Source organism: Juglans regia, chromosome 1, assembly GCF_001411555.2.
Source record: "Juglans regia cultivar Chandler chromosome 1, Walnut 2.0, whole genome shotgun sequence".
In the NCBI taxonomy this organism is placed as follows: domain Eukaryota; kingdom Viridiplantae; phylum Streptophyta; class Magnoliopsida; order Fagales; family Juglandaceae; genus Juglans; species Juglans regia.
In genome coordinates this window covers 42,244,112-42,306,769 of record NC_049901.1, presented here as the reverse complement: position 1 = coordinate 42,306,769, position 62,658 = coordinate 42,244,112, and the positions used below count along the sequence as shown (strand labels likewise).

At 34.6% G+C, this 62,658-nt stretch overlaps 6 protein-coding genes and 1 long non-coding RNA gene across 10 annotated transcripts; 3 read left to right on the top strand and 4 right to left on the bottom strand.

Moving 5' to 3' along the window:
* Positions 1-2,391: 2,391 nt before the first annotated feature.
* LOC108996049 (magnesium transporter MRS2-I-like) lies at positions 2,392-7,036 on the bottom strand. 2 transcript variants are annotated; one of them, XM_018971793.2, is made up of 11 exons: positions 6,498-7,036; positions 6,343-6,372; positions 5,974-6,115; positions 5,700-5,821; positions 5,221-5,295; positions 3,964-4,188; positions 3,843-3,887; positions 3,717-3,761; positions 3,342-3,371; positions 3,022-3,141; positions 2,392-2,890 (listed from the first exon to the last, which is right to left on the bottom strand). In XM_018971793.2, the coding sequence occupies exons 1-11, from the start codon at positions 6,738-6,740 to the stop codon at positions 2,804-2,806; spliced, it is 1,164 nt and encodes a 387-aa protein (XP_018827338.1). In that variant the 5' UTR covers positions 6,741-7,036; the 3' UTR covers positions 2,392-2,803. The 2 variants fall into 2 exon arrangements, 1 of the variants encoding a protein (XP_018827338.1); XR_004797916.1 differs by having other exon boundaries at positions 2,725-2,890; positions 3,304-3,371; positions 6,498-6,982.
* Positions 7,037-14,227: 7,191 nt separating this feature from the next.
* LOC108995912 (probable galacturonosyltransferase 6) lies at positions 14,228-22,039 on the top strand. 2 transcript variants are annotated; one of them, XM_018971584.2, is made up of 9 exons: positions 14,228-14,652; positions 14,883-14,917; positions 15,284-15,328; positions 15,428-15,575; positions 15,674-15,741; positions 18,759-19,084; positions 19,303-19,660; positions 20,562-21,083; positions 21,412-22,039. In XM_018971584.2, exons 1-9 carry the CDS (start codon positions 14,541-14,543, stop codon positions 21,685-21,687), a joined length of 1,890 nt encoding a protein of 629 aa, XP_018827129.2. In that variant the 5' UTR covers positions 14,228-14,540; the 3' UTR covers positions 21,688-22,039. The 2 variants fall into 2 exon arrangements, with proteins under 2 accessions (XP_018827129.2, XP_018827127.2); XM_018971582.2 differs by having other exon boundaries at positions 14,324-14,652; positions 15,668-15,741; positions 21,412-22,007.
* A 640-nt stretch (positions 22,040-22,679) lies between these two features.
* Positions 22,680-23,715, top strand: LOC108996038 (photosystem II reaction center W protein, chloroplastic-like). Its single transcript, XM_018971780.2, has 2 exons — positions 22,680-22,910; positions 23,209-23,715. Exons 1-2 carry the CDS (start codon positions 22,829-22,831, stop codon positions 23,520-23,522), a joined length of 396 nt encoding a protein of 131 aa, XP_018827325.1. The 5' UTR covers positions 22,680-22,828; the 3' UTR covers positions 23,523-23,715.
* A 2,666-nt stretch (positions 23,716-26,381) lies between these two features.
* LOC108996011 (glutathione reductase, chloroplastic-like) lies at positions 26,382-31,769 on the top strand. The gene is made up of 11 exons (XM_018971724.2): positions 26,382-26,862; positions 27,877-28,102; positions 28,250-28,528; positions 28,628-28,804; positions 29,070-29,123; positions 29,252-29,400; positions 30,004-30,067; positions 30,140-30,310; positions 30,414-30,545; positions 30,843-30,930; positions 31,371-31,769. Exons 1-10 carry the CDS (start codon positions 26,429-26,431, stop codon positions 30,882-30,884), a joined length of 1,728 nt encoding a protein of 575 aa, XP_018827269.1. The 5' UTR covers positions 26,382-26,428; the 3' UTR covers positions 30,885-30,930; positions 31,371-31,769.
* Positions 31,770-32,273: 504 nt separating this feature from the next.
* LOC108996020 (U3 small nucleolar RNA-associated protein 18 homolog) lies at positions 32,274-41,242 on the bottom strand. 2 transcript variants are annotated; one of them, XM_018971741.2, is made up of 3 exons: positions 41,130-41,242; positions 40,932-40,999; positions 32,274-34,307 (listed from the first exon to the last, which is right to left on the bottom strand). In XM_018971741.2, exon 3 carries the CDS (start codon positions 34,282-34,284, stop codon positions 32,587-32,589), a length of 1,698 nt encoding a protein of 565 aa, XP_018827286.1. In that variant the 5' UTR covers positions 34,285-34,307; positions 40,932-40,999; positions 41,130-41,242; the 3' UTR covers positions 32,274-32,586. The 2 variants fall into 2 exon arrangements, with proteins under 2 accessions (XP_018827286.1, XP_018827287.1); XM_018971742.2 differs by having other exon boundaries at positions 40,932-40,983; positions 41,130-41,220.
* Positions 41,243-42,387: 1,145 nt separating this feature from the next.
* On the bottom strand, positions 42,388-45,760 carry LOC108996021. The gene is made up of 3 exons (XR_001996945.2): positions 45,635-45,760; positions 45,305-45,552; positions 42,388-42,766 (listed from the first exon to the last, which is right to left on the bottom strand). It is a non-coding gene; the product is annotated as an uncharacterized LOC108996021 (long non-coding RNA).
* Positions 45,761-47,256: 1,496 nt separating this feature from the next.
* On the bottom strand, positions 47,257-51,911 carry LOC108995944 (phospholipase A1-Igamma1, chloroplastic-like). Its single transcript, XM_018971620.2, has 2 exons — positions 50,480-51,911; positions 47,257-47,613 (listed from the first exon to the last, which is right to left on the bottom strand). The coding sequence occupies exons 1-2, from the start codon at positions 51,805-51,807 to the stop codon at positions 47,364-47,366; spliced, it is 1,578 nt and encodes a 525-aa protein (XP_018827165.1). The 5' UTR covers positions 51,808-51,911; the 3' UTR covers positions 47,257-47,363.
* Positions 51,912-62,658: the final 10,747 nt, after the last annotated feature.

The window sequence follows — 62,658 nt, the reverse complement described above, 5'->3', positions numbered from 1 at the left end:
GTAAGAGTCGAGGGACTTTGGGGGGGGTCCGGGGGATAACGTGCTCCGCGGGTGTGCTACAGATACCATATGCTCACAGGGTTTCGTATACGTGACGGCCAGTGTAAGCGGGAGTGAAGGTTAACGTGTGCACCCGTGCATGTTAGCAACTACTGCTGACGTGGATGCGATGTACAGTACCATGTGGTTGCTGAAGTTAACAGTTGTTCAGTTCAGTTTTTTTTTAAGGGATTTTGACGTTGAAAAAATTCAACGTTCACAAATAATTATATAAAAATAAATTTATAAAATAGTGTAACTTCGTATAATTTGTCGATATTTATTTTATAATAATAATAATTTTATAATTTAATATATTATATTAAGTTAAATTAATTTATAAATTAATTTTTATCTATTTTCTTTTATGACTAAAACATAATTTTGCTTTAAAAAATTAGTAATACTAGGTATAAGTCTAAATAAAAAAGTTTCATACAAGCTTTTTGTAAAAAAGTGATTTCTATTAATAAAAAATAGTTTTTTTTTTTGTACTTTTTAAGATATAATCCACTTTTTTATAAAAAATTGTATGAGACTTGTCTATTAGAAATTTATACAGATCATTTCTATGAGAATATTTCATACACATGGCATGACTTTATTTGTTTGTTTGATTATTTAAATAAAGCATACATTCTATCATCTTATTTTAGATGTGAAATAAAAGTAATGTTAGATATAATTTTAGGATGTGTAAGTTCGTGCACTCTTTTTAAAAAAAATAATGTTCAAAATTAAGAAAATAATTTTTTCATGTGCATCCCAGATTATTCACTTTTTATAAAGAGAGTGCAGGGACTCGCACTCCCTAATGCTATAAATATCATTTTTCATAAACAAAACCTAGTTACACAAATAAACTATACAGAAGTTTTGACTTGCAATATGATATGAAACCAAGTTAATTTGTAAACTAATTTTTGGATAATCTATTATGGACACACATGGCATGACTTTTAAAAAAAAAAACAAAAAAAAAAATGGAACATACTTTCTATCATTCTGGTGAGGATGTGAACTAAAACCAAACCCAAACCCAAACCCAAAATTGATACTTTCTTCCAACAAATGATTGTGTTTCAAATGGATAAGAAAAAATGGTAGAATGTTGCTTAATGGGAGACGCGTTTCTACATGCAGCAATTAGATCGATGAGCGTGGAATTGGTAGATCAATGATCAGCCAAACTGGCCCCAACCAGGGGCTATGGTAGTGGTGGGTGGGTTAGAAACCAACCAAAAAGTGTTGGAAGCGAGAAAGACTTCTTTTTTCACAAGTTTTCGATCTGTTCTAAACAAAATCATATATACGTTAGATTCAGAATCATGTGTTCTATGCGGTCAAACTCCGTACGTCCAACTCTCATTTCCCTTCCGACCACATCAAGTCAGGACTGTTGAGCGTGAAGATTCTGTATAATGGGAAGCTGCAGATAAAATCTGATCAGGAAAGCCAGTACTACTTTGGATTGTTCTCTTGATCCTCCAAGTTGCAGTAAAGAAGAAGAAAATCAGTTGGTGGTAAGAGATTAGAGAGAATTCCTCTAATGTGTTTTTGGCATGTTTTTTTAATGTTAGGTAGCTCATTTCTTTTGGTACTGACTTTTAACTCATGACTCTGTAGATCCATTCAAATAATAAAGCATCTGTCATTGTATAATATCAAAGAAACAATGCATCTATTTGTAACATAAACAACCAAATTGGTGGCATTTTCACTGTCCAAAATCCTCTGAAGGAACTGTGATGATCTAGATAACACACGTTTTACGAAGTTATTGACATTTTTATTATTAGTGTTGCAGAATGTTTCCAGGCCCTTGAGATTTTTGGATTTTTATCTCGTTTGATTATACAGATAAGATGAGAGGAGATAAAAGTTAAAAATTAAATAAAATATTATTTTTTAATATTATTTTTATTTTAAAATTTGAAAATATTAAATTGTTTATTGTATTTTTATTTGAAAGTTTGAAAAAATTGAAAGGTTTCTTGTATATCACGTTTATCTGTATTAGGGTGTAAGCAGTTTGTCTATCCTCAAAAGATAGAAAGAAAAAAAGCTGCAAGCTGCCTCAACCTTATCCAAAAGTTTCAACAAACCAATGGTGCAATCATTTATTGTAAAAATGACCTTCCATGATTCCATCAAGAGGGCCCGGAACATCAAAGCTGTTGACAATAATGCTAAAAAGAGTGTAGTTGATGTTTCCTGTTATCTAGAATTTATTACGAGTCTAATAGTTTTATATGGATAGAATTTACTCTTGTTCTTGGTGAGATGTCAAATTCTCTATAAAAATGTGATCAAAGTCATCTGGATTTTGATGAGATGCTAGAATCACCAATGGAGAAGAAAAGTGATTTTCTTTCAAAGGTCCAGATGTTTGCACATGGTATAATGCTAGGCCCCAATATATAAACAAGGTTAGGTTAAGATTCAGTTTAGGTCCGAAAACTTAAGAACAAGGGTAATTTCTATCCAAATGAATGCTGCAAAGCAAATGCAGTAATTTTCAGACATCCCAAGCAGTAGAGAGTCCACAGCAACTCTCCTGCAATTATTTATGCTTTAAGGACCAATGGAACTTGTCATCTCTGACAGTGATGCCAACAAAATGGTTATTTACTTACTGTAAACAACTTTTAGTCATTTTAATGACTAATGACCAGTGCACCCATCTGTAAACCATGGTCCTCCAATTCACCAATGCCTAATAGCGACCGTTATTGTGCATGTCCTTAAAACTTGTTTATGAATTTCAAGAACCAACAAGACCTTTGTGCCGAGCATATGAAATTATTGATAAGAAGAGGGATGCACAAACTACTCCGGCGAGGATGACCACCTAAAGGTAATAGATCAAGAGGAGAAAGGTTAAAAAGTAAATCATAAGTCTATTGGCGTCACATGGACGGAATGACAATTCTAAGATGATATAATTTTCTATTCACAAAAGAGATTATGTACCACTCATACCCATTTAAATACGTATCCATGGTCATCCTTCCACATGGTTGGGATGTTCATTCCAAACATTGCAGCCACCAAAGAATACACAGACAAAGAAACAGTTCCAGAACTTAGCAACAATTCCAGCTGCCATAGAGAACAGAATTAGGTGTGATAAAGAAATGCATAAACATGATGTAGTTAGGATTGGTGCACGTAGAATTGTGTGAAAAAAAATGTGGCCAGCTCGATTCCAAAGAACAGTAAAAGAAGCATGTTGATGATTAAAAGACATAGAGGTGAACATACTTGGACACAGAAATTTATTTGTTCCTCAAAGACAGTACCTGAATCAGCTGATTTCGATGATTATCAAGCTGCAACAAGGGATGCATAACGGATTATAATGTGATAGTAGTCCAAATGGTTTTTAGGGTATTATAGTGCCTAAGAGGTTTTTGGTCATTTATGTGAGAAGCTTCAAAGAAGTAACTTAAAAATACACTGCATTTTGAACAATCTTCCTCAACAAGTGTTGGACTAACTTTAATTTTAGTTTCATTTTCTAGTTGTCCATCATTGATTGGCCTTATAGCCTAGTGGTACTCATCCCTTTTCAATTCATCATAGCTGTGAAATTTATGAGATTAATGATTATTCCATCATTTGGAAAAACTAAGTATTAAAAAATTAAACAACATGAGTTGTCCAACTTGGGTTACCTGGATATTTATGTAATCCTCTGTGTCATCAATGTATTCACGCATCTGCTTATAGAAGATTATATAAATTAGTATCAGTACAGTCCAACATGAAACATAAACAAGTTACGACAAGTTGATGTATACCGTTGTCAATTTGTGCATCGTGCCATCAATTTGCATAAAGTATGCCTGCAAAATATTTCAGTATTAATCTAGACGTCACTTTTAGTTTTAGAAAAACCTATAACAAGATTGCTTTAACAACCTCAAGCAACATTTCAAGCTCATCAATATCATCCTCCTCTTGAGTTGTTGCAGCACTTGCCCTACTTGTTTTGGATATCTTTGAGCCCGTAGTCGGAGAGTTAATAAACCAATTAGGAGCATCAAAGCCATTGGCAGGTGAAGATGTCCCGGACAACTTTCTTGACAAGTAAAGATCTGCCATATCCTCATCATCATCAAGAAGTTGTTCGAGTTCATCCCTAACCTGGGAAACCAGAATGCTAATGAAATAAATCATACACCTTCATCAATAAATGGAATCAGCTTTTAGTTGCTAAAGACTAGTGTTAAAAATTGTATATGTATCCTTCATATAAAAGGAGCCACTGCCATTTTTCTTCTATTTTTATCTCTCTTTTTTCGTTTTGGGGAGGGGGGGTGGGCGCTGGGGCTGATGAAAGGTTGTTAGTATTTTCACAGTGAAAACACCTTCGAATTGCGGAGAGGCTTCTCATCTTCAGTTAAAATCCTTTGGCTTGTGATCTTACTGCCATCCTGATCTTATTCAATATTTTGTGCTAACTGCCAAATGGTAACATGTTTTAGTGCTCTCTCTGGAGTGTGTTTGTTTATTTAAACTACAGGCATTAGATCTCGTCACAACATTCTCTCTATTGCTATTTGTAAGGACCATGTTATTGTTCTTAGGATTTCTTATTTGTTAGTTATCCTGCTCTTATGTAAAATGGAGTGGAGAGATTGGTGATCTCAACTGTAAGTGATCAATGATATTCACTTATGACAGAAGGAGAAAACTAAGGAAGCAATCCCTTGCACCACTCCACATTGACTACATGTTTCCTTCAACTGATAACAAGTTTGGGGCTTGCCAACAGTAACAACAATATAAAAGACTAGGTCTTTTTGGGGAATGAATAAGAGATCTTTAGAAGTAAACTGTTCGTACTGCCATTAACAGCTTCTCGAGAACTCAAGATAAAAGCCGAAAACGTGAGATTACACTAGGATCCAGTCCCACAAAATTAATGAAAAGTATTCTATTTAGGCTTAGGTTTCTTCCAACGTTCTTGTGGGACAATTTTATTGAAGTTTAAATTAAGATGCCCTGCAGATTTTAAAAGCACCCGCTACAGCCAATATGAATTCCGATGCTTTGAAAGTAACCTCCTAAGGCAAATTACATTTTTCAGCCACACAAAAAGAAAGGAACTCTTCCATCCAAGCAGAAAGGAATTTTACCTCAATTCAAGGTTCAGATGTCATATAAAAAACATACCTTTTGAACTCGATTTGTCAACCTTGTCATTGCACTCTTCAGTTTGCGCACCCGATCCAAATTCCGACTGCTAATCTACGTATTACAAGAAAACAAGAAGGCTCTTATTAAAAATATTATAAATCAAAAAGTGCAGAAAGATATTTGAGCTGGACTCAATTATTAATATATGTTTCAAAATCAAAAGGTGCATAAAGACTAGCAAACAACTGATCTTACAATGAAGTTGCTGAAGACAGGAGTTTTGAAATACTTGTCACCAAAAACATGGAAACAAAAGTTCATAAAGTGCAGAAAAAGAGTATAAGTGGACCTAAATAAGATTTTTCTACCACACCCAGCTACTTAGAACATGCACTGCGAATTTCATTAGATGTACGGACACTAATGTAACCGTTTAAAGTGGGGACAGCATACAAGCATCAAATCAGATATCTCTGCAGAAGCAAAAAAAATAGCTCATTAAAGAAGCGTTTTACCTTGGACGTCAGCTCATCTAAAGCTGGATATACATCAGTCTCTAGTTCTCTTGTGCGTGCATCAAGAAAACTACAAATGGCTTCGAGAACAACTTCTAAAGCTCGGAATTCAAATGGAAATTCTGCAATGCATACGAAACAAATCGTCCCAACCTCAAAGAATTCAATAATTTAACCATAAGCAAGAGCAGTAGTAGTAGTGCGGTACCAAAATTTAGAATAATTGGAGTGACAAGGAAAAACCCAGGAAAAAAAATCATTTATTCAGCTTTACCATTTTCTTCACCACTTTCAGTGCTTGGGTGCTCTTCTTCTTCTCCTTGGCCATGGCAAATGGAATTTGCTAAAGGCAATCGCCTTTGAAGTTCCTCGACTATCGGGATTACATTATCATCAAAAGGATCTCGAACCAATACCTAAACCCAAAAATAAAAATACTCCAAATGACTCGAAAGTCGAAACCCACTGAGTTTCCTCATATCTACCAAATACTCAAAACAGAACAGAGGAAAAGGTCGCACTGTTTAAAATAAAGGTAAAAGGTCTTCAGAAATCACTATTCCCCAAAAAACACATATCATATGTTACTATAGTACAAGAGGAGAAACCCACCGAGAGAGAGAGAGAGAGAGAGAGACTTTACCTCTTCTGCGGTTACTATTGCTTTAATGTGCTGGAAAACAAAACCCAACTAAGAGATTAGCGAAATAACTAAACATATCAACCACCCATAAAGTAAAATCAAAGGAAACAAAACTATAACACAATTGAATGTGACGGGAGCAATGTTCTCTTCACCTCCAAATTGAGCACAATAACTTTTTCTCTACCAAGAATGGTGGAAGGATAAGAAAGCAGGGGATCGAGGATTCGAAGATCTCTGGCGTGAATCTGAACCCGTCGCATAATAGCATACTTGTCAACATCCAGAATGGTACTTTCCCCACTGTTGTCCAGAAAAACCCAGCTCGTTGAAACGGCTGTCTTCTTCTTCAAAGAAGCTTGAGTCTCAACCGGCACCAGGAACCCTTCTCGAGCCATTTAATAATTCCAGAAAGCAATCACTACCCACATATCCGATAGGCAAAACCAGTCCCTTTGGAATTTGCAGTGCGCAAAGCAAAGTAGGCAAGGGCCTGAATTATGGCCGATGCTTGAGAAATTGCAAACGTAGTGACGTTTGTATTTGTGACAAAAGAGGATCGGTGGGGATTAGAACTGGATTGTGTGGGGTTGGGGTTTGGAAGAAGATGGGTTATGGAGGGGAAGAGAATGGCGGCATTGGTGGAGTCATTGGAGCTCCGTGAAGATATTTGCATGGGGGAATTTGGTGGCGGGTAGTGGAGCTTTCGAGTGTAAAAGGTTAAAAATTGGAGGGGAAAAGGTTCGAAACGTCTGTTAAAATAGTTATTCTATTCGCATGTTGCAGGCGCGTGCCGTCAATTAGAACGAGCTTTTATGGCCTTGTACTTTCTTGTTTGAATAATGCACCGTACCATTTTATCTCTTCATTTTCACTGCGTATTTAATTTCTTTTACATTTTTTTATTTATTAATTAAGAAATTGATTATTATTATATTAATATTTTTTATATTTTTTAAAAGTATTTAAAAATATTAAAAAAATATGAATAAAAAAATTAAAAAATAAAATTTTGCCTAACACACCCAACGATTAGTGCCAAGCGGTAACCTAGCAGCACTCTTCTTATTTATATAACCGCAATAATGATATTTATACAATTTGCCTAAAGTTTTCACTATAATTATCTTTTAACTATTATTAAAAATTAAAAATGTTACTGTATCTTTTAATTTATACTATTTAATTTTTTTATTGATGCGGAATCATAATGTCACATGACTTATTAAAAAAATTTTAAAAATATATTTAAAACAAAATGAAGTCTGAAAGCACCACAAAAAAAAATATTAAAACTCTAGATTCATTCTATAATTTTATATTTATATTTTTAATTTTTTAATAAATCACGTCAAGCAAAAAGATTGAATGGTATAAACTAAAAGGTATAGTAGCATTGTCATATTGAAATTGCCCATGATATTCTTATTTAACTTCTAGAATCTATTTCTTAATTCAAGATCCCTCTTATATTTAAAATTAAATTATAAAATAGTTGTATATGTATAATAATTCTTCTTTAATATTAATCTGTTCATTACACTTTTACAACTAATGCAATAGCATGCATATATTATCTCGCATAAAAATAATTCAAATAATAATAATAATAATAAATTTATCTCGTATCAATTTTTTTTTAGTATTTTTTAAAATTTTAATTTATATTTTGTCACTTTTCTATTGAGTAGTGACTCTTGTACTATAACACTAACTCAACTCAACTATGACATTATTTCCATCTTAATTGAAAAGGGTTGAGGATATATTATCCTCTCTATCCACTAAGGAAGGCGACACCAATAGCATGCATATATGAATTTTTTATATTCCATTAATAACCTTTCTCTAGTTTTTGGAGGGAATAGATCGGATTTTCCCTCCCCTTTTCTTTGTAACCTATGATTTTGTGCCAAGTACCATAATACCTAAGTGACCCATTAATATATTACAGTAAAAAACTTAAATTAATTTCTGAATTTTGTTACTCATCATCTCTACACATCACACTTATTTTTATTTTTATTTTAAAAAAAAAATTAGTTTCATTTTTCTTAAACTAATTAAGTTATTTTACTCATCATCCATATACCATATATTTGATAAGAAAAAAAAAATTATATATAATATGTGGTGCGTGAAAATGATAAATAAAAAACTTAAATTAATTTCTGAAAATAAAGGAGCCCACTTATGGTCCCTTCAATTATTGGTACTATGATTAAGCTATTTGGGAAAATAATTTCTCCTTTTTGCAAACTCTATCTAATTAATGAAGTGGGGGTGGTTATTGCTAATACAAGATTTGTCATAAAAATAATTAATTTCATCAGTCACTATTCACTACACACATTCTACATTATATAAAATAAAAATTTTAAGTATGAAATGTGAAAGTGAATAGTAAGTAATACATAACAAAACCTTTGTCCCAATTATCACTAAATTTATGTCCTTTTCTTTGATTCTACATCTCTCTAACCAATGTCTCTCTTTTTTTTCTTCTTTTTTTTCCTTTTTAATTTACTAGCTAAAAGACATTAATGGCCCCATTACCTATATAGAAAGGGCTAAAAAATGTAGAAAACATATCAATAATCATCTTAATAATACTTTTTTCCTAGTGGTTAATGTTACATATCAATTGGAGAGGGGATCACATAATTCAAACATGATTGAAAATACTCTCACTCCATGAACGCAATCTCCAACTACCGAATAAAATTGTGTGTAAAACATGTTATTTATATCATTTAAATGGTAAAATTTGATTTGTGATATTTAAAATTTAAAATTTATCTTTAAAATTAAATTATATAATATAAATATTTTATTAAATATGTTCTATATACCGACTCGATAATATAATTTTTACGAGAAAAAACGCGTGGAAGCATCATCCCACCCACGCGACATTCGCCTCTTCAAGGTCATTCACGAAATAATTGTGTAACACAATGCATGAAAGTGTTGCCTAACTAAAACCATTTATGTGCAACTGGACCCCGATGCAAAGATATGGTGAGAGGTGTCGTACATTTATTTATTTTCAGACTTATGGTTGCGTTTAGATGTTGAAGTGAGTTGAATTGAGATAATAAAATATTATTAGAATATTATTTATTATTATTTTTATTATTTTGAGATTTGAAAAAATTGAATTGTTTATTATATTTTGTGTTGGAATTTGAAAAAGTTGTTGAGATGAATTGAGATGAGTTGAGATGAATTGTGGTTCCAAACGAAGCCATGCTAAGATCTGGTCTGATATAGAGATTAAATTATCACATCTCATCTCATCTTATATAATTATTATAAATTTTTTAAATTTTTATAAAAAAATATAAAAAATAATTTAAATTTTTTAAATTTTAAAATAAAAATAATATTTTATTCTAATTTTAACTTTTATTTCAAATCAACTGTATAATCCAGAGTCCACAAAGTAATGTTGGCCATGTAAGATATGCTTTTGGATTCCTTTTGCTATTGTCCGCTCAATGATTTTATCTGGGCTAGTTGCTCTTTCGTCTTATTCGCTAGCCCCAGGTTCTTCCGATTTAATGTTTGGTTTGGTTCTTAAATCTATCTTAATTTATTTTAATTTATTATTATAATTTTTTTAAAATTTTAAAATAATAATAATATTAAAAAATAATATTTTATTATTATTTTATTATTTCAATTTAACTAAATCAATTCAATATTCAAAAACAGCCTGCATAGGACGCAAAAATACCTGAAAATGTTTGAAATTTTTGAAAAAATTTGAAACTTTTTAATAATTTCTTTGACTCATTCTATTTATAAGTTTGTGTCAAGGACATGTACTTCGGACTATTTTATATAGTAAATTTTGATTTGTAAGATTTAAATTTAAATTTTTTTTTTATAGATCAAATCTTTTATCCCAACAATGTGGAGGGTATGCCCCTTCCATAGACTCGAAAATAGAATTTTTTTGTTTTTAAGATATATTGTTTTATTAGATTTTAGAGTAGGTAAAACAATTTGAATATTTTTTTTGAGATATATTTCACATTGGAGTTTGTGACAATGAATTGATAAAAATAATAAGATAATTTAATTTAAAATTTATACTGCGAATCAAATTGGGCTAATTCATCATAGTAGATAGTGTGGTCTCCACGCTGACTTACAAATATAATTTTTTCATTTTTTCCTAGAAAGAAAATTACATTCTATGTGGACATAATCACTTGTATTTCTACGCATGGTTTACTTTTTAAAGACAGCCATTACCTCAAGTTTCAAAGCCCAAGATACAAATTCAGCAAACATTTGTGAAAAAAAAAAAAGATGAACATTTATTTAAGCTTTGAAGTTAAGTAGATCCAAAGGTGCCAAGTTGTTATACTACAACAAAAAAGTAACCCAAAAAAAAAAAAACTAATAACATTGATAATCTAATATAAGACGAGAAATGCTATATACATAAAGAGAGTATATAAAAATAAACCTATAAAATGATATGACTTCATGTGATTCTTTAGATATATTTTATAATAAAAATAATTTTACAATTTAAAATACTGCATCAAACCATATCAGTTTATAAATTTATTTTTGTGTAATCATTTTATGGTAGAGTTGTACAAAAACGGACCTATACCGACTCAGACCAGCAGTCAAAGCTCAGAACCGATTGAAACCGATGGAGAACCGATCGGCGTGCAGTAGCAAATAGAGAAAACTGGTATCGGTCAGTTCGACGTCGGTTCGAACTTGGTTTGAATCGCTGAACCGACTGATTAAAGAAATTATATTTTGTTATTCTGTACTCAAAACGACGCCGTTTTATTTAAGTTTAAGCAGAACGACGTCGTTTTAAGTCTGTTCAATTTTAAAAAAATTCATAACGACGTCGTTTTAAAATAGGATTGTCTTCTTCCTCATTTATTCTTCCTCGATTTGCTTCTCTCTCTCATTTGTAACACACTCTCTCTCTACTCTCTTAGACGATGTTTGCCGATAAACCGATCATGAACCACAAGAAAATCGTTAGCATCAAGACGAGTGGTATTTCTCCTCCCATCGACAGTTTTCAACCGATTTTCTTTTCCAAAAATAAAGCATCGATCGTCCTCAATTTTATCCAAAAACCGCACCGGCAAAACCGACGCCAAAGGGGTCGATTTTCATCTCTACTTTATAGTTAAATATTTCTCATATAAGATTAGTATCATCGATCTTGGGTTACCGACACCACCGCCAATACATGACTTCCCAAACAGCCCAAAGCATTTATGGCAATGAAAAGACCATAACAAAAAAATTTAAGTATTTTTTTTTTTGAAACGAAAAAATATTTAAGTTGAACATTAATGCTAGATGTTATTCAAATTTCGCATATTTTCTTTAAAAGAGATGCGGAGTTTATTGTCAAAAGATAATTTTTTTTTTTATTTTTAGATTTAAAATTTATTTACTTTGTTTGAAAGGAATGCGTTAGAGTTGCATTCCAAAATGCAACTATCATCTTACATAGAGTAATGTTACGTGTACGAAACCGGTCTCGATAAGGCTAAATAAGTTTATTTTTTAATATTTATACTATTATTAAAAAATATTTTTTAAATTATTAAATGAAAAAAAATTACTTATCGAGATCCAATTGAAAACCAACTGCAGGTGAGAGTAGATTTTTGTTTTAGAAAGTCTAATCAAACATGTGATCTCGGATCGCCAATTTTCAAGATATAGTTCGTCTTGGATCACTAAAACGGATACACGTGGCACATAAATCTATCTATTTAGGTTAACGTCCATTGTAAGTTTGAAGCAGTTGAGTCGTTGACCTCCGTCATAATTTTAGGCAACACTTTCGGCTTAACATTTTATTTAAATATTTAATGATTTTTCTTTTCTTTTTTCAGGTGATTCATCAATCACTTTCCTGTTTTCAGAAAATACAAAAAAGGAAAATAAGATTCTAAGAATTTTTTTTTTTTTAAACAAAGAAAAGTGTTTATTTTCGTTTATCTAATTATCTATTTTTCTATTAATAATAGAATAGCATGTGTTTATATTCGAATATTATTCTAAATCATTATTTATTTTAATCCCATGTATGTATATGATGCTTAGTTATTAAATAATTAATAAAACACATGCTCGTTCCTCGTGCCCCAAGGATATGATATGCGTGACTCTTCTACCTGGATTGATTCCCATACCCTTCATGCATGTCTACAAAATTTTTAGAAATAATCAAACTTCTAAAAATAGTTTTTGTAATAAATTAAAATCACCAATATTGATTATAGAAATTTTATTACGATAGAATATATATATATATAATAAATTGAGAAATGTTTTAACTATAAAAAGATTTTATAAAAGTAAACTAATAAATTAACGTGACTTTATATAGTATATCAAATTGTAAAACTAATTTTATAGTAATGTAGATTTAACGTATCATATAAAATTAAATCAATTTATTAGTTTATTTTTATAAAATCTATTTGTAACTATAACACTATTTTATAAGATCCATAATTCTAATCATATATTTAAAATAAAGAGAAAAACAAATTACATGATCCTACAATATTAAATAGAAAAATTGTATAAATAACATTAAATAAATAAATTATATTACCAAACAATATTAGTATGGTTTGGTTTGGTAAATGAGATCATCTCATATAATCATTACAATTTTTTAAACTTTCATACAAAATATAATAAATAATTTATTTTTTTCAAATCTTAAATTAAAAATTTAAATTATAATAATATTTTATTTAACTTTCAGAAATGCTAGATGTCCCGAGGATGTGTCCCGAAACCCTTTTTTTTTTTTTTTACTTAGTGATTAAGGAAATGTTTTTTAATGATGTTGTAAATTTTTTATTTTTTTTATAAATGTTTATGATGATTAAAAAATACATCAAATAAAAGAAATAAAAAATAAAAAAACATTTTTTGCCTGTTCGGTCGACTTTCAAGCTACATCTCTCGAAAGATGTAACACTGTTATTTAACTTTTAACTTTTATCAAATTTTATCTCATCTATATAACTAAACTGGACTTAAGTGTATAAATTTTCAAAAAATTCTATATAATATATTAATATAGAACCATTGAAAACTGAACATGCATAGGCCAAACAATATTACATGATCTTACAATATTAAATAGAGAAATTATGTAAATAGCATTAAATAAATAAATTATATGACCAAACATTAACCTGGTTTCCCTTAAAAAACAATTAGCCTGATTTGGTTTGGTATATGAGATCATCTCATATAATCATCACAATTTTTTTAAGTAAATTTTTTCTTGTAAGTCACTATTCAGTATTCACTATCCCGTACCTTATGACAAAAAAAAAAAACAAACAAACTATAGGTGTGGGATATGTGAGTGAATAATGATTGATGAGTAAAATTTATTTTTTCTTAAACTCTAACACAAAATATAATAAACAATTTAATATTTTCAAATCTTAAAATAAAAATAATATTAAAAATTATATTCGAACAATATTTTATTTTAACTTTGAACTTTTATCACATCACATCTCATATGTGTAACTAAACCAGACTTGAGCCCCATTTAGATACAAGAATTATTTCATCTCATCTTATATTATCATTGTAATATTTTTAAATTTTTATATAAAATATAATAAACAGTTCAATTTTTTTAAATTTTAAAATAATAATAATACTAAAAAATAATAATAATATTATATTCAATTTTTAATTTTTATTTTTCAAACCTACCTTGTGTATAAATTTTCTAAAAATTCTATATAACATGCATAGGCCATCAATTCCTGGCTTCCCAAATCCCGGTGCAAAGTGCAAACCCCGAAAGTATATATATGCCGCAGCGTATTCCAATCAACGTTCGCAAAATATTTTTTATCGATTTAATAAAATAATACAAAATAATAAATAATAAAAAAACAACTACCTTCCCATCGCCATGGCCGGAGCTCACAGCATCTCCATCTCTCTCTCTCTCTCTAAAACTCGAAGTGAGAAAAGGAGTATTTGAAACCCAAGATTCTTTATTTTTTTTTCTTTTTCTTTTTTCCTTTGGCCTCCCTCTGTCTGTTCCTCGTGGTTGAAGCGAGGAATCCTGTGTCGTATTGAATCCGTGAAATGTGCGTATGGCGAAGTAGACTGGGAGACAGTTTCGTCGTCTGCTTGTCTCATTGATGAAGCTGATTCGTCGATGCCAGAGGATTCTCATCCTCTCTCTACTCTCTGTCTCTGTTTTCGCTCCCATTGTTTTCTTCTCCCAAAAGCTTAAAAATCTTTCTCATATAGGTATTCTATGTTTTTATCTACAATGTGTATATATATACGCATCCTATATAGAAACGTGTGTGTGTGTGTACGTGATTTGATGGTGCAGACTTAAAATGAATAGAGAGATTGGTCCCGTATACTTGGGCTCTTGCCTGTTCTTGTGATCAATACAATCTTGTTTACCGATAAAAAAAAATGAATATAGTGATCGACTGTGCATTTGTGATATTTCTTTTCTTTTTCCGCAGGACGGGAAGAATTTGTTCAGGACTTGTCAAATATTGTATGTATATTGCCTTTCGTGATCATTTTTTTTTTCTTTTCAAGTTTCTTGCTTGTCACGCTCTGTTTGGTTGTTGAGAAAACGAGGAAAAGGTAAAAAAATGATACCTTGAATTGTTGTGATTTGATAAAATTATTGGTTTTGTTCAAGAGAGATGAAAGCCTGCTTAGGATCAGTATAGTAGAGGTTTTACTTTCTTCCGAGTAAAAAATGATGAACATTTATCATATATCTAAGGTTTATAATTTTTTTCTTTTACTTGTAAAAAACAATAATGTTGCTAGACTTTCTTAACCAACTGAATGGAGTATGCATTCTGTGTCTTCACTATGGAGAGTGAAGATAGAATTTGTTTGTTTGGTGCAGAAATATAAGACAGATGCTGCTTCGAGGCTTAATGCCGTTGAGCAGGTGATTTAAACAACAATTTTGTGTTAATGTTCAAGTTTTAGAAATTTGTTTTATTAGTATTTATGTATGTGGATTTGGGTCTGCATTTTTTTAATCTAGGAATCAGGTGAAGACTTGACAGAGCCAAAACAAGTTGTTTATGAAGATAGGAACTTGGGTTCTGGAGTGAGTTATAGTTCTATTGAAAAGCACGATAGTCAGGAACCTGAAAATGCTGGAGACCCGATTAAGTTTTCGGAGAGAAATGGTTGGTGTCATTAGGTTTATGATTTCTGTTTCTTTTGTTCTTTCTGTCTGGGATTGACAGTTGATTTGACTATAATTTGCAATTGTACCAAGTTTCAGAAACTAATCTCGAAAGAAAAGGTCAGAAATCTCAGCTGAGCGAGTTGTCATCCACGAATGGGGAAGAGGTATGTTTGTACTTCCCTTATTTTAGAGGAGGCTGTAATTATGATCATAGTAAATACTTATAAAAATAAATAAATTATGATCATAGTAAACAAAATTGCATTGGCAACTATTCTTGTACACGGAAGGTCCCTCATGATAAACTATTTTTTTTTTTGTAAGTAATAATTTTATTCAAAAAAATAGGCATAAACCCAAGTACACAGGACGTATACAAAGGAAATACCTACAACTTCCAGAAACAAAAGCTTTAGCCCAAGAACTCAAAGTACTCAAGAAAAAAGCTCTAAGATCTCCCAAAGAACGTTCTCTATCTTCGAAGCATCTCCCATTTCTTTCGAGCCAAATGCACCACAAAAGACAATGAGGAATCATTTTCCAAACACTCACCGCCTTCTTACAGCCCTTCACACCCTTCCACGGTTCCACCCTACCAATAAATCCACCACTTCCCCTGGCATTACCCAATGTAATCCTGTCCAACTCAAAACCTCGTTCCACAAGAATCTTGTCACTTTGCAGTGAAGGAAAATGTGATTTGCAGATTCACCATCCCTTTTGCACAAAACACACCAATCAGCAATAAACAAACCTCTCATTCTAAGATTATCAGTAGTCAATACTTTGCCCAAAGTAGCCACCCAATGGAAAAAAGCAACCTTAGAAGGAACTTTCACTTTCCAAATACTTTTCCAAGGGAATACGCAACTACTATGGCTTGACTAAATTCTGTAATAAGATGAAACTGAAAACTTATCATTTCCAGCAGGAATCCACACCATGCAATCCTCTCTATCTTGCACCAGTTTTGAGCTGTAAAGTTTAACCAGCAGAGTCTTAACTTCATCCACTTCCCAGTCATTAACATTCCTTTTAAAAATAACATTCCATTCAACCTTATTGTTACTACTGCAATACAAATCACAAACAGCTGCATTTTGATCTCTTGCAATTCTGAAAAGGGCAGGAAATTCCAGCTTAAGAGCAGTATCCCCACACCACAGATCATGCCAAAAGAGAATCCTCTTTTCCATCTCCCATCTTCAATCTGAAATTATAAGAGTGAGTTTCCCCCCTTAGACTAGAAAATCCTCTTCCATCCAGCTAACCTCCTTTCAATTTTTTCAATTACCCCATCCCATATGTTTACAGTTTTAAAAGAAGCCCCAAAGTCCAAGATACCTTAAAGGCAATGAAGAGATTCTGCACCCCAGTAAGTTTGCCAAATCTGATAAATTCTGAACATCACCCACAGGAACAATTTCAGACTTCGATAAATTAACTCTTAACCCCGAAGCAGCTTCAAAACACAGCGAAAGTGCTCTTAAAGCATGTATATTATCCGAATCAGGCTCACTAGAAAGCAAGGTATCATCAGCATATAACAAATGAGAAATCTTTAAACTATTCCTTATCTCATTACCCACCACAAAACTGGACAGAAAATTACCCTCCACAGCCTTTTCAATCATTCTACTCATGGCATCCATGATCATAACAATGATGCTCGTATAGATTACCCTCATGATAAACTACTATTTTGTGGAAATTTCATCCCATGGAACAATGATGCTCGTATAGATCTTATAGTTGTACACTATATATTAAGATGTAGAATACGTGTATACAAACTTAACATTACGTGGGCTTGGGTATTTACTTGCATCGATCATCATGGTAGAAAGAATTTTTATCTGTTAACTACGGGCAACCTATTCTTCTCTATATGATACTAATTTTATCATGCCCCGGATCCTGGATTAGCATCAGTATTTGAACTGATTACTTACAAAAACAAAACAAAAAGAAGAAGAAGAAAGCAATCTAGGTTTTCCTGACTCAATTTTGAAGTATAAAATCTAAATGGTAAGGCTTCATGGTGGGAGGTGATATCATTTATGTGGAGAGTGCTACTGCTGCATGGACAAGGATAGGGTAATATAAAGAGGAAATATGAGCTGGCCTATGAAGTAGTATACAATGTGGCTTGCAATAATCAGACTGAATATACTGTTGAATACGGTGCAAAAGTGGCATCAATAATTTCAAAGATTTCAGTTTGCGTCTTTAGTTGAAGGTTTCTTTTTAGCTCTGAAGATATTGTGCCTCTTGTGTGTCTGGGTTTTAACTGGGTAAAAGAGTGTTTGCACAGTCTCTGGTCATTTTTATCAAAAAAAGAAATTGTGCTTCTCATTGAGTTGAATTAGCCTTGCCATCGTTACTTTTCATTAGATTTACAGTTTTGTGACAAGATCATGCTTATGGTATCAAATATCAATTATAAACTACCACTTTCTTGACAATGTAATTGTGTCCTAGATGCACAGGAGTAGTTAATCGCTCGAGACAAATCTGGATTCCGATTCCATGTACTAGCTTCTAGATTGGTTACAAACTTTGGTTTATCCTAATACTGGAAGTGCTCTCTATGCTCCTATGCTGCTTTGTTACTGCCGGTGTTGCTATTTCTTTTGTTAAATTCTCTTCAAAAGTCATTTTCTTAGGGTTTTGACGAACTCTTTGTTCAGCATGGCGATAGATTAGGACTTAATATCAATTGGAATGTTCTTATTCCAGTAATCCTGGGTTGCATCAACCCTTTGATGATTTTACATGGATTTATGGCGCTTAATCCCCATTATATCTATTAGTAAAGTGCTTGCGTTGATGTGCAATTTAAAAGTATCATGAGTGGATATATTGCGAGTATAAGGTCTTCAGCCCAAAGATGGACACCATTGCAATGATAATCTTCATGCTGATGCATTTGAGCATATTTTTTGTTTTCCACTCAGTCAATATCTCAAGATTCTTTATTTGGGGATGGGACTGGGAATTATTGAACTAAACTCTGTTATCACAAAAATGGGGAGCAATGAAATAATTGTAAGTTTAATTTTTGAAATATTTATGTGTGATTTGATCTACTTTGGTATGTCCGAGCATGAGCATCCATTCATTATTGAGTTGAATAAAGCACAATCAGTTCCCTCTGTTCTGAATTTAGGATTGGTCGCAGGAGCATTCTAATCAAACAGCAATTGAACACGAACAAAATGCACACTCTCAGTACCGGCAAATGATCAATGAGAAGAATAAAGAGATGAGAGATGGGGATTGTAATCAAACAAGTGTCTCGTATGATAAGCACTTATGCTCTCGGTCAAAGAAAGTGGCGGATGAGATGGTAACAGAGATGAAGGATCAAGTGATTAGAGCCAAAGCATACTTGCATTTCACACCACCAGGCACCAACTCCCACCTAGTGAAAGAATTGAAACAGGGGATTAGAGAGGTGGAACGAGCAGTTGGTCAAGCCATCAAGGACTCAAATTTGTCGAGGAGGTAAAAACATCCACTGATTTTTATTACCTTACTTTTAGTGTACCCATGGAATGAGAATTTGAAATTCTAGTCAGTAGATAAGCATGGAGTGGTTGTTTGTTTATCAATTGAAGTTACAAAAAAGGAAACCATGGCAAGCTCTGATTTAGGCAGGCAGGGTTTAAATAAGTCTGTTTTTTTTTTTTTCATTTTAATCTAAAAAGCAGTGAAATTTGCAGTTCTTTGCAGAAAATGAGATATATGGAAGCTACATTGACGAAAGCTAGCCGTGTTTTCCCTGACTGTTCTGCTATGGTCTATAAACTCCGTGCTATGACTCTAAATGCGGATAGACAGGTTCAGTCGCAGAAGAATCAAGCAACATATCTTATTCACCTGGCTGCAAGGACGACTCCAAAAGGTCTTCATTGCCTTTCTATGCGGCTGACTGCAGAATACTTTGCCCTGCAGCCTGAGGAGAGACAGCTCCCTAGCCAACAAAAGTTGCAAGATAGAGAGCTATATCATTATGCTGTCTTTTCTGATAATGTTCTGGCTTGTGCAGTTGTTGTGAACTCCACAGTCTCCACTACCATGGTAAACTGCATCAGCTTTTGGGTACAAGATCTTTTATGCTTTGATTTACAGATGGGTAGTTTGCGGCATTGCTAAAAGAAAAGGCACAATTTGAAAAGTTTTGAGAATAATTTATCAAGTTATTTGCATTGAAGGACACTTGTGCACATCATTGATTAATGTGCTCCATAGTTGTTGATAATAATGCATGCTCCAATATTATCAAACTGTGATTGAGTTCTAAGCTGTCTTGTATGGTACAATCAAAATTCTCCCAAACCCTTGCTTGAACCCAGTTAGACAAATTCGTGTCAGTCCAATGCTGGATCTAGAATGGGGTTATCAATTGTCCCTTTTGTAACCATACAATGCATATCCAATGGCTTCTTCCTGCCACAGCTTGCCTAGATTCTCAGTTTCTGTCTTGTATCCCACATAATGCATACCATATAAAGATGCAAAACACCAAAAAGGGAGAAAGAAAAGGAGGAACAAGACTAAAAAGAAGGTGAGGCAGAAAAGACAGAAAAAGAAAAAAAGAGGAGGAAGCAACAAAAAATAAAAAGCAATGTAAGTAAAGTTAGGTGAACCCTGTTGAGCGCAACAACAGTTTTGCACACAAATTCATCTTGGCCTAAACAATACTATTGTACTGTGTTTTTATAATGCTCAAATAATTTCCTTTTTGGTGGGGAAAGGGGGGTGAACAGTGATTATTACTAATATTTTTTTATAAGTAAACTATTTAATATTTCCTTAATTTTATACCAGACTACAGGATTCTCTTGCGTATGCATGCACTCCATTGCTGTGATAAGTTGTTATGGATACCTGCACTGGAGGCTATTTGAACTAGCTATCTGAGTCCGCTTACAATAGCTGCCAGAAACCCTGACCTTCATTTGTGTTGAACAATTTGCAGGAGTCAGATAAAATTGTTTTTCACGTTGTCACCGATTCTCTCAATCTTCCAGCAATTTCAATGTGGTTCTTACTGAATCCTCCTGGCAAAGCTACCATCCAGATCCAGAGCATAGACAATTTTGAATGGTTGTCCACCAAGTATAATACAACATTGAAGAAGCAAAGTTCCAGTGATCCAAGATATACTTCTGAACTGAACCACCTTCGTTTCTATCTGCCAGATATCTTTCCGGCACTGGATAAGATTGTGTTTTTTGATCATGATGTGGTGGTGCAAAGGGATATAACTGAACTATGGGGCATTGACATGAAGGGTAAGGTAAATGGGGCAGTTGAGATTTGTCATGAAAATGAAGCTCTACTTCGTCGGATGGATATGCTCATCAACTTTTCTGATCCACTTGTTGCAAAGAGTTTTGATGTCAAGGCATGCCCTTGGGCATTTGGGATGAATTTGTTTGATCTGCGAGAATGGAGACGACAAGATTTAACTGCAATCTACCATAAATACTTGCAATTGGTAAATGTTTTATACATGTCCTTGCATTTTCTTACAGGCTCATGTAATGTGGAATTTTGTTCTCTCTGTCTTTCATTAGGAACACATCCAACGCAGATGATTGTATCTGTTTCCTATGTATGGAATTTGTTGATTGGCTGCTAGTATCTTCTTTCTTATAGAGATTTTCCTCGGACCTCTATATATTTATTTTTGTTCTCTCTTTCAAGGTTTTGTGCTGTTCAAAGGTTACCATATGATCACTACATAAATTCCTAGTTGTGTAAATGTGGATTAGTGCATATCTGAAGCTTATTCTAACACTGAATTGTTGGGTGGTTGATTACAGGGTTATAAGAGGCCATTGTGGAAAGTTGGGAGTCTGCCCTTAGGTTGGATTACCTTCTATAACCAGACAATGGCTTTGGACAGGCAATGGCACGTCCTTGGGCTGGGTTATGACTCCGCTGTCAGACGAGGTGACATCGAGCAGGCAGCAGTGATACACTATGATGGAGTTATGAAACCGTGGTTGGACATTGCCATCGGGAGGTATAAGGGTTATTGGAGCCAATATGTTCAGTATGACCACCCTTATTTGCAACAGTGCAATATCCATGGATAGAAAATTACTACACATGACTAGTGGCACAAACCGACTGACACATGCCCACATAATTAGTTGCTTCATGCTCTAGGATCTGCACTTGTTCACTCGATTCTTTCTTTTCCATCAGCGATTCCTCTTGTAAAGTTCAACTCATTTTTTGCCAAAAGTTTCCGGCAGCAATCTTCTATGAGTTTTGAGTCAATTAATAGCAATAAGTTGAATTGAAAAATAAGAGTCCCTGGGGTATGCTGTTATGATGGATTGGTGATTGCTTGTTGCATGTACATAGCTCAGTTGAGATACTGCACTTGATTATTTCAAACACCTTACACTCAATACAGAGAATTAAATTTGGTATATTTTCTTATGAATGCTCTATTCAAGTTTGAAGAAATTCTTAGACTTAACTCATCTCATAAAATCAGTTGTACAAAATAAGATTGCTCATTCCTTATAAATATGTCCAAGACATTGTCCACATGCAATATGGGATTGTTCTTCAACACCCTTCATCACATACAGGCTAATATTTTTTTCTAGTCCTTGTCACGGAATAAGTAGTGTGAGTCACCATTCGTTCTGTGACAGACTCTGATACCATGAGTCTAACTCATGAACCTAACTTATCTCATAAAATCGATTCTACAAGAGAGAATTGTTCATTCTTTATAAATATGTCCAACATCTTGTCCACAAGCAATATGAGATTATTCTGAACGCATTCACTCACAAGTTGAACTCACAGTTGCGTGTACGTGTTTTGCCCCCATTGGATGAAAATGATGATAAAAAACAGACCCTTCATGTTTCATCAGCAGCGGGCTAGAAACTAAAAAGTCTGTTTCTCCAGTATAATTCTCTTTTTTGTCTTTCCCAAACAGGCCTTGGGCTTTTGAGAGCAATATATCGGTTCTCCACGGATTACGTGACACGTGGACAAAACTGATTGGGTTTCTGCGGATATGGGATATCCAATAAGGGGCCGTGTTTCTATCCAAGTTTGTGTGGTGCATTTCACAGATTTTGGACCAATAATAAAACTTGTAGAATCTTACCAACATAATGAAATAAACTCTTTCCCCACAAGAAGCACTTGTTCTTCTGCACATAATTTATTTCAAGTCCCAGTCAATTTTCTACCAAATTTTGAAGAGAAATGGCAACCATCACTACCTCAGTCTCCATCACGGGTCTCGTACACAAGCCTTTGGTTGGGGTCTCGTCCTCACCAGTTCTTGGTAAGGCTTTTTCACTTTTACTCGACTTCATGAATCAAGCCTTTCTGAAATCTTTCAATTGCTTATCATAGTAGGGAGAGGGAGCTGACAAAAGATTATTATTACATTACCACAAAATTGTCATGATAATTAAGAAAACTGCCTTTGATATTCAAGTTCAAAGACAAAAGGGTTGGATTTAGTTACACCAGTATGATTTTTTTGGGGAGTAAAACTATGTCAGTACTGGGTAGGTTTAATTTAGAGGTTCATTGCCAATCAATTTCTGTTCATAACTTTGAAAATATGGTCATTCCAGCCTTGCCAGCAATGGCGAAGATGGGGAAAGTGAGATGTTCAATGGAGAAGAAGCCTGGTGCGCAGGAGAGTACTGTCTCAAAGATGGGCATGGGTGCATCACTGATTGCAGCGGCCTGCGCAGCGACCATGTCGAGCCCGGCCATGGCTCTGGTGGACGATAGAATGAGCACAGAGGGGACAGGTCTTCCCTTTGGTTTGAGCAACAATCTTCTTGGTTGGATCCTGTTTGGTGTGTTCGGTTTCATATGGGCATTCTATACTGTTTACACGTCTTCTCTTGACGAGGATGAGGAGTCAGGTCTGTCCCTTTAGGACAGGTTTCTAGTTGAAGGGGAATGTAGAAAAGGCCTAAAGAGTTTGGCCATTGATCCCTATCTATCTGTTGTAGCAAAACTACCAGCTTCTGTGTTTCCAGTTGTGTGTACGTACTTTGTTTCTTAATTATTCATTTCCGCTTATCTATATTTCCTCAAATAATAATTAATTTTATAAACATTTACGGAAAGCTGATGATCTTGAGTAAGAGATGAGATTGCTTAATTGTTCTGGAGCTGAAATTTTTTGTGGGGATCAGTACATAATTAGAACGCTATTGGCTAGCTATCTTCTTGGAAATTAGAAAATTCAAAAGCCACGATAAGATCATGTTGTTGCATCCATTTCTGGTTCCATCCATGTAAAGGGTTTGATGAAAAGGAAGGTTTCGAAATGGAATCGTCATGAGTAATATATAGATCCAGGACTATCTCCACGATCGATGGAGAAAGAAGAAGGAGACATATTATATATATATATATATATATATATATATATATATATATATTAAAGAAAATGGTAGACATTATATATATAAATTGTTCAGGAAAATAATTTTTTTCTTTGATACCATAAAGAAGTTTGAAGCTGTAAGAACGAGATTAGAAGGAAAAGAAAGATGCACTTCCAGAACATTATGATAGAAAACAAAGAAAATAGAAAGCAAAATGTAATGTATTTGATTGAATCGCACTTCTATACAGATCATGAAGTTGATCTTTATATACAACTTTTTTTAAACTAATCCCCAGAAGATTCCAACTTTGCTCAGTACTTGAGCTAACTAAAGTACCTAATTAACCATATCATGACCTAACTGTATTAGTATTACAAAAGATTAAGATGGAAAAACAGACATTTTTCTCCCAATTATACCACCTAATTAATAATGCGCTCCACCATGGTCAAGAGATTCTATAAAAATAAACTTACAAACCGACGTGGTTAATTTGATGTGGTACGTTAGAGTAATGTAAAGCTACTTATATTGTAACATAGATTTAATATATCGTATGAAGTTATGTCAATTTATAAATTTATTTTTATAAAATCTTTTTGTGATTGTAGTAACACTTCAAATAGGAAGTATAGGGCAGTGATATATACTGGAGTTGCAGTAGGTGGATATAATTTTTGCTTTAGATTTGTGTGGGAGCTGGTCTATTCGAATCTCCATGCATGTCAGAAAAAGTTGCTGTTTTGTTGAGTACAGTACTGTTTAAAATGGTGTTGCTGTGTTGAATATCATTGCTGTTCTACTGCAGAATTCCAGTTGTCATGTGATGAATGTTTGTTTGCTTCTGCATTTAGCTATTGCCAATTACTGAGTTAAGTGATGGCGTTGTTGCAGAAGTTGTTGTTGGAAACTTACTTCATAGACTTTGTTAGATGGCCATTCTCAACTCATGGGGTTTGCATTTCTATTTTCCTACTGGTGGTGGTGGTCATGTAGTCTTTATGTCACCCTATTTTGGTGAGATGCTCCAATTGTGGGGAAAAAAAATCAAATTCTTGAGAATACACATTTGTCGTATGAATAATGATATATACAAATTTCAAATATATAAATCTCACACAAAATTTTTATAAAAAACGTAGACCTCGTTATGAAAAGTGTGAAAAAATTACTTTTTTTAACTTGGACCTATTTTTTTGGTAAAAAGCTTGAGCAAAACTTGTATATTGTTTGTCCCTTACGTTTCTCTTGCATTACTACTTTAAAAATAAGTAAAATATGATAACTCTTTCTCATTGTTGTCAAATATGACAGTTTGGCTCATAAAAAGGAAGATTACAACGAAGTTTTGATAACGTCGGTTTAATTTAAAGACAATCTGTTATGAATCTATTAGATAGAACTCATTCTTAAAAACTAACTTACAAGAAAATGGTGCCTAGAGGCTTATAAACCATCAACCAATCTCATACTTAGTCGATGTGAGATCATAATAACCACCATGCTTCACAATCAACGTCCACGGCGGTCCTGGTGCTCACACATGCTGACTGTGCGCCATGTCTTTTTCTAGCTCCGGGCAAACACTGATGTGCCGGCATCACCCCCTGTGCCACATTTTTGCAACCGTTACAACATTGTTTTAGATGTGAGGTGGCTCTGATACCATTTATTATGAATCCATTAGATAAAACTTACTTTTGAAAACTAGCTTATAAGGGAATGATGTTTAAGGGCTTATAAACATCAACTAATCTCATACTTAGTCGATGTGAGATTGTAACACAATCCCTTGTACAAACAAAAATCATGTTTTTTTTAAAGAAAATTGTCATAATTTATTTATCAGAAAAATTTACATTTATAACTCGATACATTATGAGATGTCCTTGTATCAAATATGATATCATAAATTAAAATAATGCATTTGAAACTTCACTAGTATATTATTTCTTTTTGTGACTGGTTTGGTCTTCACTATTACTAATATTCTGTACAGATAAACGTTTAAAAGATAATACTCTCTACTCAAATAGAGACTCAACATTAACCTTTATAAAAAGAGAATACTCAACATCTAAAGACAAAAATCATGTTTGACCCGAAAAACTTTTTTTGGATTATGATATTGACTGCCGAATTATTTAATTTATTTTAGACAACTCAAAATTGGGGGCTAGAAACTGATCATAAAAAAAAAAAAAATCAAAAGAAGAATTAGAATAATCGTAAAAAAATAAAATAAAAATATTTTCGATGAACTAATTTGAATCGAATGATGTTATTGCTTTCCATCCGAAAGGGCGTCGATCACCGTCGATCTTCTGGGACCGACATACAATTAACGGCCTGAAATCATCTCCACCCAGAGAGCACAAGGTATATCTTGTGTTCCTCTTGAAATCAAAGCAAAGATAGAAAGAACGAAGCAATCAAAAAGAAGCCAATGGCAACCTCTCTCACATTCACCACTCCAAAGCTCACAAATTCCTTTTCATCACCATCCCTCCGAACCCTTTACAGTAAGCTCTCGATACCACTTTCCCTCTCTCTTACTCTCTCTTCTTCTTCTTCCTTTTCTTCTTCTTATTCTTCTCACTTCCTCTCCGACCCCAGAACCCTCACTTGCCTTCCTCTCTATCACCGCCGGCCCCTCTCTCACTACCGCGACCGCCGCCGTGGCTTTGCTTCTGCTCGTGCGGATTCCGAGAATGGCGCTGAGACGACACGACACTATGACTTCGACCTCTTCACCATCGGTGCCGGCAGCGGCGGTGTCCGCGCCTCCCGCTACGCCGCCAATTCCGGGGCCTCTGTCGCTATCTGTGAGCTCCCTTTCTCCACCATTTCTTCCGAAACCACTGGAGGTGTCGGCGGGACGTAAGTTTTAGATTATAGAGTTTTTAAAGCTCTCTTTTCATATAGGTTTTTGGATTTATGTTCTTAAGTGATTTTTTTTTATTTTTTTAAATTTTGTGTGTGGTAGCAGTATTGGGATTTGGAAATTCTGTTCAAGGCTCCAATTTTCTTTTCTTCTAATGAAATTTGAGTCATGGGATGGGATTGAATGTTCTTTACCCTTTTCTTTTGGTGTTCTTTTTGGGACATGAGATTTTAATGGTGTTTACTTGCTATGTGGAGGCTTATAGGTGCGTAGGGTTGCTTACGATCGCAAATTGAATGGGACTTATTATTGGAAATGATTGGAGGAATATGATATTGTTTTGCTATTAATGCTTTAATTTTAATTACTAATATCATTTGAGCTTCTGTTATCCCCGACGTGTGTATCTACTCTTATCTCAAAACCCAACCTCAGAAAAATTGTAAGCTTGCTTTCATTTGTTTGTGTCCTTTGACTGGATCCTTGTAAATGGAGGTTTCTAGAATTTGAATTACAATGAGTTTTTCAATATATTTTCTTGGTTGGAATCTATCTCTTCATAATTTTGGTAATAATTTCCTTTAAATGCCAATAAGAGCTGCCAACCGGGTTGGAGAACAGTTCCTTTGTGTTTGTTTTGGTGCTTTTGAATAGAGAGGAATGACCCGACCTTTGATGGGGTGAAATGATTTTTTCTTGATCTAAAAGCATATCAAAATTTATAGTTTTGACCTTTCAGCCAGTGTAGGACAAGTGGCAGCAATGACAATCTTTCCTGCGTACCTTACATGTTTGGCTGGCCAAATCCACCTTCTCTCTTTTGGCTTCAGCGTTGCCTTGGATTAATTATCATTGTATTTCTTTTGACCGAGGCAATTCAGTGTTACTCATTTTAGATGATGTACTAATAAGCAGTTTTGGATACACCTCCTTGTTGTTATTCTTTTATGATGTAAATAATATACAAAAATGAACCTGTGAATATTTTTGCAAAAAATTCTCTGATGCAGGTGTGTACTTCGTGGATGTGTGCCAAAGAAACTACTAGTGTATGCATCAAAATTTTCTCATGAATTTGAAGAGAGTCATGGTTTTGGATGGAAATATGAGGCTGAACCGAAGCATGATTGGAACACCTTGATGGCTAATAAGAATGCTGAGTTGCAACGGCTTACTGGTATTTACAAGAACATTCTGAAAAATGCTGGTGTTACATTAATTGAAGGTCGTGGAAAGGTGGGATGATGCTCGGAGTTTATCTTCATATAATGGAGTTTTCTTTCTTTCTTGATTCTTACTTTCCATTTCTTATTGGTGCATATAATTTCAAGTTTACCTTACTTTTTTGCAAGCAATGCATTAATCACAATGAAACAACCACAGATTGTGGACCCACACACAGTTGATGTGGATGGGAAGCTGTATTCAGCTAGACACATACTAGTTTCAGTTGGTGGCCGCCCCTTCATCCCTGAAATTCCCGGAAGTGAATATGCAATAGATTCAGATGCTGCGCTTGATTTGCCCTCAAAGCCTACGAAAATAGCAATTGTTGGTGGTGGGTACATTGCCCTGGAGTTTGCTGGCATCTTCAATGGCTTAACATCTAGTGTCCATGTATTCATACGGCAGAAAAAAGTTTTGAGGGGTTTTGATGAAGAGGTGAGAAACATGAACAGTGATAGCGGTGGACATTTAATAACATTTACATTGTCAAGATGAAAGTTTTCACATCCAAACTTGTGCCTTTTATTCCTGCAGATCAGAGATTTTGTTGAAGAACAAATGTCTCTAAGAGGAATTGAGTTCCACACCGAGGAGTCACCCCAAGCAATCATTAAATCTGCTGATGGGTCGTTATCTCTGAAGACGAATAAAGGAACAGTTGAAGGTTTTTCGCATGTGATGTTTGCAACAGGACGTCGGCCAAATACAAAGGTTTTTAAATTTCCCTGTACTTTGCTTTTCCCTGGTACATAATTCTTCATGTGCTATTGATTACCATTGTTATATTGTCACAGCAAGGAATAGGTTTGATTCCAGGATTTTCATCAACTGCTTTGATGTGATTCTGGGAAAATGTTAAGTTAGTGAACCTGAAGATGCCCCACTTTGTAACTCGTACATTCGGTTTTAAAGCATTTGTAAATGTCAGATGGTATGAAAAAAGAAAATCACTTACCAAACTGTAAATTGATTGCAGAACTTGGGATTGGAGACAGTTGGGGTGAAAATGACCGAGAATGGAGCAATAGAGGTAGTCTATTCTAATACTTATGAGGTTTTCTTTTCAATTTCTTTTTGTTTGTTTGATCTCGTATCTATATCTAGGATATCTAGGTGTTGTTCCTTCAAATATAATGTTTCCCTTTACTGTTTCCTCAGGTTGATGAATACTCCCGCACATCAGTTCCTTCCATTTGGGCAGTTGGAGATGTTACAGATAGATTGAATCTCACACCGGTTGCTTTGATGGAGGGAATGGCATTAACAAAAACTTTGTTTCAGAATGAGCCAACAAAACCTGATTATAGGCATCTTTCCATCTTCTGATGATCAATTTAGAAGTAGTATTTATTGCTTAATTCCAAAAATGCTCCAAAGGATGTCTACAAAGTGCAGTTTAACCTTTATTAATTAATAATTTAGTTTTTTAAAGAAAATTACCAGATATCAGTAAAATGAGCCCTTAATGTCAATTTCATGCCTCATACTGTGAACATTACTTATTTGGCTTTGTGTGATTTTTTTGGGATAAGTAAAAGCATATAGTGATGTGAGAGCTGCTCCAACACTCAAGATCTGTGCGCTTAAATTTATAAGACCATTTTAATAAGCATTAGTGCGACATGTTTTGATATTCTTGCTCCTCTTTGACTATGAAGTTTGGACAGATTTAGGCCCTGTTTGGATGATGAGATGGTCTCATCTCATCTCATCTCTTTTCATTTCATCTCAACATCCAAACACCACTAAAACACAAATACTTTTCAATTTCAAATCTTAACTTTTTCATCTGATCATTACCTAATCATTACTATTCACAAATTTCTCATTTCATCTCAACATCCAAATGTGGCCTTAGAATAGGTCAATAGTTTGAACTAATATTTAGCTTTTTTTGCCCACTTGAGTAGAGATGTGCCTTCTGCTGTGTTTTCCCAGCCACCAATTGGACAAGTTGGCCTTACTGAAGAACAGGTGATGTGTATTTGGCATATCAGCAATTTTAAAGATTGCCCTTCAGTGCTTGATTTTCATGGATATACGCAGGCTATACAAGAATATGGTGACGTTGATATATTCACAGCAAATTTCAGGCCCTTAAAGGCTACTCTCTCGGGGCTCCCGGACAGGGTCTTCATGAAACTTGTAGTCTGTGCAAAAACAAACAAAGTTCTGGGGTTGCACATGTGTGGAGACGATTCACCAGAAATTGTGCAGGTTTCTGTCTTTGCCCCAAGATAATGCCCCCCTTCTTTTCTAGATTCAGTTATTTATACTATTCTGGTTATTCATGTGGCTGCATAATGTATTACACTCCCAGGGATTTGCGGTTGCCGTGAAAGCTGGCTTGACCAAGGCAGACTTTGATGCCACAGTAGGTATTCACCCAACCGCAGCTGAGGAGCTTGTCACGATGAGAACTCCTACAAGGAAGATCCGGAAGACATCTGAGGTTTTTTTAAGACAGACCCTCTTTCTTGCTTTTCATTTTATAGTCAGTATGCGATCTCTGACTTTGATTTCTGCAATAATGGGATACTCCCCTCCCCCCTCATTCCGACTTATTTTTAAGACGTTAAATTAGTCACGTTGTCGCTGCTTCTGGCTAAGGGAATTTTTTTTGTTCCAACAAAATATATATAATTATTTCTTAGGTGTTCAAGCCGGCAATCTGATCTGGTTTTGTATATTGATGATCCTTAAGTATTCCTCAGTCTCATATTACTATTGCTGCTCAAATTGGTTCCAGGGAAAGACAGATCGTGAGGCCAAAGCTGCAGCAGGCGTTTAGCAATAGTGTAGATCAACTGCTGCTCAATGCACCTGGTCTTTTTAAGGTTTGAACAGGCGTGCATATATATATATATATATATATATATGTAGATACACACACACACACAAATATCACTTGGGAAAGAGTTCATTTGAATTTTCAAAGAAAAATTGTAGGAACTGTATTCACAATTAAGAGGCTTGTATAAAATTTTACCTTGATGCTGTATTTTGCACACAGCCATCATATATTTAAACTGTGGCAATAGACAGCTTATCAGTAATTTTTTTAGAGAGAGAGAGAGAGAGAAGGCTATAAGACCAACTTTCGTCAATATTATTGGTTTTGTTCTTCTTCTCAGAACCATTGTTGGGTTTACTATATAAAAGAATTGTTCATTGGTTTTTATATGCCGAAGGTCAATTTTGTGGGTTGGTATTGTAACTTTTTAAATGGTCACTGAAGGCTGTCCTAGGTTGCTGATTTCCTTAGCCAACTGGGCAGGTTGTCATCTGGGAGCTTGCAGGCGAAGTTTTTACTGCGGAATAGTAGGTGGATTGTTGGAGAACTTAGAAGCTGACTCAATATAGGACCATCAAGAAACTCGAGTGAAACCTCTCAGTTTTCTACAGTGATAATTCTATTATTCTGTCCTAAAAGTTTTGCATTTCTCTGCTTGGCGATGGGTGGCACTGCAAATTTGGGATTACGGATTCAACATTTTTCTTCTTTCCCACTACATCGAGGAACACATGTTTCTTCCTTTTCTTTTTCTCTTTCTGGATCCGGCCGACCTCTTTGTACATTAGAAATGGAAAGCATGTCAGTCAATGATGTCTTATTTTGTAAGTCATGGTTTAACTGTTTTGTTAAATATGTTTAAAAAAATAATTTATGTTTCAATTAATGTTTCTCTTGCCCCCCACCCAAAAAGAATCCCCCCAAACCTTCTTTTTCCATCTCCACGAAGAACTATTTGGTTGAGAACTTCACTACTAGTACTAAAGACCAAGGGCTTGGGTATCAAGATTTCCTTGAATCTTAATGCTACTAAGGAGATGGAGGATTGCAGATTATTATGTAAAAAAAGAAGCCCCAGGTAAGGGAAAATATTTTTCATTCGATTCAAATCAAGCAATATGAAATTTGAAAACAAACTCATTAATGGTGTGTCTGGAGTATTTGGATTCTTGTTCTGTAATTCAGAAAGGGGGAACGTATTGATTCAGTCATTCATGATGGCTAGTCCGAATAATTTTGAGTCACAGGGATGCACGAAAAACAGTCTACAAAAAAAAAAAAACAATGAGAGACAGAAAATTCAATCGATGCTGCATAGAAGCTCGAGACTTCGTTGAGATGGAAGTCCTGAACTCTCTGTATGTGTAGAAAAACAAAGATTGACTAGTTTAAAAATGGGATTATGCACGGTCCAGCTGAAAAAGATGGCAAGGATCAAATCATGCCAGCAGCATCAGATTGTACTCGGTACAAAGAATCAACCGGTTAAGTTACAAAAATCTTAATCTGAAAAAAATAATTTGTGCAACAAAACGAAAACAAGTCAGTCATTGAGCAAAATTACTGCAGAAATCCTTTCTTCTGCAACCGATACCACAAGCTGGAATTACTACAATATTAAGTGAGTCCACAAATAAAGAACGGATTCCCAGCATACAACATGAAGAGTACTACTTCACACCATATTGTCACATCCGCTCTAGGCTTGATGGTAATGATGTAACTTGTATAACAACACCTTTCCACCTGCATTTCCCATAGCCATGAAGCCACCACCAGGGCTGAAATCTAAACAGCGTGGATAATGTAGGGATTTGTTGAGGGGAGGCCAGTTTGAGAATGCCGTAAATGACGGGACATGTATCAACTTCAAACTGTTCTTCTTCAAGCTAGAACAAATCGCCAATATTTGACCATCGTTATTAAATTTCAGAAAATCCACTTTGGAGGTTAGATTTTCTATGGTCTTCATAGGTTTTCTCTTGCCCCCTAAAAACTCCTCTCTGTTGTAAATATTCACGATACCACTGTCTGAACCAGCTGCAAACAGTTTTCCATTTGAGGAAGTGCAAAGAGCCGTACCTTTTATGCAACCTTCATCAACAGCCTTATGGATGCAAGCCATTGTTCTCAAATCCCAGTGGTAGATCTGTCCATCACCACCAGAGCTCAGTAATTGTCGCCCACCATCAACAAAAGCTAAAGATCGAACAGTTCCATTCATCTTTAGTGTCCCAATCAGTTCCTTCGTTTTGGAAGAGACCAGCAAGATATAACCTTCATTTCCAACAAATGCAATTGTGCTAGAATCAGGAGAAACCTCAAAAAATTCCAAGCTTTTCTCCTCCCTGCCAACCAGAGGGCCTATTTTATCAATTCTTGCTTTAACTAAATCAAAGCTATAGAAGAACTTTCTCCTTCCTGCTATAATAACCTGAGAACCATCAGGCAAGAAAGATGCCTTCCGAATGGGACAATCATCAAGGAAAATACTTTGTATCTTGGTGTTCCGTTTTCCATCGATTTGATAAAATCTAAGCCCCCGATCCAATCCCGCAACAAGTAGCAACTGAGCATTCCGATGGAACTGAACTGCATTAATTGGACCTTTAGAAGGATCCTCTGTATTTGCATCCACAAGTCTCGAGTATTCAAGAAGTCCAGGCAACAATTTTGCACTGCTTCTCACAACAAGGTCTTCGTTCGTTCGAAGGACATCCTCAACAGTTTCAACATCCTCGTAACCATGGGCCAGTGCTGCCCCATTCTCTTCATCTGATGACTCATCATCAAAAGATGTATCATTACTTGCTCGCGAATCAAGTTTGGCCCAATCTGTGCTGGGGTTAAGCTTAACATGCTGAGCCCTCAATCTTGACACATACTCGGAACCAGAAATCAAACTCTCATCTTCTTCCTTCCTCAGTTTCCTTAATCTGTTAACTTGAGCAATATTTATTTTGGCTTTTTCTTCTTCCTCATCTGCCCAGACAGGTTTTCTTTGCTTAGTTTCCTCCTCACCATTAGTTCTTTCTGGGAATTCTGCATCCTCTTCATAAACAGAGAGCACACCATTTGCAGTTCGGTCCACGATGAACAAAGCAGAACCATTCTCAGCCCAGTCTCGAGTGTCTTCCTCGTCTTCATTCCCAAACTCAACAGGTGAATACAGGGACCCGAACAAAGAGTTCTCTAGCTTCTTCATTTCTCTGTCTTGCTCAATTGCCTTCTCATCCTCTTCCTTGCGCTCTTTCTTTCTCTTAGTCATCCTTAAAATATCCAAATGTTCATTTTCAGCATCTTCATTCCCTTGCAGAGATGAAGGCTCATTGGCGTCCTCCCTTTTAGTCTTATTGGCTCTACTTTTGGAGGGAAAATTTTGAGAAATTAAATTCATCTTTAACAAGACAAATCCCGCTTCTGCAAAACCAAAGTGCAATTGTAGTGTCATACAGTATCAAAAACTTGTACAAAATCTAGACAAGTTGTATAAATCTAAAAGCCCCAGATAGATGGAATATGGTACACTGGTAAAGCATGAGTTCTAGACAACTCTTTAGAACAGACAAGTTTCTAACTTAGAAAGAAAAAATGGAAGCCACAATGACACATCAAGCCAATTTGAAATTGCGGAAGATTCAATTTTACAATGACAACAAGAAGTGCCTTATATAAGGTGCTTACAAATGAAGCTGAGAATATTACCAATCAAAAAAAAAAAAAAAGCTGAGAAACACATTTCAAGGAAAATCTTAAGTAAAAAAGTCATTGACCCAAGAGAAGATATTTTTTTTTTAATGAATAACAGGTATTACCCAAGAGAAAGATTTGAACGATCATTACAAAATCTAAGGATATTTGTGATATACACACAAGATAGAGTACATCACATGTTACTATTACGCAAATCCTGCACTGTTGAACTAATGACACTGGCCTAAGATCCTGCACGGTTGAACTAATGACATTGGCCTATAGCATGACAATTGACTACATATGTAACGCTCCAATGGAAAGCCCAAACCACATGGCTTATACTCTAAAAGGACTAGTCAATAATACAATTGGAGCCTCATTAGAACATTATAAAGAGCAAGAACTTCTCCTTCCCAAACAATGTGGAATCCTATACACCACCTACCCTTACACATTATATGGGGTATCACAATATATAACTTTTTTTTTTATAAGTAATCGATTTATATAAATAGAGATAGGCAAAACCCAAGTACACAAGATATACAAGAGAAAAGACCTATCTAGGTCAAAGTAAGAGAAACTAAAAAGTCATGAAAATTCAGGCCATTAAAGTCTAGAGCAATGGCCCATAAGCATAAAGTACGGAAAAATAAGGTTCTAAGTTCCTCCGAAGACCGCTCCTTGTTTTCAAAAGTTCGATCACTGCGTTCTTGCCATATACACCACATAATACAGATCGGGATCATTTTCCACACCGCCTTGATTTGTTGGATTCCTCTTGGGAGTGTCCAACTAGCCAGTAGATCTATCACAGTTTCAGGCATAACAAAAGATAACTCTATCCAGCTAAAGACTTCCATCCACAAGGCTCTAGCTGTCTCACAATGTAGCAAGAGATGTTCCACTGACTCGCCAGATCTCTTGCACATGTAACACCAGTCTACTATAACTATCCGACGCTTCCTCAAATTGTCGATAGTCAGAATCTTCCCCCACGCTGCTGTCCATGTAAAGAAAATCGCTTTCGGGGGCGCCTTATTTCGCCAAAGTCTCCTCCATGGGAACAAAATATTAACAGGTTGGGAAAGGGACTTATAGTATGATCGAACTGAGAAAATGCCCTTACCAGCAGGAGTCCACCACATCTTATCAGCTTGTTGTCTGTATGGCTTTATAGAATAAACCAAACTGAAAAAAGCCTCAAAGATATCCACTTCCCAGTCTTGTGCCTCTCTACTAAACGTGACATTCCACTACACTTGGTCCCCTGATAGAATCATAAGATCCTCTATTGAGGCTTCCTAGTTGCATGCCACTCGGAAAACTGCTGGAAATGCATCCTTTAGGGTCTCTTCCCCACATCATATATCCATCCAAAACTTAATACAAGAACCCCTTCCCAACACCAATTTAGCGTGTCTACTGAAATCCCCCCACCCACGCCTAATGTGTTTCCAAACTCCAACACCGCAGGCCCCATTTACCTCCTTAGTGCACCAGCCCCCCATAAGCTTCCATATTTACAATCAATAACAAGTTTCCATAAAGCTTCTGTCTCCGTGTTATACCTCCATAGCCACTTCCCGAGCAGGGCCCGATTAAATGTTCTTAGATTTTTTTATACCCAAACCACCTGACGAGAGTGGTCTACACACCTTGTCCCAACTGATCAGATGGAATTTGAATTCATCCCCTATCCCACTCCATAAGAAATCACGATACAGCTTTTCAATCCTCGTGGCTACCCTTGCAGGCAATTGGAACAAAATAAGAAGTACGTCGGTAAGTTAGAAAGGGTACTCTTGATGAGAGTTAACCGGCCACCTTTCAACAAGTACAATCTTTTCCATCCTGCCAGTTTCCTTTCTATCTTCTCAATGACTGGATCCCATATAGATGAGGCCCTTGCAGCAGCCTCCAACGGCAATCCTAAATAGGTCATGGGAAGAGAAGCTACCTTGCACCCAAGAATACTAGCTAGCTGCCTTGTGTTGCTCATATTCCCCACCGGCACTAGCTCTGACTTGTCAAAGTTAACTAGCACCCATGTCAAATATATAACTACTGATTACTAGCACCCATGTCAAATTCAACAAGTCTTCATGACAAAAGCAACCAGAAGTCATCAAATTTTTTTTTTGAGAAGTAACCAGAAGTCATCAATTTATGAGCCACATTTAAAAACTATCAATTTCGTAACCTCTAGTTTCAAAGAAATGTGTTATTTTTTCTAATTTTACTTTCCTCACAAACCAATTCAACTAGATATCGAGAACCCTACTTATGATATATATAAATATTATCTTATCCGAATAATATAGATTTATATAGAAAATTAAGGAAGAAAATCTTCCTTTTGTATTATCTTTTATGGTTCTTGTAATCCAAAATATACTTGTGAACATAATTTATTCTCACAAGTAGGGTTGTTCACCTGACCCAACCCGGAAAAGCACCTTCCGATTTTTTCTTTTTTTGGGGAGGGGGAGGGGGGGGAATAAGTAAGAAGTTTACTAAAACACAAGTTAGGCCGAAAATGGTAAATTTCTGAGCAGACAGTTCCAAACTGCACATGTTACCCGAACATAATTCCGAGAAAGGAGTTTTCCGACCTGATTCTGATTTCCATGTTAGCTTTGCACATAAAAAATCCCTCTCTCGTTATTTATTTTCATTGCTGAAGCTCTTTTCTCTTTCATATTCTCCGATGCCTGCCTGCCTCTCCAGCCAATCCCATCCACTGTTGCAAATTTTGGCAAGCAGTACTTCTACATACGCATGTTTTTGATCATGTCCAGTCAAATCTCCATACTAGTAGCCTCTCTCTTTCTCTGTAAATATATATATTCACTGTACATATAATTATAATCACCGCACATACCACTCCATAAAGGAAATGCAAGTAACTAAAACGGCCAAGACATTGCTGAGTAACTAAATAAGCCACTACCAAGCAGCAGTACAGCACGATTATTTGAGCTTTTATTTCTTTTCAGTTTTTTTCGATATCTCCAGTGAATAATGCCGTACATAATCTGGCCTCCAGTCACATCAAAATGCTGCCGAATACTCTGCTTTGATTTGTTCCCCGCCAGATCTTTTGCTTGGAGACCATGCTTTTGTATTGATTCCGACAAACGATAAAAAAAAAAAAAAGGATATACCTGCACGAATGTCTCGCTATTACCATAAGTACTTATGGTCCTCACCATTTAACCACTTCTTCCATGTTTAATCCCACTGTTTGGAGCAAGACAGAATATACATAAGAAAAAAAGGTGATATATATGTGTGGAGTACAAATAAAAGACATTCCTTGGAAGTCAAAAACATTGAAGGTTGGGAAAAGATTGCAGCTTTGAGCTGGTGTGTGATACTCCATATGATACGGATAAAGGTAGGTGGTATATGAGATCCCACATTACTTGGGAAGGAGAAGTTCTTGCTCTTTATAAGGTTCCAATGCTGCTCCAATTGTATCATTGACTAGTCCTTTTGGAGCATAGGCCATGTGGTTTGGGCCTTCCATTGGGGCGTTACAAATGGTATCAGAGTCTATCCCAACCAGAAATGTGGGACTTGAGCCGTGCCACCTATAATGGACATGCCCGACGAGGACGTCGGGAATTTAAGAAGAGTAGATTGTGATGCCCCATATGATACGGATAAGGGTAGGTGGTATATGAGATCCTACATTGCTTGGGAATGAGAAGTTCTTGCTCTTTATAAGGTTCCAATGGAGCTCCAACTGTATCATTGACTAGTCCTTTTGGAGCATAGGCTATGTGGTTTGGGCCTTCCATTGGGGCGTTACATGGTGGGTCTGTCACGAATAGAGCTAGCTAGGGTTTGTAACAACCCTGATCAGATAGATTTGTAGATAGCTGGATAATTCACGTGCTCGTAGAGTCATGATGATGGAAGAATATCGGATAACCATTTCCCACCTTTTGCCCTCAAACTTTGCAACCCTTCATCACCAGTCACTCACTTTCCAGTTTTCACCCCATTTTCCTTTCCCATTAAACAAACATCCCATAAACGAAAGCAAAATCTTTTTTTAGACTTGGTTTCCTTTTTTCCTCTCCATTCTCTCAAGATAAAGCAAAACCTATTTCAGTTCACATTTCAGCGATAATGGGGAAGCTCTTCGACTACGAGTGGATTTTTCTGTCATCTGCTGCTTGCTGCCATTGTGGCCGTCACGAACTATGGTAATGTTGTAATTGTACCATTTTTCCTTGTTAATAATCCGGCCCATTATAAAACTCAGACCCATTTAAGCCCAGCCCACGAAAGTAAAAAAAGAAAGACAGGTGCTAAACGCACCATTATGACCAATAGGGTTTATTTCCATCTCCTTCTCCTTCCTAGCCCCCGAATACATCCCTTTGAGGCTCTCTCTATCTGTCACACTCCTTTTGTCCCATCTCTCGCCAATTCTTCTCTTTGTTCTCTCTCTCTCTCTCTCTTCTTTTGCACCGCAGCCACAACTATAGCAGCTCCATAACACCAACACTGTCCTCCACGTTGGACGCCACCCAGTAAGCCTTCCTCTCCCTCTCTTTCTCTCGGCCCGTCTCACTCTTCTCTCTTCGTCTGTTTCTCACACGCTCTCTGTGTTGCTCTACTTTCTCTCTCTCCCTCTCCGTGGTTAGGCCGCCCCTCTCCACGCCACCTAACTCCTCTGCTACTCAAAAAGTCGCACGAAACCCCGGTAAGCCACTAAATCCTTGTCTTGGTCTCTCTATCTGTGTATAAAGTTCCGACTCCCCCTCTCAACAACGATCTTTTCCTACTAAGCCAGTCACCATAACTAGTTGAGGCCGCCGCACCCTGTCCAGCCATGTGCCTCACTCCGTCGAATCCTCGCTGCAGCGCCACCTTGCCCTAAAAAATCCAGCCAACCACCACTCTGAGTTAAGTAAGATACTCTCTTGCTTTACCCATGTAATTGTCCTATATTTTCTTCATTGTTCTTCAAGAAACTGAGTTGTCTATGATTGTGTATTTGTTTTGGAGTCGGGTGACTTGATGGCTTGGTTGAGAGAATATGGAAATTTCTTGAAGGTTGATTATAATGTCATTGTAGGAAGTGGGAATGGGTGTAATCAGTGGGCTGGTGTTCTAAATATGCTGAGATTTGTGAGTGTGTTTATAATGCTGAATTTGTAATGGAGTTAAGCAAAATTTAAAGAGGTTGGGTTGGATATTGGCGAAGTAGTATTTAGTGTACTTAGTTCATTATAACCCACTGGGGATGCATGCAATAATAGATTAATTATATATCTAGCTAGCTGGCAAACTGGAATTAATTTCCTTTTGCAAATATATAGGAAGCCACTGAGGAAGCTTCTAATTGCTTAATTCCTTCTATATATCCTTTTCCCCTTTACAATTCAGATATCGAATCAATTAACAGTGTATACATATATAAAACTATAGGCCTTTTGGAATGCATCGGTGACATCTAAACCACTGATTTCACTAAACTAATGATATTAGAAAACACAGCAAACACCACCTTCATATATGCTAATGCATGTGCAAAAAGGTCCACCATAATCTTGATAGGTAAATAACCACTCCCCACCTTTTTTTTCTTCATTTTTTGAACTTTGCAGAAAAGGGTACCTTTAGAGTCATCCTTGTTATGATGATATAAAGAAAAGAAGAATTTGGGGTTTTGATGTTTCCTTCATATATGCTAATGCATGTGCCAATGACTAGAAAGAGAGTTGCCTTACTATTAAATCAGCTTTCATGTTTGAAAACCATAGTTTTTACAAAAGTTTCTCAGTTTTTCTTTTAATCTCAATGTAAGTATTGTTTTAAAAAATGTAATCCCTTTCATTAAAATACATTTTTTTAACCAATAAAAACCTCATATTTCCAAAAACAACTTCTACAAAACTAAAAAATAAAAAACCCACTCACAAAATCTTCTTCCCTTCATATTTTCATTAGACCCCATCACTTTTTCATGCTCCAATAAAATCCTCTCACAAAAAAAAAAAACTTTTCAGTAGAACCATATTTTTAGTTAGTATTTACAAAACTCCATAAAGCTCATTTAAATTTTTTTTTTAAATTTAGAAAATCCAAGAAAATCTTACATTCAAACATCCTTTATCCTCACTGAACAAACACCAATGCCAGTAATTACACTGAACAAACACCTCCATAGGGAACTCAATACAGATAACGAGACAGTGCCATCACTACAGCAGCGCATTGACAGTTATCCTTAGAAAATATAGTATACAGATCAATAAAGTAGTAGAACCCATTTCAAACACAATGTTTTCTCACAACCCAAATCGAAATAAAATACAGAGAACACACCTTGGGTTCTTGAAGTCGACGACGGAGCGACACAGAATGATGAAGACGACGGCTACGAGGAAACGGAGCTTGGGTTGTTACAAGAATCCATCAGTTATAAAAGCACCAACACAGAGAGAGAGAGAGAGAGAGAGAGAGAGAGAGAGAGAGAGAGAGATAGAGTGTGTGTGTGTGTATGTGAAATAGAGAAAAACTAACCTTGGGTTGTAGAAGTCGACGACGGAGCGACAAAGTGATGAGACTACGGCTAGGGTTTTGGCAGAGAGAGAGAGAGAGAGAGGGGGGGGGGGAGTGGCTGACAAGGAGGAGGAGATGGAAATAAACCGTCAGAACGGTGCGTTTAGCACCTGATTTTTTGATTTTTTTTTCCACGGGCTGGGCTTAGCTTCGTTTGGTTTCAAAAATCTTCTAAACTCATCATTACAACTTTTTCAAATCTCAACATAAAATATAATAAATAATTCAATTTTTTCAAATTTTAAAATAATAATAATATTAAAAAATAATATTCTAACAATATTTTATCATCTCAACTCAACTCAACTCAACTCAACTCACTTCAACATCTAAACACAACCTAAATGGATCTGAGTAAACGGTGAGACTGCATCGTGTCACGTAAGTTAATGGGCCTTATGTGTCACACCTGTCACGTGTGAGTCCAATATTAGCCTTAGTCTTGTTCTTGTTCTTTTTCTTTAAATTGCTTAAATGATTTTTTATTTTGTTTATTCTTTGCTTCTTGTTTGTCGGTGTTTATTAGTTTTCAATTTTGGATAAAAACTAATTTATATAAATTGTATATAAATTTTCGGTGAACCTTTATATTTATATATATATATTTTCTGCTTAAAATAATTATATTAGTTTATTTATGAGAAATATAAATTGACTTCTGTTTAGCTAAATCAAATATTGTTGTCCCCAAGAGGCATACCTTATCTAAAAATTAGTGATGAAAATCACATCTTGCTTATCATACGGTTTAGTTTACTTTAATTATGGAGAATTATAATTAGATGAAATCTGGGATATATAGTTTCGTTTACATTCCACAAAAATATTTTGAAGTGATATGTTAACTAAATTAATATAAAAGATCGATTGTAGTGAATAAATAAAAGTAATGTTACTCAGTATCATCCCAATTATCATTCTTTCACAATCGTTCGAAAGAATGATAGGGCGATCGAATATTGAATGCATACCACTTTGAATATAAGTGACATGCATTCAAATGTTGAAATCGTATATGGTTCCAACATATTTTGTAACTGTTCGAACATAATATCGTCACGCTATTTTCATTTGAATAGGAATGATATGCGTTCGAATTATGAGACTATATTTTGTTCGAACTATTATTATAATTGCTCGAACATCCTATTTTCACCCTATATACTGTTCAAATAAGAAAGCAATCCATTCGTAACATATAACGAAATACACGTTCATGTGTTCCAATCCTTGCCATTAAATGTGAAATTCAAATATAATAGATATTAAATATTCCACAATTGTTGAAATTGTCATCAAACTCTACAAAGGTTTTGATACAAAATATTAAAAAATGTTTCTACGATGGTGGAGATTAAATTTTTGTGACATAATCATTTGCATATGTTCAAGCATTTCTTGACCCCGAACTTCTAATCTCATCTGCAGCTCCTCATCAGCTTCTTGTTATTGTCTTAATGGCACCTTCAACGATATTAACTCCTCCAACTTTCTCAGCCTTGATTTTAGCTGCTCGATCTCCAATATTTTTTCTTTTAATTCTCGAGAAGAGTTACTTTAGAAGCATAATCGTTACAGAGCCTGACCATGATCTTATCCTACACAATAAAAAAGTAATTTAAGCTATTAGCTGTAATAAATCAAACACCCAACTCTTACATAGTTTGATTGTGCTTTAGGATGAGTAAATTCCCCATCACAATTAGTATGTGATTTAGCATGCAAAGTGGTCAGGTTATACACGGTAGGATTCTTGCCTTCCTATACACATTAAAAAAATATAATTATGGATTACGAAAGTGCATTTATGATAAAGAAAAATAATTTAATTTATAAATACTAATTTTTTAGAGAGGTGATGGAAATATCTCGAACCAACATGACGATGGATCATTAAATTTGATATATTTATTTTATTGACCTGGCTTCTTTTCTATAAAAGGAAGCAAAATTATTAGTCGATATGAGATGGGAAAAATTAGTAGAATATCATGAAATAATGCATTTACTTGATATGTTGGCTCCTCAAACATATCACATAGTTTCTTCCACTCGTCTAGTTGCATGCCTTCAAAAGGATTTTGGCGTTCCTCCTCAATATTTTCAAATTTTTTAAAGTGTTCGTGGCATCTACCCTTATATTTGCGGTATGCATTATTTATCAGTTCATCAACGGTCTGGGGGTCCTCTCGTCGTCCGAAATTGAGTTCAAACTTATTCTTAAATATTATAATATAATTAACAAACAATGTAAACATCATACAATACACCATGTTTAATACGCAAAAACATAAGGTATTTACTTACCAAGCATGCAACGCTTCTTTATAAGGTCCTTAACATCTTGTGGAATTTTAGCCCAAGATGATGTAGCTATAGGTGCATAGGTACGAGTAAGAGTACCAACGCGGGAAGTGAGCCAAGCAGTTGGATTTCCACTGCCACTAGGGAAAAAATCTACTTTGGGAAATGGTTCACCATGTAACACCCACTATCTATAGCCTTGATCAATTCCATTGACATAGAGATGCTCCTCAACCAAGTTCAAAGTGTGATTACTCAAGTTCTTGCATTTTTGACATGGACATCTAATACGTCCAGATGAGTCTGCACTGCTTTTCGCAAAGTCTATAAATCCCCTTACCCCAAACGCATATGTCTTGTAGTCTCTACCAAATTTGTCTCTGACACACATCCAACTCTTATCCATTGGTAATGCCCTATTACACTATGATTTTCAATAACTCTTAAGTCCACATTAAAAAAAACATGCAACATATTTCTCTTGCTTCATCCACTCCAACCTCCAAAATAGTTGGTCATATCTCGCTCGAGATTGTATTATCTATCTAAGCATTGATACTAAGTCATGTGATCCCATGCCCCACGAAACTTCAGCAGCAATTCCAAATAGTTCTCCAAATATGCTTATTGCTAGTTGTGCTTACACCAATACAAGTGTGCCGCGCACCGACCACATACTCAAAGAACAAAATGAGGATAGCTATCGAAATATCATAAATGGACATGACAACACAGACTAAGTAAATATGTCATATAGATCTTACAATCTCAAACTGTCCACTTTTTCTTGAAAACTTTATTTGTGTGGGCCATTGTTAGATTTTAATGGTCTCGACTCTCAATTTTCTTGATTTGCTTGTAACCGTTTCTAGTTCCTAATTAGGTGTAATCACATCTTGTATACTTGAGTTATGCCTATTTCAATATCAATAAAATATCTTCTTACCTATCCAAAAAGAAATCATATACACGTTTTCCAAAATATATATAAACTGTTATGTTTAATAATTATGTTGCATGAGTATTATTTTCATATTTTTAAATACCATATTTTACTATCACAAATATTATAATATTTATAATATAATTTCATGCTATCATATTTTATGTTTTTCAAAAATCTAAAGAACAAAATAGGTATCGAAAACCATTACTTCAAGAATGAGTTCGAACTGCATTATCTCGTCATTCGAGTATCACAACCTAATCCAGAAAATATTACTAACATGTTAATAACTCATGCCAGTCCAAAACCAACCTAACTAACAAAAATTCGTAATCCGAACTCTAGCTCAATAAACGAGCCCATTAACACAGTCTATCATGGTGGCTCTGGTTTTTAATCTCCCAAGCACAGTCTGCCCCAAAATACTACTACACCAATATTCAACCCAACCTATTTAAAGTTCGCTTAACTCCGTCACAACTTCAGCATATAAACAGACACAAAAATCCATATTTAGAAAACCAGTCCACCGGTTACACCCATTCCCTCTTCTAACCATCGCATTATAATCAACCTACAATAAATTTCCATATATCTCAACCAAGCCATCAAGTCACCCGACTCCAAAAAAAAGACCCAATCATAGACAACTCCGGTTCCAGAAGAATAACGACGAAAATCGAGAACAATTACATGGGTAAAGCAAGAGAGTGGAAAACACTAATTTGCCCTCCCATTTGTACCGCTCCATTTGACTCTTGGCAAATTTTTTTTTTTTACTTAATCAAGTAATTTTAAGTAAGTAATTTTAAGTGTATTAATTTTTTTTAAAATTTTTTAAAGTATTTAAATATATTAAAAAAATTGTGAAAAGAAAGTATCTTACCCAACTCGGAGTGGTGGTCGACTAGATTTTTGTGGGCAATGTGGCACTGCAGCGAGGATTCGACGGAGCGAGGCAATGTGGCTAGACAGGTTGCAACGGCCTCCACTACTCACATTGACTGGCTTGGTACAAAGAGATAGTTATTGAGAGGGAGAGTCGAAACCAAATACACAGATAGACGAGGGATTTAGAGGCTTATTGGGGTTTCGTGAGTAGCGGAGGAGTTGGACGTCATGTAGAGGGGCGGCCTAACCACGGAGAAGGAGAGAGAGTGAGACGAGGATGGAGAGAGAGAGAGAGAGAGAGAGAGAGAGAGAGAGGAAGGCTTACTGGGTGGCGTCTGACATGGAAGGCGGTGTCGGCGTGAAAGATCCGTCGGCGGAGCAAAAGAAAAGAGAGAGGGGACGAACGAAGTGTGATAGGCAGAGAGAGCCTCAGATGCGTTTAGCACCTGTATTTCTTTTTTCTTTTTTTCCTTCTTCTGTAGGCGGGCTGGGCTTAAATGGGTCTTGAGTTTTATAACTGGCCGGATTATTACAAGTTGGGTTTCTAGTTGCTGGTGAGAAAGAAGAGAAACGTTGGGACTACATCGTGTCACGCCTAGAGCATTCTTATCTGGTTCTCTAAAGGAGACTTTTTCTTATAATTTGAGAAAATTAGTTTTAGGGATTTAATTAAAATCTCCCTATAGATCCGAATCCTTATTTTAGAGAAAAAGTTTAGGAGATGAACAGTAATTTCTTAAATATATGGAATCATTATTCATTTTCTAAATCATTTTTATCAATATTTTATTCTAATAAATAAAATATATTCTTTTTCTAATCATCTACACTTTCTATCATACTCGTATTTGTTATAGTTTTAAATAATAATTTTAAAAATAATTTAAATCATTCCAAAAAATATAAAATAAAAAAAATAATTTTAAAAATATTATCATACCTGCAAAAAAATAATTAAAATTATTGTTTAAAATATTCACTAGAGTAATAATTCAAAACATAAAAAAAAATATTGAGTAGTAAGTTTGTAAATAGAAGTGAGAAAAAAAATAATAAATAAATAATAAAGAAATATTATTTTAATAGACTAGAGAAAAATGATAGGCAATGTAACGTAGGAAGATTTTGAAAGATGAGTAAAATTTGAAAAAAAAATTTAGAAAATATGATTTTTAACTAAATTATAGGACATTTTGAAGAAACCATATGGAAATGCTCTTATGCCTCATTGCGAGTCCAATACTAGCCTTGTTCTTTTGTTTTTTCTTTAAGTTGCGTAAATGACTTGTTTATTCTTTGCTTCTTGTTTGTCCGTATTTATTACTTGGGAAAAAAAAAATTACCTTACCCAAAAAAACGAACCTTTATATTTATATAATTTTTGCTGAAACTAATTATATTAGTTGAGTTATGGGAAATGTAAATTAACTTCTGTTTAGTAAATTAACATACAAGATCCTTCTATGATCATGATCCTTTCACCATTCTAAGATACCTACGTTGATCGAAAACTGTTTGTTATATTCTACTTGTTGGCTAATAATTTGAAGTCATATCAAAATATGTTGAGATGATTATAAGAAAAAAGATAATAAATAAAATTTCTCATAAATAAATCTCTGTTGCTCTCCAGCCAGCATAGAATGAATTGAATAGACGTTCTTCTCTGATTGCATATAAATTTCTTTGCAAGCCTTTGGGTGGTCATCATGGATGGATGTTTTAATTGGCGTAGATCCATTTATACTATATATACTTAATTAAATTTTATATCACAAATGAAATGGTTAAAAATATATCTTATTTTTAAATTAAATGGATATTGTCCATTTCACTTGAATGGAGAGGTACTGGATCATTATCCCTTTCGAAAAAATATATCACTATTTTTTGTATTTTATGGCTTTTTCACTAGTAATCACTAATATATATGGGGAAACCGTTTAAAGCAAGATCGATCTTCTTTTCGATATTGTCTTATGGATATGATTTACACATTACAAGAAAGCAAATTAACAACTAATACAAAGTCTGATTTGTGAATAAATAAATAATTAATGAGAAGTACTACTCAGGCCTAATTGTTGGAGATGGTGATGCATATCAGGAGGATGATGATCATCGAGCTTTGGACGTTCAGGCTGCATCCAGCAACCATCTTTGCCCATCACCATACCCTTGTTCTCATCCTGTCTCCAGTAGGGCGGCACCAAGTAATGATCCTTCAAGAAATCACAGGCCTTGTTCACCAGTGCAGGATCTCTTCCACTTGCCAGCACAAATCTATGTCCTTTCCCATGGTATCTGCAATTTCATGCAACCAAAATATTTACACACAAGTACGTAGCACTCATTCATGCACTTTCTACCACAACTCATGATTCGCCTACCAGTTGATCAGTTTATTGCATGATCATACATTTTTAAGATAAAATAAATTTTACAATCTTAACTACTGTATGCATCAAAATTCAAATCACATCAATTGAAAAGAGTTATAAGTTGGCATGGGCGGCCGGCAACGACACATGAACTCATGGACAACGTGTCTCGTTTGTTTTCGTAGATAAGATGAAATGAGATGAGATTAAAGTTAAAAGTTGAATAAAATATTATAAAAATATATATTTTTTAAATATTATTATTATTTTAGAATTTAAAATAATTTAATTGTTTATTTTATTTTATTTAAAAATTTAAGAAAATTGTAATGATTAGGTCAGATGAAATAAGATGAGATGAGTTGTGAAAATAAACGAGGCATTTCGATCTAGATTTGACTTTTCATTCAAACTAATGTGAAAACATGTGGGATATACGTACCCTAGCTAGCTGGTTTCTAAACTCAATATTAATCTACAGGACAAAAGAAGTTAAAATTAACAATAATGTACGTACTAATTTAATTCGATCTTTACATATATATAATAATCCACTAGCATCAAGTTGCCAATCTAGCTTATATTATTATTATTATAATCATGTCTTAGTTTTTTCTTTAATTCGTACGTAGGAACTATATAAGCAATTATCTATATTACATATTGCATGTGTCGACACGACCGCCGTTAATTATCCCATTCATAACTACTAACGACAGACGTATAACATGCATATATGCATGACTAGTGTGATTAATTAATTAATAATAGTATATAAACTAAAGGGTTGGGGGGGCATGATCATTTATATATTCATGGTTGGTATTTTAAACAAATAACCTCGATCGATGTTGTTTAAACAAATAACAAAAATCCTAGCTAGATCTAGATGCCATAGATGATGCATGCATGCGTATCCTCGTAGGTCTTGTCTTTTAGTTTCTTGTCACATTATATGTAGTTCCTTTCTTGCCTTTATAAATTCATTTTCTTGGCTAGAGCTAGGCGGACACCTTGATTTAATTAATAATTACATATATATATGTATATATATATATATACACACACACATATGCGGCTTAACTGGTAAAAAGTTATATTGACTTGTTGATCATCTAGAAAGGGAGAGTACTTGATATCGTTTTAAACCAACGACAAGTACTGTGTTCCAATTAACTAATTAATTTATAAAAAGATTAATACCATAAGCCTATATATAAGATGAATAATAATAATATATACAAATCTTAAATATACAACTTAATTTTGCATAAACATTTTATAAAAAAATGGACTCAAATGTTTAAAAAGTGTAAAAAAACTCTTTTTTTTTCTTCTTCTTCCGTGAGACTTGCTTTTTTACAAAAATCTTCCACAAGTTAGGTTTGTGCATTTGAGATCTACTTGTTCTTAATAATTAACAAGATTGTACGCGGTAGTCCTTGAAAGATTAAGATCTTCGGAAGTTTATAATCCTCTTGAATTCGGATAAAAGCCTCTTGGGTGAGATCACAGAGAGAAGTACGTACATAAAATAATTTAGAAAGTTTAAAATGCAGTTCATATTTTTTAATCTTAGAGAGACATGACAAAAACACGAGAATCTGCTTGATCCATTCTTTTGTAGATATAATGTCATTTTATTTTTTACCGACACGATGAAAATGATTGATTATAAACATATTTGTAAGTAAAATAAGATAAAAAAAAATAAAATGATATATTTTTAAGTAAATATAATGTGAGGCTTATAGATAACACTAGGCCTGCACACCGTCCAACCCGCAATGATTATTGCCCCGACCCGACCCGGTGTCCAGACCAACAAGAAAAGCACCGACCCGATTTGAGTCGGGTCAACCCGTCTACCAGTTGAAAACTTAAAAGTCGTTTCCACTTTCCAAGCCCTGAAGATTTCTTCGTCGCATCTCATCTTCACCACCAGCGTGTGTGCGAGCGTGTGTTTGATGGGTAAGCAAGAAAGAACTTTTAAGTTTCTAGGCCAGTAGTCCGGTGATGCGATCCTACGCTGCCTTCCGATCCTCCGATCCTTGCTTGATCACCTCGAGAATACCACTACCAGCGTTGACGCCCGTAACTTCCTCTCCCTTCTCCAGAATCGCTTCGCCTCCTCTCCTTCCAAACTTGCCACCGATTAGTTATTCCACTCTTTCCATTTTCGCATCGACGCGATGGGTATGAGTTGGGTCGCGTGATGTATTTCTTTTGGTTGTGATGAATTTCTGGTGGCTTGGTGGACGAGGGCTACCTTGTTTTTCCTTTGTTTGAGGCAGTGCTTGTTGGTTGTTGGAGTCGACAGGGAAGACGAATGGAAGTGGGGAGGGATGGCAGCGAGGGTTTGCGATTTGGGGACGGATGCAGACGATTTGAGATTTGGGGAGGTCAGTCGGATCGAAACCGACAGTTAGCGGGTTTGACCCGCAAGTTAGTTCAACCCGCTTTTATCGGTCCGATCAGGTCGGGTCGGGTCGTGCGGACGGTGCGGGTTAAGGACTTTTCTGCACAACCCTAGATAACACTGCTCGCATATATGTATATATATATAGACACACTCACACTAAACTTATACTGCAAATGATCTGCTCAGACAAAAAAAAAAAAAAAAGATAAAAGAGCAAATTACTCTAATCAGCCTAAGCATGGTATAATTTAATATATCTTATCTTAGAAGTTATATATATATAAGACCAAAATGATCAATTTGTTAAAATAATTTATGACTGGAAGATCATGAGAAACAGATTCATTAATTGATCATGAATACTAACCCATCAAGCAAATGCAGGTGCGCCTCCAAATTATGTGCACAAACCAGATCACCCGTCGGCTTCAAAAACGGGGAGTTCTTGTGATCCAATGCAAGCTCAACCCCGACGTGCGAATAACTCCACGGTAACCCCTGGGCCAGCTTCATCATCATTGGCGGCGATTGCTCGTTCAAGAACAGCCCCGGCGACTTGGGTACCATGTCGTGGACATTCACCACCCTCAGCACCTTCAACCCCAACATCTCCAGCCTCTCCTTGAACCTCGCATTCCCTACTCTCGGCCCCGAAAACGAGAACACACATATCGGCACGGCTCGGCCGTCTTTCAACTCGTTCAAGCCAATTTCAACGATATCATACGCGCTTAGAATGGCCAACGCAGCCCCCAGACTATGCCCTGTGATGGTAATGCTTACAGCTTCTTCGTTTGAGTAGATATCGAGCAACTTTTTGACCTCGGTTAGAATCTGCTCCCTCGCTGAAAACTTGCAAAATCTGCAGGCCTCGTTCTTGCCAGTATAGAGGTCTAAAAACCCTGATTCGGCTTTCACAGTTGGATCCGGGCATGGGATTTTGTTGGAAGAAATTGGCTTCAGGAAATCCATAAGATCTGCTATCCACTCCAGCCGTGTCACCGTGCCTCTCCATGCAATAGCTATGTCACGGCGGCCTAAACGTTTGGAGGTTTCGTCGTCTGAAACAGCAACGTATCCGATCCAGTTGGCGTTCCTGCTCCACACTTTTGGCCACCGCGACTTCTTGAAAAAGTTGGGCAGATTGATGTTTGAGGTCGCGAAGAGGTAGCGAGAAACATTGTAACCGAAGTGCGACATTCCTAAAGAGTTGAAGAATTCATGGCACATGAATCTGCAGCTTCCGCAGTACTTGGAAAACGGGTCGAAATCGAAGCCATCGTAACATGCTTGTGCCATCTCGCCGTACCGGATTAGCTCGGATCGAAGAAGCGGGTCCATGGGATCGAGCAGACCAACCCAGTCGTCTTGACCGAGGATTTCACGCCACGCATCGGCGAGCTGGTGCTCAGGCTTGGCGGCCGTGGTCTGTGGTTCCTCATCATCTTGTTCCGGTACTCTCTGTGTTCTTTCTTCCTCGAGGTCGCTTACAATGCTTGACAGGGAGTCGCCTTTTTTGGATAGAACCTTGCACAGTAGTGTTGGCGCTTTTGTGGCGATGTGCGAAAGTTCTCCAAGTTGGGATTTTTGGCCTAAATTAAATGGTGCTGCAAACTGGGTTATAGAATGGAGGCCGGGGTTTTGGCGGGGTATGGCGAAGGGAAGGACGGTGTTTGATGGAGGAATGACAGCCATTAATGAAGAGATCAATGACTAAAAGCACTGGGGTTGGTGAAACGTTTTGAAGTTTCAAAGAGATCGGGGGGAGGTGGGGTGATATAAATGAGAGCACTTTTTACATTCCTCGTGTCACTGTTTCTTGTTGATTATTTATTTGATAAGATTTATAGTCTAAATAATATCATATTATATATATAAAATAAATAGTCTCAATAATAATTTTTATTTATATTTATTATATATATTCATACGGAGGAAGATATGTCATGAGAAGTGCTGTAATTACACACAAAAAAATAATAATAATAATAATCACAAAACAAACCTATAAACTAATTAGAGAATTGTCATCGATCCTCCTTATCTCACGTCATCTTCTATTAGGTTGTGTTTGGATATTGAAGTGAGTTGAGTTGAGATGATAAAATATTGTTAAAATATTATTTTTTAATATTATTATTATTTTAAAATTTAAAAAAATTGAATTATTTATTATATTTTGTATTAGAATTTGAAAAAGTTGTAATGATGAGTTGAGAAGAGTTGAGATTAGTTTGGAATCCAAACGAAGCTAATGTCTTATTAGCAACGTCTATTTAAGTTGTGTTTATATATAGAATTGAGTTAAATTAAATTATATTTTTTATATATAATAGTGAGTTCAGATAATTGAATAAATTTTATAGAATTTATTTAAAATAAATTTAAATGTATTAAATTTTAAGATAAATTTATATATATTTATAATTTTATATATGGGAAAGATATATGACAGTTGGCGCAACCGTTAAACATAAAAGAAATTAAAACTAGAGTTTTGCTACACAACCTCCACCACACTCCACACTCCACACTTTTTTAAATTTTTTAAATTTTTAATATTTTTTTTAAATTTTTTTTTGAGTTTATTCTTTTTAAATTATTTTAAATTTTTTATTCATTATTTATATAATAAATATTTAATAAAAGAAAAAAATAATAAAAATTAAAAATAATGTGGAGTGTGGAGGTTGTATGAATAATAGGAGGTTGAGTAGATTTTTTGTTAAAACTATTTGTGAAAAGCCAACAGATGGAAACACGAAAATCGAGAGATGAAAAGAAAATCGAGGTATGGAAAATGAAACGATAGAAAATAGGATCGTGCTACAGCCCCCGCTGGGAGCTCCTGCTGGGGGCTGTAGGTATATATTGTATGTGTTTTTTTAAAGTTGTTTTTTATATAATATTTTTTAATATTTTTTAAAAAATAAAATAAATTTAGAACATTATTAAAAATATTTTCTTAATTAAGAAGTAAAAAAAAAAGTTATTAAAAAATACTTCCTTAATCACGAAGTAAAATAAAAAATTATAAAAAAATATTTTATATTTTACTTCGTGATTAAGCAAGTATTATTTAATAATATTATAAATTTTTTTATTTTTTAAAAATATTTAAAATCATTAAAAATATTTATATAAAAAAAATTAAAAAATACATATAATAAAATACACTAGAGCTCCAGCATTATCCTATATAAAATATGATATGATATTGTTTGACAGTGTGGGGACCAAAATGAGTTGGAAATTGAACTACATTCGATAAAAGTACAACTTGTGTTTGACGTCGGAGGCACTCTAAAAAGTTTACAGTCCAAACGAAGCCGACTACAAGAAAATTGATACTCATGATAGATTATTTTAATAGAAAGTAGTTATTTTTATAAAAAATAGTTGATTATAAATAAATAATATTATAACCTTTTACTTATTTTAATTATATAATATAACATAATATATATATATATATATATAAGAAGGATGATGCACAAGAAAATGACAAGTATTTTTTTTTATTATTGAATGAAAAAATGGGCGTACATATATCATGTATGGCTGGTCCCTGATCTTATCTTTTAGCATAAATCGATAGTTTAATGCCCACATGATTCATATGTGCTGGTTGGCCATATGGTCATCCTCGAAAGCTGGTACACATGCCTCGACGATTTCGAGAATGTTCTGGGGAATGGGAAATAAACAATATATTGGCAGATTATTGAGGAGTGGGTCGGTAGTACTTCTCTTGCATGAATTGAAACTTGAGTTCTTAGGGATGTCGATCCGGATTCCGACATGAAAATTTGAGTATACTTGGATCGAAATCCAAGTTTTAAATTCGGGTTGAAATCCAGACCAGTTAGTTCAGATTAGATCTTGGTCGAAATTCAGGTGAATCCAAATTTTTAAAATTCAAAAATTTGAGATTTTTTTTTTAATTCCATATAAAGCATTTAGGAGCTCTTTTATATATATATATATATATATATATATATATAAGACTATAATTAAAATATTGAAAAGCATAATTCTTCTATATTTATTAAAAAAAAATTAAAAAAGTATTGAAAATCATAATTTTTTATAAAAGCATATATTTTTTTAAAACAATTCAAGTCGTCATTAAAAAGCATAATACTAACATTTTCCGGATAATAAAAATATATAAAAACTAAAATACATGCAATCCACTACATATTACATTATTTTGTTATTTACACATTACATTACATTACAAAATACAAAACTACAAGATATGAATTACAACATAATTCCGGCAAGTAGCAACTTCAAGTGATCTAATAGAGAGATCCTGCACATTCTATAAGAAAAAAAGGCCAGTACAAAATTACTAGATAAGGGGCTAATACAAAAAAATAAAAAAAATACTAAAATGTGCAATGCAATTACAAAATCATAAAATTAGTACAAAATTAAACAACTATGTATAACTTTAATTATCACCATATTGAACAGAAATTAGCATCTATAGATTTCTGGGAATACCTTTATAAGTAGGATTTTGTAAAACTTCTATGCTCTACACATATTTAGAATTGGCTATTGCAAGATGACTTGTCCCCAACTCAGAAAAGACAAACAAATATCAACTAGTGCTAGCTGAAAAATATCAGCATTTCGAATTGGGTATCCGAGTTTCGGACCGGGTCGGGAAAAAACCCGACCGAGATGAACAGTCTTACATTTGATCTCTCACCACACTTAGACATGTTTATGCCAAGTAAATAAAGTTTCTCCTTCACGTTCAAGGTGCTGTTGCATTTCATATCATATAAAAAGAAAGCAATTGAAAGTAAGACCCATGACACTAAAATAAAGAAAATCGAATCAGGTTTACTACTAACTGGAACAAGAAGAAGCTAATGTTAGATGAAAAATAGTGACAATTCACGGAAGAGAAAATGTCACAATTCAGACTCATGACACCAACAACCCCACAAAACTGTTTTTACAAGACTTGTGGGATACAAACCACATCCTTCCCACCCAACAATCTGAGCTATGATGAGGCAATGCAAAATTGAACCAAAAAAGAAAATTAATTAGTTACTAAATGTGGCAGCATAATAATGGCTCCTAAGTAATGCATATTAGTAAGCAATGAGGCTCAATGCATCACATAAATGACATTATCATAAAAGAAGGCATAAAGAAATGGAGTACCAAGGAAATTTTTGAGCTTATTAGAGCATAAAGCAATGAGTATCAAGCATAAAGCATTAAACCAAGCAGAAGTTGTATGCCCATGATCCATATCTCACAAACTCAATCCAGATCTTATAAGGAATTTAGGAGACTCTTTAGTTATGGATATTTTCACTCGTCTACCTTCTAGGTCTCACAAATCCAGATCTAACCCATAAAAACACCACACAAAAATTACTCCATTCAAACATTCACATCAAAATAAACCCAAAATCAACAGACCAGAAAAAATAGCAGATCTAGCAAAATATCAAAATGAAAAACTACATTTATGTTAAGAATAACTAAGGCTATAAACAACTAATTAATTTGTTAACTTTTTTAGCAATGGCCATTAAAAAGACTTAAGGCCAAATGAGAAGCTGTAATATTGTAGAAAGGGCGTGTTATCTAAGCCATTTTACTAGCAAAATAACAAAAAAAAAAAAAAAATCCAGATCTATCAAACTAATAGCATATACTTTATACCCATGTTCAACAAAAAAAAAAAAAAACCCCAGATCTTACGTGAACAAAAGCTACACAAGCCGTAGCATTTCATCTTCGTCATTCTAAGGTATCTGACGACTCAAGATAGAGAGGGCGAAAAGAAAGAGAGTTCGAGGGTGAGAAGAAACATCAGCAAATAACATTGTCTTACCATAACAAAACATACCAAAATCAAAATAAAACGGACCCAAATCACAGAGAACAAACATTGGGTCACAAGGATGAGGCAAGTCAGCAACAACGATGATGGGGTCATGAGGATGACAGGGTTTCTTCATCGGCACTGAGGGAGGGAGGGAGGGAGGCTAGGGTTTCTTCAAATTGTGTGTGTGTGTGTGTGTGAGAGAGAGAGAGAGAGAGAGAGAGAGAGAGAGAGAGAGAGAAGGGCGGGGGACCGAGACAAATCCGGATTTTAAAAAAGAAATCGTAGGTTCATAAATAAAAAAAGAAACCCGGGTATCAGGTTTAAAATCCGGTAAAACCCAGAACCCGGCCCTGCTATATCCGGGTTTAGTCATCCGAGTATTGGCCCGGATTAAATTCGGGCTGAAAAAAAAAAGGAACAAAAAAACAAAAAAATAGAAAATAAAAAATAAAAATCCGGCCAGGATGAACAGTCCTATTCTTAAGTAGATAAAATAATATAGGCTATCTAGTGTCATTATTGCTAACTAAACACTTGTTTTGGCGGTATGTACAGTTTAATTATATTTCAAATCTTGATCAATTACTTTGGACCTATAATTTATACTTGAAGTAGACCTTACTAATACTGTAGAAGAAAAAAAGTAGACGTTCCCCGTTAATTTCCAGCCTCAAATAGAATTGAATCTGCATGACAAAAATCAATTTATTTTTAAAACAAATAATCACCATGATCAATTTTGTATTTAATTAAGACATATATATAAGGAAATGTATGTCAATAAATGTATATATATATATATATATATATTTATATATATATATATATCGTCTAGCAGCGCCTAGGTCTCGATCGACCTAATTCACATTTCATATATATATATACAATCTTTAATTAATTAGAAAAAATTTATTCATCATCTATTTTCTCATCATCCTCTCATTATCTCATGACGTGATATTAGATTATAGATTCATAAGTAAAATATAATAAATAGTATCTAATTTTTTAATGTCACATCATAATCAGATGAAAATTAGGATGATGAATAGCATTACTCCTTTAATTAGTTACCTGCAATCTTGAATATGGAATTTGATTTGATCTGGACGCACGCTCATTTGAATTCGGGACGCATCGAAATAATTGTCCTTGTACAGGCAGTTAGCTGCATGTATTATGTTAGTTTCGTGTTTTGTACGTCTTTGGGCTGGGTTCAAGCAACTCGGGTCTTGAGTCTTTCACCTGCACAATTGAGAAAACACGGAGAGTGGGGGGCCTTGGTGGAGGCCAGGGAGTCTCTGATGCTAAATTCAGTATATCTCTTTATAGTTTGTGCGTGAGTTTAAAGGAATAAGAGAAAATTCTTTGTACCTGAGAGTCGACTTTTATACTAGACTTCTGGGTGAGGACAACTCACACCTAGTTTCGAGGAGTCCATGTCACTTCAACTGTTCATTTACTCAAAATCCTTTAATGAGACGTTGCTTCTGGGGTGACGTCATTAATACGGCGTAAAGTCTGGAGAGTGGCGCCATTAATGCGGTGTGACTCCCTGACTTACTTTATCTTGTGGAAGTTCTCTGTTAAGCTCCTTTATGCCTGTTGTCAGGAGAACAATGGTTTTTCATATTTCATGCCCACCTACTTGCGAGGGTTTCCAAGGATAGGGTGTCCTTGGGGAGGTGTTAGGGCGGCGAGTCTCATTTGCTCCTACCATCCGTTTTTACCATATGTGGATTACTTTGTGGGTGTGTTTTGCTTTGTGGTTATGTACTCTACAGAAACTCACAGACTCTTTTTATAGAAGGGTTGTTAGGCTGAGTTTGGCTAGACTCTCTGATTTACTTCCCCAATGATCCCTTATGGGCTTGCTATACAAGCCGATGTAAGGGAAAACCCCCTTACAAATTATTACATGATCATTTTCCTTTGACAAGTTGCGATAGATTGAACGTTTGGAACGACCACATGCAAACAGTACTATTGCCTAATAATTAGAAGATTGAAAATTAAATTAAAAAAAAAAAGAGTATTGCAAATTATATGGTAATATTTGATGCCACATGAGCTTCTGCTGATGAGAAAAGAGCAACCATGATGCTTTAGGCCTTGTACGATACATAACAGAACCCGTCTTAAAATTACCGCGTACAATATTAATATTTTAGGATCGAATTGAATGAGAAAGGAATCAAATTAAAGTACTCTATTAATTTGTATCAATAATACTAATTTGGAGCTAGGTCATGTTCATGATTTTTCTTTTTCATTCCGTACTGAAGTAGTCGTCGACTTTTGGAAAAGAAATGCATGAGGTTTCCAATTCCAAGTTATATATATATATATATATATATATATATATATATATGCAGAAATTAAAGAGGCCAGCAGGTTGATCATATATTACACGAGCTAGGGTTAATTTATTGTAATTCAACCAGCTGACGCGCGCGCAGGAAAGATTCAGCCCTTTAGATCACTTGTGTTAATTGAACCAGTCATGCATTCCAAACATCGATTTTTAATTCATGATTAAATTAATTTATCAGATGGATATACAAATTTGGCCATGATTAATTTGGTCTTTTAGATAATTAATTCCTTTTAATAACTTTACGGAAAATGTATGCATGGCATGCATATATATATATATGGCTGCTCCGATCCGGCTTATAAATTATTAATTGGTATATATATTAATAAAATATGATAAATTAATTATGATAAAGATTAACAATTTTTTCCTCAATTTAAGATAATTAATTATATATGACGGGTCGTAGGTTTGATGAACTGTCTGAAAAGAAATGGAAATTAAATTAAGCGACCTCGTGGATTACTTAGATATATAGATAGATAAATACCAAATATATATATATATATAATTAATTTGGACGCATTCTTTTATCTTGTTTTACTTTCCCTCGATCCATTACTACTTTAATGAATGCATGCGTATTCAGTACGCTGGCTAGTACGTAGCAGTTTGCATTATTTAATATTAATAATCAGAGCATGCAGATGATCATTAACCGCGGCCTTATTTGCAATGGTCACGGCATGAATTAAAACCAATCGTTGATCATTTGCTTCAGTTATTTTTTATTACTCCGTACTTTTCATTTTTATTTTTAAGAAATATATATAGTACATGATATATAATTAATCCTTAATTAATTATCATATTTAATCATCAATATGTGGAGTCCATGCATGCATGCTACTCATGGTCATGATCATTGTTTAATATTGTATTGTAAAACTCGCATTGTTTAAATGAGAGATCAAAATTGTTTGGAAAGACAATATTAATTAATTTAATTTATTCAGTACTTCCACAGCAACCATGATCTGTACATATCCATAATGATCATGGGACACTACGATCGACAACATCAGTACTACTACTAGTATTAAATTTGATTTGGATTATCTGTCGTCGTTTTGTCTTCTAGCGATATGATCAGCTTCCGAAGGCTATATATAAATATATATATATATATATATATAGTTTTAAATTGATTTTTTATATAGGGTTTTTAATTTCGTACTTATGAGTACAACCTCCCAAGATGAACACGTTTTAATCAAGATACTTATAATATATAATAATTAGTCTCGATCTGAGATCGATTTATACTGCGGAAAATCATCAATGATATCTCTCGATCTTCATGATCTTCTATGAAGTTATTTATATTGATCAGGAGGGTCGATCGTCACGTATTTGAGGTCTGAAAAGTATTTCTACTAATGAATGGCAAACATATGTAGATTGATACGCCAAATAACATGTGCATCACTAATATATAGAAATCTTTCATATTATCAAACATAAAAATAAAATATTTGTGTTGAACTTTGTAATAGTTGATGCATGTGATGAAGTCTGTTCAACATGACGAGTATGCAGCATGTTTGTGTTTCCACAGTACCGACTTAGTAAGTGACAGAATTTCTTGAAGTTTACCTTTAGATAGATCTATCTGGAGAGGTTTCAGTACGTCTTCGAAATATAAATGAACAGCCTGTGATCATGAACGGCATATATATTATATAGTACTTTACAGGCCAATTATGGAGTGACAGAACTCATAATAATCAAGGTTAATCTCAAAGTTATGCAGCATGCGTATAGTTATTCTTCAACTAGCAGTTTCCTCACTACTACAAAAAAAATAAGCATTTCTAACGGATTATTTGCAACGATAATGATTATAATTTACGATAAAAACATACTCATTTTGACAGAAACTAATTATTTTCACTAGAAATAACTTGTCACAAATAAACAGTTTTCTTGTAACGTTCTCTCTTTTCGTTGGAATAAAAAAAAAAAATCATTAGATGCCAAATTGCTAAGTTGCTGCGCGCAGATCTTTAGTTTGAGTATAAATATATATTATGGTGTCAAGACCAGCACTCATGAACTGTTTCCCATATCATCATGTGTTCATGTCCGCAGAAGAGTGTATATCATGCTAGTCCTTAATTTAGATGCATGCACAACACATATTGCATAGTCATAATTCAGTGAAATGCAGAAACCAGGAAGGTTCCAGCAGCCACATGAGTCTATATATAGTGTGGTAGACCGGAATCCCTGCAACCATATTATTCAACAAGGCGTCGACCGAAATCCCACTAACACACACAATCTACAATCATTGTTGCTACGCTAGCTATCGATCATGATCACATCAAGTGCAATCGGTAAGACTAGGATACAATGCAAACAAAAAAGTAAGAGGATTTTCTAAGGTATCCTCGTATATACCCAAAACAGTGGACTCTCCTCGTGACTTAATTCCATTTGAGACACAATATATAGCATTGGCAATAGATTATGCAAATGCAAATAAAATAAAGAATTTGGTTAATATAACTAAAAAATTATATGTTGCATTGAATTATGCAAATATAAAAGAAGACGACTTATAGTTACCGTAAATTAGCGTTGTGGGTTATATTTGGTAGTCACTATAGTTAGACCAAATTGAATAAAAAGTATTTTCTTGGCTGTGAACACTACTCTCTCTCTCTTCCTTGATGTATATTGATGTATACTCCAAAAACGTTCTGATACATTCTGATGTATACTCCAAGTCTCTTGTACTTGAATAATCCACGTTTGATCACTAATAAAAATTATCTTTTTAATTGTTGGTGTTAAAAATCATCATTAATAAAATTATTCAAGGAACGACCATAATCCTATTATAGAACATTAATATTTCTTCTCAATAGAAAAAATAATGTAGAAAAAAATACTATTAAATTAATTATATTTTTATTATTATTTTGACTAATAGATAGATAATTCAATATTAAAATAGATTTTGAGTGGAATAATAAAATACAAAATCATGAAATATTATACAAAGGATAGTGCTACTATGCCACCCAAGTTTGCCCACTTGGTGTACCCCTATAGTGCAAATTGTACTTTTCTATTTCTTTTTTTAAATAAAAAAAATCAATACACTAATAGTTACTTTATTAATCATTAAATAAAGAAATATTAAAAAATTAAATAAAATATATGAGGACAAACTCAAGAGGTATAGTATCATTTTTCATTATACTAATTATGACTTTATATTTACATAATCTAGAGGAGTTAATATTGATCTAGCCCAAATTGAGGGCCCATCATCGAAGGAGTGTCGTGGCCTAACACAGGCCCTAGTCGCCCTATTTATTAAGGCGGATAAACTCTCACATTATGGATATGGATAATGTGGTGATTAGATAATTTCGATACTTCAAGGATAATCATTCTAATGGCTAAGCATTGTGCAAAGTTAATCAATTTATGGTACTCATCTAATATTCTTCACACCTATATATATATATGGGCAACATGTAACTCTCGAATCATCTGGTTGAGTATTCTTGAATTATTATCCTTCATTTATTGCTGATTTAATTAGGTTTTGAAAGTGTCACAAAATTACCGTGCTGCCTACGTAATGATTTATAGATTAACGATCAGGACCGGTGGCCGAACACGTTTTTAACATAATCCTATGCCACCGCTAATACATGCATGGGAACGTGTTTAATTCCAATCAAGGATACGTGAGAAATCTTTAACTAGGCATTCCTCCCACCGTAATGATCTCGGCGCGGCATTTCATGACCCATTGGCCATCATTCAACTCTTGACTGAACAATCAAACCTCAAAATATATATATTATCCACAAAACTTAAAATATTGCTTCTTGAAACAAATCTCGATTCTCAATCCTTTCAATGATATTGGAATCTGCCCAGTCTATGTTTTAAATATATATACATATATAAAAACTGGGCAGAGATATATATATTATGTATGTATATAATATCCAAGAATCTGCCCAGTTTATCATGCATGCGGCTGTGTTCCTATTATTAGTGCGAGGGGCAGGTACTTGGATTCATGCTATTCGAAAACTGCAGGTAAAATGTGTCCTGTTTATTCAATCATTGAAGTACAATAATCTCATAATACTATGGAATGTAGAAAATAACTAAGCAAATGCAACTTAAAAAGATATGAGTGCATACAGTGAATGCATAACAACGTGAATATGTACGTACGCGGTACTTACAAACTATTGCAACCAAACTGATGTGTATATATATATATATACACATATATATATATATATGTATGTATGAGAAAAGCTTGGGA

What these genes read in the sequence shown, in the direction of transcription:
- LOC108996011 (XM_018971724.2), top strand. Translation starts at nt 26,429, where the DNA reads ATGGCAACCTCTCTCACATTCACCACTCCAAAGCTCACAAATTCCTTT. An exon ending in TAATTGAAGGTCGTGGAAAG is followed by an intron (nt 28,103 to 28,249) that starts GTGGGATGATGC and finishes AAACAACCACAG; the next exon opens with ATTGTGGACCCACACACAGT. An exon ending in GACGTCGGCCAAATACAAAG is followed by an intron (nt 28,805 to 29,069) that starts GTTTTTAAATTT and finishes AATTGATTGCAG; the next exon opens with AACTTGGGATTGGAGACAGT.
- LOC108995912 (XM_018971582.2), top strand. Translation starts at nt 14,541, where the DNA reads ATGAAGCTGATTCGTCGATGCCAGAGGATTCTCATCCTCTCTCTACTC. An exon ending in TTCAGGACTTGTCAAATATT is followed by an intron (nt 14,918 to 15,283) that starts GTATGTATATTG and finishes TGTTTGGTGCAG; the next exon opens with AAATATAAGACAGATGCTGC. An exon ending in CCACAGTCTCCACTACCATG is followed by an intron (nt 19,661 to 20,561) that starts GTAAACTGCATC and finishes AACAATTTGCAG; the next exon opens with GAGTCAGATAAAATTGTTTT.
- LOC108995944 (XM_018971620.2), bottom strand. Translation starts at nt 51,807, where the DNA reads ATGGCTGTCATTCCTCCATCAAACACCGTCCTTCCCTTCGCCATACCC. An exon ending in CACCTGCATTTGCTTGATGG is followed by an intron (nt 47,614 to 50,479) that starts GTTAGTATTCAT and finishes ATGAAATTGCAG; the next exon opens with ATACCATGGGAAAGGACATA.
- LOC108996020 (XM_018971741.2), bottom strand. Translation starts at nt 34,284, where the DNA reads ATGAATTTAATTTCTCAAAATTTTCCCTCCAAAAGTAGAGCCAATAAG.
- LOC108996038 (XM_018971780.2), top strand. Translation starts at nt 22,829, where the DNA reads ATGGCAACCATCACTACCTCAGTCTCCATCACGGGTCTCGTACACAAG. An exon ending in CTCGTCCTCACCAGTTCTTG is followed by an intron (nt 22,911 to 23,208) that starts GTAAGGCTTTTT and finishes TGGTCATTCCAG; the next exon opens with CCTTGCCAGCAATGGCGAAG.
- LOC108996049 (XM_018971793.2), bottom strand. Translation starts at nt 6,740, where the DNA reads ATGGCTCGAGAAGGGTTCCTGGTGCCGGTTGAGACTCAAGCTTCTTTG. An exon ending in AGGATTACATAAATATCCAG is followed by an intron (nt 3,372 to 3,716) that starts GTAACCCAAGTT and finishes CCCTTGTTGCAG; the next exon opens with CTTGATAATCATCGAAATCA. An exon ending in ATCGAAATCAGCTGATTCAG is followed by an intron (nt 3,142 to 3,341) that starts GTACTGTCTTTG and finishes TCTCTATGGCAG; the next exon opens with CTGGAATTGTTGCTAAGTTC.